The 72,089-nt window shown below is 46.3% G+C and overlaps 1 protein-coding gene across 1 annotated transcript; it reads left to right on the top strand.

Moving 5' to 3' along the window:
* Positions 1-36,555: 36,555 nt before the first annotated feature.
* Positions 36,556-71,716, top strand: LOC115480327 (prolyl endopeptidase-like). The gene is made up of 15 exons (XM_030218924.1): positions 36,556-36,704; positions 38,314-38,388; positions 40,372-40,505; positions 43,856-43,986; positions 45,878-46,087; positions 48,038-48,159; positions 52,113-52,218; positions 54,827-55,018; positions 58,109-58,306; positions 60,019-60,122; positions 60,880-61,016; positions 61,419-61,513; positions 66,168-66,299; positions 69,120-69,276; positions 70,626-71,716. Exons 1-15 carry the CDS (start codon positions 36,663-36,665, stop codon positions 70,915-70,917), a joined length of 2,127 nt encoding a protein of 708 aa, XP_030074784.1. The 5' UTR covers positions 36,556-36,662; the 3' UTR covers positions 70,918-71,716.
* Positions 71,717-72,089: the final 373 nt, after the last annotated feature.

The raw sequence follows: 72,089 nt of genomic DNA, 5'->3' as shown, positions 1-72,089 counted from the left end.
GGACTTTGGTCCTGGGGAACTGAGGAACTGAGTTCGATTCCCACTTCAGGCACAGGCAGCTCCTTGTGACTCTGGGCAAGTCACTTAACCCTCCATTGCCCCATGTAAGCCGCATTGAGCCTGCCATGAGTGGGAAAGCGCAGGGTACAAATGTAACAAAAATAAAATAGATACTATTGGAGATTCTACATGGAATGTTGCTACTATTGGAGATTCTACATGGAATGTTGCTAGTGGTTAGGGTGGTGGACTTTGGTCCTGAGGAACTGAGTTCGATTCCCACTTCAGGCACAGGCATCTCCCTGTGACTCTGCGCAAGTCACTTAACCCTCCATTACCCCATGTAAGCCGCATTGAACCTGCCATGAGTGGGAAAGCGCGGGATACAAATGTAACAACAACAACAGTTTGGAAAATGATCAGGCACAATAGTCCTGGATAAAGTTGAATACAGAGGGAGAGGCAGTAGAAGCATTGCACACCGATATCTGATTGGTTCATGGGAGGGTGCGTTACTGACTGTGGCATCACAATCAATACCAACCAATCAGATCCAATAAATAAATAGAATGCATAGTTATTCCAGGAACTGCATGGGAGCAGCTGGAAGAATTTCAAAGGAGAAAGGCTTAGCAGGTTAGTCCCATAGGTCAGACTGCAGAACAGGGGATGGAGGTTTGGATCACCATCTGTTAGAGCCAATTGAGCCCAGGTGTATTGCAGAGGTGACTGCGCTCCAGCCTGAGGAGGGAGGCAAAATGTATGCTACTAGGTTGGTCATTCCAGCCAAAGAATGGAGGGTGCATCTCCCAGCAAGCACCCCTTCCAGCCCTCAGGCCAGTAAGGGTTCCCACACCCACCTTGGCATGCACTGCTGAATGAGGTGGTGGAAAGGAAAGATTCGAAGATGGAAAAAATAAGAGAAAAGAGGCTTAATCACAAAAATGGCAGTTCAATGCATGCTCCGATTCTGAATGACTGCTGGACATGCATGCTTGCAGTGCTAAGCAGTATACAGAAGATTCAGGTCCTTCACAGATGTGAAAGCAGATGTGTGACTAAAAAAACTTCCTACCTGGGCACTGAAGATGATGAATGACAGAACTCCACGTGCTGTGACAAGGGGACTTTCAGTCAGCCAAGTGTCTGATTGCTCATATTCTGCATCACCTTTTGAAATGAGGTTGCAGACAGGAAGGATATCTTGCTAAATTAAGAGAGATGAGTCCGCCAGCCTGTGCTGTAGCAGCTCCACACCAGATATAAAGACAAGAAAAGGCTTCTGTGTGCTAATACGTTCACAGGAGCCTAGCATTTCAAAGCCCTTTCCTCTTAAGAGCAGGGCTGGGAGGGTCTCTCTTGCAAAGCCCAAAACCCGTGGATAGCAAGAAAGGGACTGTTTCTTCCTCCCATTATAGAGCTGTCACCTGTGTATAGTGCTGCTGCGCTGCCCACCCCCCACCCCCGCTTTTTCACAAGTGTGAGGCTCACCCAAAAAATGTGAAGGATCGATATTCCGTGTGGTTTAAGTGGGAAGGAGAGGCACACTAAGTAGGCCGAGAGCCCATATTCACCAGCACATCCAGGCAGAACCACTGAATATTGACACTAACCGGGTAACTCAAAAGTGGCCAGCTAGTCCAGGGGCGGTCCTGGGGCAGAGTGGGATGTATGCGGGTACCAGCGATATTCAGCGACCTGATAGGGTTGCACAAAAAGCTGACCTATCTTTAGGCTCTTAGCTGTGCAGGTGCCGGCCTCTGGTTCCTGCGCTCCCAAGCATCAGCCCATCCTATCCTTGAGCATCTGTGCCATTCTGAACCTTCTCCCAAATAGCAGCACCCTCTGTGTTAGGGGATAGAATGGGGGAGCTGCTATTTGGGGGGAGGGGTCCAGAAAGGGCCAATGTTCTGTGTATGTGGTGTGGGGGATTTGCTAAATCACCTATCTGTGGTTATTATAATCAAAGCGGTTTACATATTACATGCAAGTACTTATTTTGTACCTGGGGCAATGGAGGGTTAAGTGACTTGCCCACAGTCACAAGGAGCTGCAGTGGGAATCGAACCCAGTTCCCCAGAATCAGAGCCCGCTGCACTAACCACTAGGCTACTCCTCTACTAGCAACATTCCATGTAGAATCCTGCCCTTGCAGATCAGCAACGCGGCCGCGCAGGCTTCTGTTTCTGTGAGTCTGCATGTAGAATCTCAAATAGGGAAAGGGAAATTCGACTTGATATACTGCCTTTCTGTGGGGTTTTTTGCAACTACATTCAAAACAGTTTATATATATTCAGGTACTTATTTTGTACCTGGGGCAATGGAGGGTTAAATGACTTGCTCAGACTCACAAGGAGCTGCAGTGGGAATTGAACCCAGCTTTGATAATTCTCAGGTAATTCATTAGGTTACTCCACTGAGGAGGGGAGAGGGGCTGGCACAATGCTGATGCTCTCTGATAAATTCTGGCAGCCTTCACAGAAAGGGTGGTGAAAGTGGAATGGAGGAGTGGCCTAGTGGTTAGGGTGGGCGGACTTTGGTCCTGAGGAATTGAGGAACTGAGTTGGATTCCCTCTTCAGGCACAGGCAGCTCCTTGTGACTCTGGGCAAGTCACTTAACCCTCCATTGCCCCATGTAAGCCGCATTGAGCCTGCCATGAGTGGGAAAGCACGGGGTACAAATGTAACAAAAATAAAATAAAAAAATAAATAAAGCATGGAATAGCCTTCTGGTGGAAGTGTTATTATAGATGACAACTGTATCTGAATTCAAGAAAGCTTGGGACAAGCACAGAGGATCTCTAAGGGAGAAGAAGGGACAGTGGATGGTATGAATGGGCAGACTGTTATATTTATGTTCATTAAACTTTAATATACCACCTTTCTTCATAGGGTCTTTATCTGCTGTCAGGTAAATATTACCTTAGGGCTTGCAGTTTTCTGGTTCTCTCTCAGTCATTGGCCAAAAATGTCTAATCTTGATATAGAACCTTCATTTTTTGTTTTCACCATTTCCTGTTTCCACCACAATCTTCGACGCAAACCAGAGGATTATAAGAATGACTAGCACATTCTGCAGAAATTGCTGCACACCGAGTTAGTAAAAACTTTCCTTTTTTTGGTTTTCTGGTTGTTCTTAAGCTTCCCACATCAAAAACCCTCCAGCTAGGATGGCATCCGGGGTCTTGGCACCCTTCAAAGGACGTTGGTTGTGAAGAGTTTAGCACCTGAAAGATCTCCTAATAGGAGTTGGTCTAGCCAGCTCCTAAAATTGAAATTCTCCAAGAGGGGAGCATGGTGAAGCCTGAGATTCCATTCCATTCGAAGGAGACAGGATCTGTGAAATTGGAATTAAAGGATGCTCCATGATGAACTGAGCCTCCTTGTTTCCAGTGACCTTCTGAACCCCTCCACCATAGGAACCTCTCAAAGAGTCTTTCCAGGCAGGGCAATGCTGGACAAAAGGACCCGCCGGACAAGAGCTGCTAATGACGTCCCCCTTCCCGTTGGGGCTTGTGAATTTACAGATTCAAGAGAGCAATACACTGCCCCCTACGGCTTGGCACCCAGGTTGGCTGCCCTGCTTGTCCACCCTTTATGACAGCCCTGTTTACAGGAACAAGAAACTCTTTGATGATTTCCTGAAAGAGCTTGAAGCAACATTAGGGAGGGAGCAAGGGGCACGTCAAACCCCAATCATGTAGAAACAGATCTATTTGCCTATTGAGGAAGTATGGGGTTTCATTCTACTGCCGATATACTAATGCAAGTCACCAAAAGTGTGCTTACATTAAAGGCACAAGCATTTATGCCAGTCCTATCACTGGTGTAATATGTCTGAGCCTAGGTGTTACGCACACACAGACGTTACAGGAGGAAAGTGTTATACTCAATCCCTCATCTTCTTCCCTCCATCCTTTACCATTTCCCTCCCATTCTCCTTCCCTTTCACCCATCATATCCTTGTCTACCTTCCCTATTCTAGTTCATTACGTCCTTTGTAATGCCTTTCATAATGTAAGTAGTTATGATCATCACAATTTATAATACTGTTCCTACATTTCCTTGTTTTTACTGTATTCTTTACCAAGCAAGATGCTTTCTTTTACTATGTAAGCCGCACTGGACCTGCTGTATGTGGGAAAGAGCGGGGTACGAATGTAGTAAATAAATAAATAAATAAAAGCCTCGAGAAGCTGCTAGAATTTTTCAACAATCTTACAGGAGCGAGACTTTGTCATCATCGGCAAAACCCTCCTTAGTTGGTTAGAACAGCCTGCAAATCTTTATAACACAATCTGGCTTTGGCTGTCAGGTCTTCTACTGTTTTCAGAAATCTAACAGCACAATAATTCAATAAAGCAGAATTTAGCTTTGGCTACTTTTCTCGAGATCTCTTCAACCGACCGCAATCCCCCACTGAGGGGAAGAGAAATCTTCAGTTGCCCAGCCTGCTCTGGATTTTACCAGGACTTGAACCTTTTGAAACTTGCTCTCTACATGTACTGGTACATGCTGGAATATAAAGCATCATTGGCACAGGATACTGGGTTTGACGGCCCTTCGGTCTGTCTCATTATGGCATCGCTTATGTTCTTAGGTTCTATGTTCTTATAGGCATTGGGTCCGTGGCTGCTTTGGATTCTGGACCTTGCCAGTATCAGATCTGCCTCTCACATCACCACTTCAGTCTACCAGCTAAGAAGTAGGGTTGCCAACTGGCTCCCAATTCGCCTAACAGGGTTAATCCAGTCCAGGTTTTACCCCATTGCATGCAGGGACTTCTAGCCTTGCTTTTCTTAGAGAATCCAGTTTGGCAATCAGAACTACAATTCCCTGCATGCAATGGAGTAAAATCTGAAACCAGTTGGTGAGTCTGGTGACATAAGAGGCAGATCCAACAGTTTTGGATACTGCAGATGTTGAAGGACAGAGAAAGCACTCAAGGAGGATGCCTTGGACTATAGGGTAACATAGTAACATAGTAGATGACGGCAGAAAAAGACCTGCACGGTCCATCCAGTCTGCCCAAGAAGATAAATTCATATGTGCTACTTTTTTATTTGTACTGTCCTCTTCAGTGCACAGACCGTATAAGTCTGGCCAGCCCTATCCCCGCCTCCCAACCACCAACCCCGCCTCCCAACCACCAGCTCTGGCACAGACCCTATAAGTCTGCCCAGCACTATCCCTGCCTCCCAACCACCAACCCCGCCTCCCACCACCGGCTCTGGCACAGACCGTATAAGTCTGCCTAGCACTATCCCCGCCGCCCAACCACCAGCCCCGGCACAGACCGTATAAGTCTGCCCAGCACTATCCCTGCCTCCCACCACCGGCTCTGGCACAGACCGTATAAGTCTGCCCAGCACTATCCCTGCCTCCCACCACCGGCTCTGGCACAGACCGTATAAGTCTGCCCAGCACTATCCCTGCCTCCCACCACCGGCTCTGGCACAGACTGTATAAGTCTGCCCAGTACTATCCCTTCCATTGTCTTGGATTTCAGGAATGCCAGCAATAGATTCAGGTTTTCTTCCTAGCATAGGAATATGAAAACCAGGAAATTCCTCCCCAAAAGGAAAAGAAATTCAAATCTGAGCTGTCTTTCATTTCCCTGTCTCATGCCCCCCCCCCCCCCCCCCCCCCAGCTCTGTTTCTCCATCATTCATGGGACCTGCTCCCTCCGTCTGCTGGTAAGTATGCTTGCTGGGTTTTCACAACATTTGCTCAGATTCAATGTCCTGTCACGATTCTTATGGGAAAGTGAAGCCAGGAAGGGTTTTCCTTTACCGCCTCAGAATGACTAAGTGCAGCTTGTTCATTCACACAATGACTGGCAGGTTCTTCTTTCCAGTTTGGTGATATTGCAAAAGCCAGTTTACAACTTCTGTCTGTTGTGCTGTGTCCCATTCTCCCCTCCTTGGCTTGCTGCCCACTGCTTTCCTCGGTGGCCTTATTATACTGAAGCTAGGTGGCCAACTACAGAGAGTTCACGCACCACCATGGAAACAATCTGCTTAGTGCTCCTCACAGCTTCCTACCTATAATCTGGAACTTTTGGGGCTGACAGTCAAAGGACTGATGCTCCTTTAAAGTGCCAGCAGGGCACCTAAGTGGTATTCTACTGCTAATTCCAGACTCCGTTCCTTTTATCTCGCTGCACCTCACGCCTGGAATAGACTTCCCGAGCCTGTACGTCTAGCCCTGTCTTTGGCCGTTTTCAAATCCAGGCTACAAGCCCACCTCTTTAACGCTGCTTTTGACTCCTAACCACTACTCACTTGCCCTGTACCCTTTTATCCCCACCTCTTTAATTCCCTTACCTCTTAGTTGTTCTGTTTGCCTGTCCTATTTAGATTGTGAGCTCTTTGAGCAGGGACTGTCTTTTCATGTATGATGTACAGCGCTGCGTATGCCTTGTAGCGCTATAGAAGCAGTGGCGTAGCCACAGGTGGGCCTGGGTGGGCCAGGGCCCATCCACTTAGGGCTCAGGCCCACCCATTTAGTGCTAGCTAGTGGGGATCCCAAGCTCCGCCAGCTGAAGACCTCCCCCTGATGGTGCTGAAAACACTGCTCTCCACTTCAGCAGTCTAAGCTGCAGTCTAAGCTTCCTAAGCTGTTGATACTGGCCTCATCACATGGGGGGGAGGGAGAACACTTGGTGCCCACCCACTTCTTGACTAGGCCCACCCAAAATCTGCTGTCTGGCTACGCCCCTGTGAAGTGATAAGTTGTAGTAGTATTCTCTAAGGGCACATGTGTAAATGCAAGCGGGCATGCACGTGGGCGGGATTCCCACATACACATATACATATAACTTGTAGAATACTGTACCTTACATATTAATACAACTGCAGCTATGTCAGGTCTAAGGCTGGGTAACTGCAGGTACAAGAATGCAACACACACACAGATATTCTGTAACGGAATCTCAGTGCCCAGATGCTGTTATAGAACAGGCCGCAGGGGTGTAGCCAGACAACAGATTTTGGGTGGGCCTAGACAAGAATTGGGTGGGCACCAAGTGTTCTCCCCCCCCCCCCCCCCAAAAAAAAAATCTCAGCTGGTGGGAAAACGCTTCTTTCCTTCTTGGCAGCAGGAATGCACTGAAAACTGAGCATACACAGGTCGTGGAGAGTAGCATTTTCGTTGCCATCAGGGGGAAATCTTCAGCTGGCAGAGCTTGGGATTCCCACCAGTTACCACTAAACATGTGCTACTGTTGGGTGGGCCCTGGCCCACCCAAGCCCACCTGTGGCTACAGGGTCTCATCTCGTGGCATTCAGGACACATAATTGCCTCCTCAGATAACATAATCCAACACCTTCCCTCCTAGCCCCTACTCTTTGTACATGATTCAAAGCAAATGTCTTTCCAAAATGTCGCCCCCCCCCCCCCCCCCCTCAGCCAGGACGTTTCTTTTCACATTCTTTAGACTCTTTTGATAAGTCTTTTAATGATTTTTAATAATTACTGAGGGGACAGTTCTTCTACACAGCGGCGACTAGACGTAGGCGTGACAACGAAGTGCGCTACATGCTAATTCTATAATGGTGTTAAGGCATCTCACAATAGGAATACCAAGCCACCTTGATGCGCCAAAACTTGCTTTCAACAGCTTCCACCATGTCAATGACCTGGTGCGCTTAAGTGCACAATGCAATGCACAGATGAATAAAATGCTAAAATGGTCAGTGGTCTTCATCCTATAGGGACTGGCTTAAAGATCTCAATATGTATACTTTGGAAGAAAGGCGGGAGAGGGGAGATATTAACCTAGCCATATTGGGTCAGACCAATGGTCCATCTAGCCCAGTATCCTGTTTTCTAACAGTGGCCAATCCAGATAACAAGTACATGGCAGAAACCCAAATAGTAGCAACATTCCATGTAGAATCTCAAAGAATAGCAAGATTCTGGAATCCCAAAGAGTAGCAACATTCCAGAATGCTAAATAGTAGCAACATTCCATGCTACCAATCCCAATCTCAACAGCAAACTATGGACTTTTCCTTCAGGAACTTGTCTAAACCTTTTTTAAACCGCTAACCGCTGTTACTACATCCTTTGACAAAGAGTTCCACAGCTTAAATATTCATTGAGTGAAAAAATATTTCCTCCTATTTGTTTTAAAAGTGTTTCCATGTAACTTCATTGAGTGTCCCCTAGTCTTTGTACTTTTTGAAAGAGTAAAAAATTAATTCACTTCTACTCATTGTGCACCACTCAGGATTTTGCAGACCTCAATCGTATCTCCCCTTAGCCGTTTTTTTTTTTCCCAAGCTGAAGAACCCTAACGTCTTTAGCCTTTCCTCATACGAGAGGAGTTCCATCCTCTTTATCATTTTGGTTGCTCTTCTTTGAACCTTTTCTAATTCCACTATATCTTTTTTGAGATACGGTCACCAGAACTGAATGCAATACTCAAGGTGATGTCACACAGGAAGTGAGCCTCTTTCAATTCAAAGGAAGCTCTGTGATGAGAGAGCATAGGATGAAGGTGAAAGGGTACTCAGGAGTAATCTAAGGAAATACTTCTTTACGGAATGGGAGGTGGATATTTGAAACTGCCTCCCAGTGGAAGTGGTAGAGACGAAGACTGTATCTGAATTCAAGAAAGCGTAAGACAATCACATAAGATGTGCAAGGGAGAGGAAGGTACAGTAGAGATTAGTAGTTGATATAGATGAGCAGAGTTGACAGGCCATATGGTCATCATTTTCTGTTTCAGACTCATTGTCTCTTTTCCTCTCCCTTCTTCTATCCCATCTCTCTCCTCCATCCTTCCACCAATCTCAGGGTCTCATTCTCTCTTCTATGAGGTAGTTCACCCAGAGCTCATGCATTCTTTGCCTTCCCATAACATGTAGCAGCTTACCAGTGCTCCCGAGAAACTACAGCAATCTACCCAAAGGTACAGAATCATCCAAGTCTGTGTCAGACTCAAGACTCCTATGATATTTCTTGCTAGAACCTCTGGACAAGGAAAGCTCTTATGAGGTCAGAAGAATGCAGCAATGACATGTTGAATTCTCTGGTGATGTAACAAAAGACACACAGTCATATCCACTCCATAGAGCTGATATCTTCAAATTACCATCAAATCACCCAGTACTCGACAGCAATCTGGGAAGAGATCATGGTAGTCACTGAAAAAAAACAACGTAACCGAGGGGCCCTTTTACTAAGTTGCGCTAAGAAATGAGCTTAGTGCTTCCTTACGCAGGACTTGTCCACTAAGCCCATTTTTAGTACAGACGTCACAAAGGGCTTTTTTCTATTTGTTGAATATATGACCATGGGCTAATATTAGTATTAGCATGGCAGCGATTGATAAAACTTCCTGTGGGCAAAGGAGGAGAACCTAGTCCAATATATTAGGAAAATGAACAGGAAATTTCTTCCAGAGGCTACAGGCACATTAACATTTGTACACAGCTAGTCTTCTGTGTATAAATGTTAATGTAACTGTAGGCTCTGGAAGATATTTCCTGTTCATTTTCCTAATATATTGGACTAGGTTCTCCTCCTTTCCGTTTTCCTTTGCCCTTCTCTCTTTTGTCCTTTTATTGAGGTTTTATATGCTAAGTGGAGGAGTGGCCTAGTGGTTAGCGTGGTGGACTTTGATCCTGGGGAACTGGGTTTGATTCCCATTGCAGGCACAGGCAGCTCCTTGTGACTCTGGGCAAGTCCATTGCCTCAGGTACAAATAAGTACCTGTATATAATATGTAAGCCGCATTGAACCTGCCATGAGTGGGAAAGTGCGGGGTACAAATGTAACAAAAATAAAAATATTTGAATTTCCTTTTAGTTTTTGATTGATGTTAGTTTCTTAGAATAGATGGCAATCGTCAAATGTTGTACTTGAGATGTAATATAAACTATGGAATGGCCTCCCAAAAGCGGTGAAAACAATCCATGATCACCTGAACTTCAGGAAATCACTAAAAACCAACCTCTTCAAAAGGCCTACCCCAACGACCCTACGTAAACCTCTTCACCCAGGAACATAACATTACTAATGATCGTACTGGATGTCACGCAATCTTCATCCCTTCCGATCCTCCACATATACCTCATTCGATCACTGTACAACCTTGTATTTGTTATCAACCGACTGGGCAAACGCTTTTGATGGTACTATGTAAGCCACATTGAGCCTGCAAATAGGTGGGAAAATGTGGGGTACAAATGCAACAAATAAATAAATAATTTATCTGTTTAGATAATCTTGGTGTGGTCACTGGCCAATACAAGTATTTAGTTCCGCTACGTATGACAGTAGTGACACTGTGGCAGCATTTAACTTAATTTGGTGGCCATGCTGGCTCAGTATTGACCCCATGGCAGAGGTGTAGCGGGGGGGGGGGGGGCTCAGGGAAACAGCTGCTCCCCTGAACGGACTTCCAATGAAAATGGCGCCTATGTGGTTTTATAAACCTACTTACGCTGGCACCTCTTATTTTACACTGTCCGCTCCCCCAATGCCAAAATCTGGCTACGCTTCTGCCCCATGATTTATTAGCAAATAAATTAAATATGGGTGCGTGTGGCTGTGGGGAGTTAATGATAAGAAGCAATACGCCAATAACGCTCACATTAGCTCATTTGAGACTTCTCAGGGAAGCTTTCTTCCAATGAGTTTGGTGGCCAACAATCACGATACAGTCAGCCCAAGCCAGGGTGTCATTCACAACAGCGATCATGAACTTTCTAGATCACATTTACATATACATGACTGCCACAGAAAAGTACCTGGCAGATACCGTTGTGAATCTCCCGATGTAATCAAAATTTGGTTTGCCTAGAAGACTGAACACAAAAGTTATTAGTGAGGGACATATAGATACACAGACACACACGTATATTGACACATGGACAAACACAGACATGGCCATCTTATAAGGGCCTTCTTCCCTTTAGCAAGTAGAAAACCGGAACAATGTGAGACACAGGTTAGCCTGACATGGTTTCCCAGTTCACTAACAATCCAAAAAACAAGTCCTTTTGCTGGCCTTCAAGGACCAGCTGCCATTGACCATCATTGCCTTGGATCATATTTGCAGGGCATGTCACATCTCTTTGCTAGCTTCCAGTACGGCCTCGAGTTTGAAAAATATTTCCATTCTGGTTTCGAAATGACAAACAACCCAAGAGGACAGGGTATCATGTAGTACATTACCACATTACGATTTCTGCATCTCCTCTTTTTGTATTTCTCCAACTGCTCAAAGTTCTCATTGCAGTATCTTTCCTAGCACCTCAGCTTCTTGGAGAATAAGAGAGTAACCTAGTGGTTAGAGCAGCAGGGCTGTGAACCTGAGAGCCCAGGGTTCCAATCACACTTCAGCTCCTTGTGGCCTTGGTAAGTCACTGAACCTTCTATTACCTCAGGTAAAACTTAGACTTTGAACTCTTGGGGGACAAGAAAATGCCCACTGTACCTAAAGGTAACGTGCTTGAGCTACCACTGGAAAGGCGTGAGCTAAATAATATTCATGTTGACAGACTGGTAGTGATACAAGGGGCATGAGAACACTGGTGGGGTGGACATAACCAGACGCATCCAATCCTGATGAACTGATACTGGTACCAGTCAGAAGCCAACAATACACCAGCTGGTATCTTTTCAAGGTTTGCCCTCCAATTTCCTGACCTTTTTCCAGGACAACTTTGGTTTAGTCTGCCCGGGACATTCCTTTCCTAGATACATGACAGCACTAAGATACACAATGCTGAAGTGTGGCTGAGAATGCGAGATGTGGCAGGAAAAAAACCTTTTTCCTGAAGCCAGCAGACATGAAACAAAACAAAATAAAACAAACCCAGAAAAGTACCAGGCAGCATCCTGAGTCAGTTTCAGTTCCAGCATGTGTGAGGCGGGAAAAAGGAGGTTCTGCCTTGTCTGCTGAAATTTCCTTGGCCTCACTGCCCGGAGATGAAGCATAAGGTGACTATGAAACCACAGAAAGGAAGGAGGCGAACCAGGCTGACTCAGGGCCAGATGCACTAAACTTAACGATCCATTAACGAGCAAGTAGTAAACCCTGGCATGCACTTATGGCATTGTATACCATTGTTCAGAGCCACGGCAGTTGGGTCCCGGCCTGAGAAAGTCCTTTGTTGGCACACTGCCAAACAGAATTGGTTAAAGGGATATGGTGGTTCCTCCTGATGAAGAGAACGAAATGAGGTCCTGCATAGAGGAGCCGATGCTTGCTTAAGGACTAGAGTAACAGCAGTTATGAGATTGAAAAGTCTCATCCCGCTAATGTAGTGCCTGAAATCTATTGCAAGTGGAGTTGTTTACCCCCAGAGAAGTGTGTTGGGGTTTGTCTTGAACTTTCATGAAACTTCATGTGAAACCGGAAACCGGAAGAACAGAGTGAATGGACATATGCAAAGGTGTCTTATTTCTAATTCTGTGATGCCTCTTTGAGAGACGAGATATCATGAACTTTGACACAGTGTGTAATGATATTCAAGGAAGTCATGTATATATAAGTCCTCCTTGTTATAGATTTTCTATGCAGGTACTATAAGGTGTGAATGAGCATGAAAGATATAAGAGAATATTGTTTGTGAATAAAGGTTTTAAATACACGTGAGCAGGTTTTGAAGCACACGTGTTTAATAAAGATATTTTGTATTCAATAAGACTGGGGCTATTTAGTGATTGGATACTACTGACAATGTCAACACAATACACATTAAAAAGTCTTAATTACACAGCATAGGAGGAACAGTGGAGGTGGAACATGTAGACGGATAAGATAAGAGTAACAACAGTGAGAAATAAGGACGACTAACTTAAGGAAAAGGTGCAGGAAAATGATTTCATCTAGAGTAGGAATGGATAAGTCAGTCTTTGTGTGGGTGAGACTAGCTAGTGAGTTGCTTCTTCCATACTATTTTCCACTCTTGTATATATTCCCAGAGTTGGTACTCTCCTCTCCGGAACCTGTAAGCCACATTGAGCCTACTGCTCTGCGGGGAAAATGTGGGATACAAATGTAATAAATAAATAAATTAAAGGCTTGAGTGAAAAGCCAAGCTTTCACCTGCTTCCTAAAGTAGAGATAGTCTTGCATTAAGCGAAGCCTTTCAGGAAGTAAGCTCCAAAGAGTAGGGGCTTCGGAGATGCCTTGTTGAGAATGTGTGGTTAGGAATATTCCTTAGCAATTTTAGAGGCGTGTAGAAGGAATATCCTGTTCTTCGCATACTCTGATCTGTTTCATTTAAGAGCCTTGAAGATCAAGCAGGAAGTTGCAAATTTAGCCCTGTATTGTACTGGTAATCAGTGAAGTTTTTGCAGAAATGGAGTTATGTGATCACATCGCTTACAAGCTATCAGTCTTGCTGCAGCATTCTGAATCAATTGGAGCTGGTGCAAACCCTTTGTAGTCACACCAGTGCAGAGTGCATTACAGTAGTCTAGCCTTGACGTTATCATGGTGTGAACGACTTATCTTCTCGATGTATGAAGACAGAGTAGTTGTTGCACATGATAGAGACAGCTCCTGAAGATTCCTTGGATTTGGGGGATCAGTGTAAGTATTTGAGTCCAGCTGAGTCCTAAAATTCCTGACTTGAAATTTAAGGGGGAGCTCATAGCTCCAGGTATGCGACCACTTCTGTTAGGGACCCACAGAAGCTGAGTTTTGGGTTCAGGCACAGTTTGTAAGGATGTGTAGATCATCACATTAATGGAGCCTGACAGGAAACAGGAGTTACCCCCAGATTTTGGTCTAGTGAACAGCTAGGCTAATGTTTCTCCCCTTCCCCTTTCTATAGGGGTATTACCTTCCATTTGTTCCTGCCCCTGGATTTTGATCAACAAGGAAGCTCTGTTCTTAGAACTCTTAGACATAAGACCATTTAGGTGCCCAACCAATGTGTGTAGTGAGCTTACTCTGTAAGGACACTTATGTGTGTTCAGGGTTTTATTGAATACTACTGTAACCTGGCATCAGTGTAACTAAATGTAGGCACACACATGTGGAGTGGAGGAGTAGCCTAGTGGTTAGTGCAGCGGACTTTGATCCTGGGGAACTGAGTTTGATTCCCACTGCAGCTCCTTGTGACTCTGGGCAAGTCACTTAACCCTCCATTGCCCCAGGTACAAATAAGTACCTGTATATAATATGTAAGCCGCATTGAGCCTGCCATGAGTGGGAAAGCGCGGGGTACAAATGTAACAAAAAAATATATATATTATGTAAGCTGTATTGACGGTAACCACAGAAAGGCAGTATATCAAATCCCGGCCCCTATGTAAACCACTTTGCTTGTAACCACAGAAAGGTGATTTATCAACTCCCATACCCTGTGGATAGCAAACTCTATAAATGTAAGCACACAAAACACGCTTCCATTCTGGTGAACATGCTTCATGCTGCAAGAATTGAATCAAGGCAAACTCTTCCTCTAGAACAGGGGGTTCTCAGCCCAGTCCTGGGGACACACCTAGCCAGTCAGGTTTTGGGGACATCCACAATGAATATGCATGAGTTAAATTTGCATGCACTACCTTCACTCGTGCATATGCATTATCAATATCACTGACTAATACAATGTTTATACCAAATACAAAATAGATTATACAACCATTCAAAACCCATTCATACACTATTTAAAATTACAGTCTTTCTTACAAAATCATATTGTAACAATTATTAAATCTTTTATCTCATCCCCCCCCCCCCCCCCCAGTTTTAAAACATATACAAATAGTTCTCCAATGGTTATTACTCAGTATCAGGAAAATTGTATGCTCATTTAATAGTTCCAAATCTTCCAAAGTGACTAATTATTGAGAGTGTAACCCTGAGTTTGGAATTCTTTATGGGTATCTGGAAAACCTGACTGGCCAAGTGAGTCCTGAGGACTGGGTTGAAAACCTCCTGCTCTAGAAGAACAATGATAACCTGCAGGGCTGTGCCAAGGGTCTGTGGCGCCCCCCGCAGACAAACAGTTGGTGAGCGCGCATGCCCCCTCCCCCCCGTGAAGGTGATCGCTGCCCTCCCATCCACGCTCCTCTCTCCCCTGCCCTCCCGCTCCCATGTCCCAACTGCCCGCCCTCTTCTCCCCCCCCCCCCCAAGATCTCTTTAAATTTACCTCCGTCTGGCAGCGAAGGCGCAGCATCAGTGAAGGAGGCGGTGCTCCTGACATCTCTACTAGTCTTCCCTTCACTCAATGTCCCGCCTTCTTCTGACGTCCTTTCCTTGACGTCAGAAGAAGGCGGAACACTGAGCGAAGGGAAGACTAGTAGAGACGTAGGGAGCGCCGCCTCCTTCACTGATGCTGCGCCTTCACTGCCGGATGGAGGTAAATTTAAAAGGGATTTTGTTGGGGCGGGGAGAAGAGGGTGGGCAGTTGGGACATGGGAGAGGGCGAGGTAAGCATGGCGCGGTGGGGCACCCCCACAGAGGATGGCGCCCTCCTGCCGTGCTTACCTCGCTTACCATGTTGGCACGGCCCTGATAACCTGAATGATTTGTTTTTGGGGAAGATGGATAGTCATTGCAGAACAGCATAAGAAGAAATGAGAGCCAAGTCCCCTGTTTTTGCTCCTTCTTGATTCGTGCAGAGAGCTCAATGCTGCAGAAGTTACCATCAGGCCTAGTATGCAATAGCTGGTCTTTGATGTACAGAAAACGCCTAGCCTGTGGTTTGCACACCTTCACTGCAGATCTGTCACCTTTTCTTGTCTGATTGAGCACTAAGCAGCTGTCCAAGAGGTGTGAACAAGAAAAGGGTTTTGGCATCTCAGGACTTCAGCTAGGTATGCAGACACTTCACACCTATTTGAATCGGGTCAAGATGAGGGCGAACAAGCAGCAGTTGCAAGAAGGAGTCTACCAAAGGACTGGAAAATGACAATTCCATCTGCTAGAGAAACTTCATCAGGTCGAATAGACAAGTAGCAGCGATGCACTGGAAGAAAGATGTACAAAGCACTTGAAGATACCATGCCCTTGTCTAAATCATCAAAAACATACATTGTCCCTCCCCCCTCTCCATGCTGGTTTTCAAAAGTTACATCAATGGCCATTATAAGCAACATGCAAAAACTATGATCAGAGAATGTGCACAGCTTGTAGACAGAAATCCATATCGTGGTCTTGTTTGTGGTGGCCACAATAGTCTCCTGCTCTTTCATAGGCTACATATCATTCAGATAACATGGCCATGTAGCAATGCCAAACTAAGCAGAGGAGATATAATGACTATACTATGTTTGCTACATTACTGCCTTGGGAAGTTACTGTAAAGGCAGACTCCTAAATCCATGTAAGCAAGAGACCCCCCCTAGTCATCGGCATAGTTTGGAGTAAGCATGGGGGTCTGCCCCTGGCAATATCATTTCCTTACCTTTTACCCTCCCCCGCACCCCACCACCAAAGTAAGCAGGCAAGTGACGCCAATGCCCCTAGCGACTGTGTGGGTTTGTCAGTATATTTTGGTTTGAGTTGGTTCAGGTCCCTCCTGTTAACTGTCCCTATGTTAGTTTTACAAATAAATGTTTAGGGCAACGCGGAAGTTAGAGTTAGCAGACACAGCCATGACTAGAGAAGAGAACTTCCCTTATATAAGTTTCAGGTCTGGAAAGAAGTTATTCCACCTTTCCTGCCCAAAGAAAGAAGAGAGATTCATCAAAATGCCTCCCAATCCAAGAGGTCCAGTTACCTACAATGTTATAGAAGACAAGGGGGGTGCATTTGGTTACCTATCTGGTACCTGACCTGGGGGAAGAAAAAGAGCAGGGATTAGCATCCCGCATTTGATCAGAGGAGAAAGGTGAAGGAGACGTCAATCTGATGCAGTTAAGAAGTCGGAGTTGGCCAAAGAGAAACGATCCAACTTAAACACCTTAATCATACAACACAACGGAACCAAAACACGTACTGGACTTCAACCTAACTCTGCCCCCTCACGATTCCCAAATGTGTTTGTCACACATGATATGTACTCTACCACAAATCACTCTGTATTTGTTCACATCGTACTGGCGATCGCCTGTACGATACTATGTAAGCCACATTGAGCCTGCAAATAGGTGGGAAAATGTGGGATACAAATGTAACAAATAAATAAAAGTTCAAGGGAGCACAGACGCTGGTACTCAATGTCAGATCTTTAAAATTGGAATGAGTTGAAAAGTAAAGTTATGATGGAACAGCACCAAACAGTCAGCCTGTTATTTGTCATGTTGATGATAAAATTTAAGGCAGAAAAACACAGAACAAAGGTCTTCCACAAACAATCAAGGAACAACAAGACAGTGGAGATGACAGAAGGCAACAAAGTCTTTATTGAAAATTTTCACTTGACTTGACACAGTATGGACTGTGTTTCGGCTATGGTGCCTGCATCAGGAGTCTGATAACTATCGTGTATGCAAGCCCTGTGGGGTGGAAAATATTTCTATTTTGTTTCTATTGTAAGGTGCATTGGTGCCCTACATTTTTCACCCCACAGGACTTGTGTACTGCATGCAGGGATTCATAGCTCTGATATTATCCAGCCAGCACAATCCCACTACTTACCAAAACCTCATAACAGATCAACAATTTTACACAATCGAAAACAAATAAAACTACTAGGAATCATTCTCGACAAACACCTGACCCTTAAAGACCAAGTTGCTGAAATCACATCAAAGAGCTTCAAAACACTATGGAAACTGAGAAGAATCAGTGACTATTTCCCCAGACAGTCATTCCGTCTTATAGTACAGACACTGAAATTGTCCCAACTAGACTACTGTAATGCAGCATATGTAGGCTGCAAAGAAAACCTACTATGATCGCTGCAGACCATCCAAAACACAGCAGTGAGATTGATATTCAAAAAGTCAAAATATGATAGAGCAACCCCACTACTCATAATGCTATATTGGGTCCCGATCAAGGCTAAGACTATTTTTCAAAACCAGCAAAACCCATCTTCAAAATACTGTTTGGCATGTCACCGGACTGCATGCTAGACATGATCAAACTATCACCAAGAAATGCAAACCCAGGAACTAGAGGTTACCTACTACTTCACCTGCCCAACTGCAAAAACATACTATATAAGTCCACCTTCACGGTGGGATTTAGCTACCTGGGCTCAAAATGGTGGAACTCAATTCCCATAGTCATAAGAAGCATCACCAACTACCTCCAGTTCCGAAAAGACCTACCTCTTCAGGAAAGTCTATGAGTAAAATATACACTAATCATTCTGGAACAACAATATTTATTAATACACAACACAACCTCTAACTGTAACACATCTTTTCATTTAAGGAATGAACTAAGACATATCTTCTCAAGAAACCCAATGACTATTCCATACACACTAATAGTTATCTTGCCAACCACTGTAAAACACAGTATCATCATGCAACTTTGTAAATGTAATTGAATCAATGTAACCTCTAACAACTGTTAAATGTCAGCCCCATTGAACCAAAACTCGTTTTTGGATAATTGTGGGATACAAGTATGAATAAATAAATTTTCCAATTGCATTCCCTAAAAAATGCAAGAGGGCAAGTCCCAGCATGCAATGGGGTAAACCCAGGACTGAATCAACCTTGCTGTGTGAATCAGGATCCAGTTGGCAATCCTTCTGGAGGGTGAGAGAAGAACAATTTCAACACTCGGTGCCTTGATATAGGTACCACATTGGGGCTTGCTTAGCACCAACTATATCATGGTACTTAGCCATTATAGAAAACTAGCAAAAAGCCACCTTGGTGCCTTGAAATCTAGGCACATAACTTACAGTATTCTATAAACTGCATGTGTCGCTTGGTGACACTCCCATGACTAAAGTTAATATATGTCCTCCTTTTGGACTTCTTGAGGTATGTCCTCCAGGTTTTTAAATTTTTACGAAAATATCTTCTTTTTCTTTTATGTGCCTATGACCAACACACCTACCCACATAACAAGAGAAACCTATTAGTTAGTCTGGACACATTTGGGAGCTAAAGAGAGAGAAAGGCATTGCTAATACACTTTGTGTATTCGTTATACATTGTATTTGTTCAGACCGGAACTGGCTAACGCCGTAAACGGAACTATGTAAGCCACACTGAGCCTGCAAAAAAGTGGGAAAATGTGGGATACAAATGCAACAAATAAATAAATCTCTGTGCTAGTTGAATCTGTCAAAGGAATTTTGCTTGCACAGCACAACTTGAAGCTTACATATGTCATACAAAGACTTCACAGAAAAAAGAATGGGAAATGGACCAATGACTCCAGGGAAGCGGGAAATGAAATGCCAAGGAACCACTTTATTAAATGACTCGACATTTCATTTCCCGTTTCCCTGGAGTCATTGGTCCATTTCCCACTCTTTTTTCTATACAAAGACTTCCGCATGTATCTCAGAAGCCAGCCAAAGCTGTTGAGGGATATTCATTCTTCTGATAAGTACGCTTGGGCTCAGACTCTGACACAGTCAAATCCGGAAGTTTTTGAGAAGTAGATTATCGTCTACTGCTGTACTATCAGTCAGTCACATTAACTAAAAGCCATTTACATATTTGCGACAATTAAATATTTCTTTAACAAAGGTAGCAACTATTTTTATTTTTTGTCTCTGCAAATATGGTAACCTTACCCATGGCCTGCTCGTAGTCTGCCCATGTGTTCTGTGAGTGTAGCCTCTTAACAGGAGGGACGGGTCCAGGTCATAGCGTGCATCAGTTAACGTGCAAAGTTACCTTTTTTGAATACAGGCATACATTTATGGAATTACAGTGCTTATGATGAATTTCTGTAGCATCACTGATTTTGAACTAGGGTGCTGCATTTTCCACGTCCCTGGTTTCCTGTGAAGGAATCCATGTTAGTCTCCCACTTTTAGCAGTTGCTGGGGAATGGGCGAAAATCGGACCCAACCCAAGTCAATCAGTTTAGTCACCTCTTGGTGTCCATCTCCTCTACTATAACTCAGTCGGAGACCGGTGAAAAGATGGTTCTACACTCGAAGAATTACATAAGGGCATTTCCTAGATCTCATAACATAATGAGGACTCTGTCCTCTTTGGGAGGGTAGCTGTTATGGATGTGTGAAGAACCTGTCAAACCACTGTAGTCGGAGACACCACACTAACCCTTCTAACCTTTTTACAGTGAATCTCTGCTTTTTCGCACCTGAGTGGATGCTGAGCTGTGAATAGCTTGCTTTCAGCTTCTAGGAGCTTCTTTATGGTGAGAACACTAAAAGAAAATTTCAAAACCATCCAGGATTGTAAAACCTTTGAAGTTAAAATGATGAAATATTTTGGCACCCACCAGACAGGACTTCACAAAGATCTGGTTTCCTATCACATTATAAACCATAAAATTATACTATTGTCACCATCTTTCCCTGTTTCTCACCCCTCCCCCCTTCCCCATGAGACTGTCATTGGAATGCTTTTACGTTTAAACATAGTAAACATAGTAGATGACAGCAGAAAAAGACCTGCACGGTTCATCCAGTCTGCCCAAGAAGATAAATTCATATGTGCTACTTTTTTATTTGTACTGTCCTCATCAGTGCACAGACCGTATAAGTCTGCCCAGCACTATCCCCGCCTCCCAACCACCAGCCCCGCCTCCCACCACCAGCTCTGGCACAGACTGTATAAGTCTGCCCAGCACTAGTCCCGCCTCCCAACCACCAGCCCCGGCACAGACCGTATATGTCTGCCCAGCACTAGTCCCGCCTCCCAACCACCAGCCCCGGCACAGACCGTATAAGTCTGCCCAGCACTAGTCCCGCCTCCCACCACCAGCCCCGGCACAGACCGTATAAGTCTGCCCAGCACTAGCCCCGCCTCCCACCACCAGCCCCGGCACAGACTGTATAAGTCTGCCCAGCACTAGTCCCGCCTCCCAACCACCAGCCCCGGCACAGACCGTATATGTCTGCCCAGCACTAGTCCCGCCTCCCAACCACCAGCCCCGGCACAGACCGTATAAGTCTGCCCAGCACTAGTCCCGCCTCCCACCACCAGCCCTGGCACAGACCGTATAAGTCTGCCCAGCACTAGCCCCGCCTCCCAACCACCAGCTCTGCCACCCTATATGTCATCATTTGCTCATTTCTGAATTTCTGATCCAAAGAAGAAGGGTTACCTTTGAAAACTCATCAAAAAATGTATTGTTAAATCAATTTTTAAAAAAGTATCATCTTATTTTCTTTTCTTTATCTTGTTTTATATCTATTTATTAGCCCTTCTACAAGAAAGCTCTCATAGAGTAAAACATCTGCTACTGTTTTGAAGGGAGCCAAAACCAGTGTGAACTAGGCAATATTCCAAGAGGAGGCGCAGCCACCACATCTCACAACATTTACTGCTACTTCATTCTTTCTGTGGCTCTTTCAGCTGACCTGCCCCCCCCCCCCCCCTGCTATTTCCCAATGCTCCTGGGAGCAGCTATGTTCAGAAGAGGCTCCCCAGAAACGGGATCAGGTTAGTTGACACAACTTGTGAGTGTTATTTCTTTTTTAAAATGACATTTTTCACACCAACATGAACTAGATAGATAAAGACAAATAAATCAACACCCCCCCCCCCCCCCCACTTCCACTATTCCCTCTAAGCTGAGCAGGAGTTCTCCAGTGAGTGCTGCTTTCACTACCACGTTTTCAATAGCGAGGGACAGGGAAGCTCTGAAGGACTCCACCTGTCCCTAGTATTGAATATTGAAACACTCCCCCGCCCCCCGACTGACAGCAGTGCAGTTGAAAACTCCCCCTCAGCTTAGAGGGAACAGTACCCCCCCTTCAAACAAAATGGCCCTCCATTGCATATGAGAGGTTATTGTGTTGTCAGAGCTGCTACCGCCCAGTAGGGCCAAGGGAGCATGAGGTGACATGGCCCCCAGAAGCTCAAGGAAACAGCTTCAAGAACCTTCCAGAAATAGTGGCTTAAGGTTAAGATGTTAGATTTTGTGGGGTGTACTATAGAAGTTAAGTCACTCTGTTCCAAGAGGGAGATTTTAGACCAGTCCTGGCTTTCTGACAAACCTCAGGGCCTTCAGGATTGAGAAAAATGTAATCCTTTAATATCACAAATACCCGACACGGGCCGTGTTTCGGCGTACAACCGCCTGCATCAGGGGTCAATAAGGTTGTTGTAGACTTGCTGGCCTCTCCAGTGTGCCTAGGGAGGTGGGAGGTCATGCAGGTTGTCAGGATCACTCACTGTATCCTCACCACTCCTTCACAGTCTCTTCCTTCTCAGCATTGCACACCATCCACTCCCAGGGTTAAAGGTCTGCAATCTCCCTCGTTTGTCAACCTGCATGACCTCCCACCTCCCTAGGCACACTGGAGAGGTCAGCAAGTCTACAACAACCTTAGCCAGGCACATTTTTAATACAAAAGGAGTTTTACCCCGATTGTTTCACCTACCTCTTGCGCCACAGTTTGCAAGTTGACCGATAGGAGTTTATTGACCCCTGATGCAGGCGGTTGTACGCCGAAACACGGCCCGTGTCGGGTATTTGTGATATTAAAGGATTACATTTTTCTCAATCCTGAAGGCCCAGTGTTTGCTTTTTTTGTTTGCCTTGTTGTATTTGTATGCTGTTTTCCCTCTCTTTTGTGACTGTTTCTGACAAACCTAACACGAGGCATTATTTTATTTATTTATTATTTATTTGTAGCATTTGTATCCCACATTTTCCCACCAATTTGCAGGCTCGATATGGCTTACATTTGCCGTAATGGCGGTTGCCTTCCGGGTAACAGAATTACAAATGGTATTGCATTAAGGTGCATACATACATGGTAACATGCATGGAACATAACATACATGGAACAGATCTTGGTATAGATATACATCGTGTGCATTTATACATGGTAGGGAAGAATATATTATGGTAACGCACGAAGGTTCCTGAGTAATAGATTGGATCGTAACATACATTAGGTCATCGACTATGGAGAGATCCTATTCGACATTAAAATACTATTCTACCTAGAAACCTGAAAACAATCAACGAAACAACTACCTTTCGCAAATCCCTCATCTCTTCAACAAAGCATACAACGAAAACCCAGAACCTTACTAATCCACTGCTGAAAACCTACCGTTCACTGTTCCTAATAAATGCCTCCCTTCTACTCTCTACTTCTTCCCTTAACTAATCTCTGTACAACAATAATTCTACCTGACATCCAAGAACAATTGTGTTAACAAAACTATGTAAGCCACTTTGAGCCTGCAAATAGGTGGGAAAAAGGTGGGATACAAATGCAATAAGTAATAAAAATAATACCTAAAGATTAAAGTGGTAATGCTTGTTCATTAATGGCAAACAGGTTAATCAGTCAAATGATAAGATTTTGGTTGTGTATAGTCTTATTATTTAGCATTAAAAATGGATGTTGATGGTACGCCTTCTTGAACAGATCTGTTTGCAGTAGCCTTCGGAAGTTAGTTAGGTCTTGCGTTGTTTTTATGGCCTTCGGTAATGCGTTCCATAGCTGCGTGCAAATGAAGGAGAAACTGGTCGCATATGTGGATTTATATTTTATCCCTTTGCAATTAGGGTAGTGGAGATTGAGGAATGTGCGTGCTGATCTCATTGCGCTCCTGGTAGGCAAGTCTATATGGTGACATATATATGGGACCTGCAGCATGGATTTCAGTGGTTAGAATCAGGGACTACAAAATCCCACACTGCTTTGAAGTGAATGTTCAAAATCAGGACTTGCCTAGATATAATGCAGTGAGGAAATCAGAACAAGTCCCTGCATACAATGGGGTAAACCCAGGATCAACCCTGTCAGGCAAATCTGGATCCAGTTGGCACGCCTACTTTTTTCAGGTAAAGTTGTTCTTGTCCTGGTCTTCTTACCTGCAATTCTGCACCTCTCTATTCATTTTCTAAGGAAAACAGGACTAGAAGTCCATACAGACAGTGTGGTGAAACCAAGCCTGGATCAACCTGTCATGAAAATCAGGAGCCAACTGGCAACCCCGGAGCTTATGCTTTAGAAAGCCTGTGGGAGTTGCCAGGTGGGCTGGTTTCCCACCCAATTGGGCTGGTTTTTAAGCCAGGATGTGGGAAATTATCGAAGGTTGCGGGCTGCGGGAAATTGGGCTTCTTTTTCACTGTAGCTGTGCAGGGTGTGGGGCAGGGTTGCCAGGTGGAAAAATTTTTTCCCACCCAATCGAGCCCAAATCCAGCCCAAAACCCGCCCAAAGTCAAACCCCGCCCCTGACACCCCCACCCCCGCCGTCATCAACCCCGCCCCCACCGTCACCGGCCCCACCTCCCCCGTCACCGGCCCCGCCTCCCCCGTCACCGGCCCCGCCCAAAACGTCATGAACCCCGCCCAAAATGTCACTAACCCCGCCCCCCGCGGCCGAAAAAAAACGCTTTTAAAACCGCCCAAACGACCTAAAAGGAGCCCAAAAAACCGCAACCCGCCGCGGGCAAAATTTCCCGCGGCGGGTCGCGGAAAACCGCCCAATTGGGCGGTAAAACTGCCCACCTGGCAACACTGGGTGTGGGCTCTTTTTTCAGGGCTTCTATTGGTCTAATTAGGTCCAATAGAAGCTTTTCTGGGGCTTCTATTGGTCCAATTTGGTCCAATAGAAGCTTTTCCGGGGCGGGGTTGACATCGGGGGCGGAGTTTATGACGCCAGAGGTGTCGTTGGGGGCGGAGAAATGACATCAGAGGTGACGTCAGGGGGCGGGGTCGGTGATGTCGGAGGCGGGGTTTGAGATTGGGCGGGTTTTGGGCTGGTTTAAGGCTGATTTTGGGTGGGGAAAATTTTTCCCATCTGGCAACCTCTTGACCAACTCCAGATGTGAGTCAGGATGAAGCTTTCCCGTATGCTACTGAACTAAGGGGCCCTTGTGCACCAATTCAGATCTACCTCCCGGCTAACGCGTTGCCCAGGCGGTAATTTCATTTTTTACGCACATCCAATACGCGCACTGGAAAATATATTTCATTTTCCAGCGCAAGGCACTAACCGGGCGCTAATTGGCATTGTACACGCACTGACAATTACTACCCGGTTAATGCGTGGGACCGCTAAGTGAATGGGTGGCGGTAAGGTCTCAGGCCCAAAATGGACGCGCACCAATTTTCATTTTGCCTCACATCCATTTTCAGTCCAAAAAAAAAAAGCCTTTTTTTGCAAAAATGGACCTGCTCACATCCAATACATACAGCACAGGCCATTTTTCAGCGCATCTCAGTAGAAAGACCACTAAGGCAGGATTAACCCTTTGATTGCCACTAGGTACATAAACCCATTGGGGCACCCACCATCATAATATAAATACATTTTGAAGCGCCCCACATGGTTCTGACCAGGGACAGAGCCAGGGTTTCTGGCACTCCAGCCCCTGGCATCTCATCTCCTGTGATCTTGCATGAACGCAAGCCACTGATGAGACCAGTGGCGTAGCCAAGGGTGGGCCCAGGTGGGCCCAGGCCCACCCACTCTGAGCTCAGGCCCACTCAGTAGCAGCACACCTATGATGTGGGTGACAGGGATCCCAAGCCCCACCAGCCGAAAACACTCAACAACTGCATACCTTGTAAATAGCAGATCTTCACCTGCAGCGATGAGCAACTGATATATGCTGTGGGGCCAACATGAGCAGTGTATATTAGTTGCTGCTCACTGCCAATGAAAATCTACTATTTAAAAGGTATGCGGGGGTGGGGGGATGTTTGAGAGACCATATGGCATGCAGGCGAGAGAGGACGAGACCATATCACTTGTGGGACAAGGCTGAGTTCAGCCCACCCATCTTTGACCCAGGCCCACCCAAAATTGGGTGTCTGGCTACGCCCCTGGATCAGTGGCATTCCTAGGGGGGCTGACACTCGGGGCGGATCGCCGATGCGCCCCGCCGCCCGGGTGCAGCACGACCCTCCCCCCGGCGAAAGGACACCCCACCACACCGCCGAAAGAACCCCCCCCCCGGGTGCACGCCGCTGGGGGGCTGCCGCACGCCGGTCAGCTTCCTTCGTTTCCAGGCTCCCTCTGCCCCGGAACAGGTCTTATAATCTGATTTTGTACCTTGTGCAGGGTGGGGTTAAGTGATTTGCTCCAGATCACAAGAAGCAGCAGTGGGATTTGAACCTGCGAATTGCCTTACCCCAGCCCTGTCTGCAACATTAAAATCCAGCACGATCACTATGGCCCTTCAAGATGGGAGCAGAGAAGTTTGAATTAAAATGTTATTTCCTCTTCAATATCCTAACCCTGGCCCCCTCCCAGCCGAGCTGATGAGGAAGGCTTCACATCTACTCTTTTCTGTTTCTGAGGGCGTGGGGCACGCTGCTGTCCGGTAAGTGAAGTTCTGTGGTTTCACACTATGCTGGTCTTACTCTGCCTGGTGCAGAGAGAAGATTGTCATTGATACTGAAAACAGACTCTGCTCCTTCCCCCCCCCCCCCCCCCCCCCCCCCCCCACCATGGGTTTCTACCTTTCTCTTCTTCTCTGTTCTTTAGGTTTCCAGAAAGAGGCGTTTTTTTATATCTGAGGTTTGGGGTCTTATTCAGTGAAGGAGATAGAAAAACAACAACAACAACAAAATCATAGTCAATCAAGTACCTTTTGGACTCAGCCTTTGATTCTGTACCACCTTCCCAAAATCTCCCATTAAGAGGCCTGAAATTTAAAGGGGGGGGGGGGACGTAACATAGTAAATGATGGCACATAAAGACCTGAACGGTCCATCCAGTCTGTCCAACAAGATAAACTAATTTTACATAGTATGTGATACTTTATATGTATACCTGAGTTTGATTTGTCCTTGCCATTCTCAGGGCACAGACCGTATTAGTCTGCCCAGCACTGTTCTTGTACTAAAAGTTCTGAAGGTTCTGGAATCCTAAAGAGTTACAACATTCTGGAATCCCAATTAGTAGCAACATTCCATGTAGAACTCCAGAGATAACATAGTAAATGACGGCAGATAAAGACCTGAACGGTCCATCCAGTCTGCCCAACAAGATAAACTCATTTTACGTGGTATGTGATACTTTATATGTATACCTGAGTTTGATTTGTCCTTGCCATTCTCAGGGCACAGACGTAGAAGTCTGCCCAGTACTGTTCTTGTACTAAGTTCTGAAGCTAACGTCGAAGCCCCTTAAAATTTACACTCAAGTCCATCCATATCTATTCAGTCACGATCAGGGCATAGACCGTAGAAGTCTGCCCAGCTCTGTTCTTGTACTAAAAGTTCTGAAGATTCTGGAATCCCAGTTAGTAGCAACATTCCTTGTAGAATCCCAAAGAGTAGCATAGTAAATGACGGCAGATAAAGACCTGTACGGTCCATCCAGTCTGCCCAACAAGATAAACTCATTTTACATGGTATGCGATACTTTATATGTATACCTGAGTTTGCTTTGTCCTTGCCATTCTCAGGGCACAGACCGTAAAAGTCTGCCCAGCACTCTTCTTGTACTAAATGTTCTGAAGCTAACGTCGAAGCCCCTTACAATTTACACTCCAGCCCATCCCTATCCAGTGGCGTAGGAAGGGGGGGGGGCGGGAGGGGCGGTCCGCCCTGGGTGCACGCGCTCGGGGGGTGCCGGCCCCGCTGGTTCCCTGCTCTCTCTGCCCCGGAACAGGTTACTTCCTGTTCCGGGGCAGAGAGAGCAGGGAACCAGCGGGGCCGACGCAGCTCCGAGTGACGTGCACTCGGGGCAGATCAGCCCTCCCGCAGGTAAGAATGCAGTCCGGGGGGGGGTTGCGCTCCGGGGGGGGGGAGTGCGCCGCAGAGGGGGGGTCACACCGTGCTGCACCCGGGGGGGGTGCGCAGCGGCGACCCACCCCGGGTGCCATTAGCCCTCGCTACGGCACTGTCCCTATCTATTCAGTCACGATCAGAGAGTGGCACGAGTTTTGCTTCCCAATCACCGGGGTCGCCACCCAATCTCCGCTAAGATTATGTGGATCCGCGTAATGCTCAAGGTTCACCTAAGGTGCCCAGTATCCTAGTACCAGCCCTGCAGACAGCACTCAAGACCAGTGGCGTAGCCACGGGTGGGTCTGGGTGGCCCAGGGCCCACCCACTTCAGCCTCAGGCCCACCCAAAATGTCTGCTCCCTTAATATGACTGGCAGGGATCCCCAAGCCACACCAGCCGAAGACCTCCTTTCTGCTGAACAAACATATTTTAGGTTTCCGCCAGCACTGTCCCTGAGCAATACTACCAGTTGCAGCCCCCCCCCCCCCCCCCACCCATGCTCAGCTTTCACACATGTGTGAAACTGAGCATACGTGGAGGCCGGCATCCGCCAGCAGCCGCACGAGATAAGTTTACTCAGCAGGAAGGCGGTCTTCAGCTGACGGGGCTCCTCACCAGCATAGGTAGTTCATTTACTTAGGGAGCGGGGTGGAAATTAAATTAGGGTTTTGTTTTAGTTGAGGTGGTCCACGGGATCCAAGATGTACCCGAACCTGTGTGGAAATTAAATTAGGGTTTTGTTTTAATTGGGGGAGGGGTGGTGATGACATTTTTGGCCCACCCACTTTGATCTCAGGCCCGTCCTAAATTGGCCGTTTGGCGACGCCCCTGCTCAGGACTGCCTTTAAGCTACCTGGTGCCATGAAACTACTACTACTACTATTTAACATTTCTAAAGCGCTACTGGGGTTACGCAGCGCTGTACAATTTAACATAGAAGTACAGTCCCTGCTCAAAGAGCTTACAATCTAAAGGACAAATGTACAGTCAGTCAAGTGGGGGCAGTCAAATTGGGGCAGTCTAGATTTCCTGAAAGGTATAAAGGTTAGGTGCCGAAAGCAACATTCAGGAGGTGGGCTTTAAGCAAGGATTTGAAGATGGGTAGGGAGGGGGCTTGGCGTAAGGGCTCAGGGAGTTTATTAAACCGCTTAGGTCTAAGCGTTATATATATATTCTTAACAGAACGAATTGCTCCTTCAGTGGTGGCAGCAACCTCTCTCCCCAATCCGCCTTCAGTATTAGTCCAAAAGGAAAGAGAATTGCCAACTGGCTCCACGATAAATCCAGTCCTGCTTTTAGGCCACTGTAGGTATAGACTCATAATCCTGATTGTCTCAGAGCAGAGGTTCTCAACCCAGTCCCTTGGAACACATCCAGCCAGTCAGGTTTTCAGGATATCCACACTGAATACGCATGAGATAAATTTGAATACACTACCTGCACTGGATGCAAATCTGTCTCATGCATATTCATTGTGGATATCCTGAAAACCTGACTGGCCGAGTGTGTCCCAAGTAGAGACCTGCACGGGAACGGGGTTCGTGGGAATCCCGCGAGGATGGAAGCAGTTAGTAATCAAGAAGAAGAAATATAATTCCATTTGGATAGGAAAGGAGAGAGAACACCCCACCTCACTCACAATCCAGGTCACAAGTACCTGGCAGAAATCCCCAAAAGTAGCAACATTCCATGCGACCAATCCTAGGACAAGCAGTGGCTTCCCCATGTTTGTCTCGATAACAGACTATGGACTTTTCCTCCAGGAACTTGTCCAAACCTTTTTTTTAAACCCGGATATGCTAACCGCTGTTATCACATCCTCTGGCAACGAGTTCCAGAGCTTAACTATTCGTTGAGTGAAAAAATATTTCCTCCTATTTTGTTTTAAACGTATTCCCATGTAACTTTATTGAGTGTCCCATAGTCTTTGCACTTTTTGAAAGAGTACAAAATCGAGTCACTTTTACCTGTTCTACACCGCTAAGGATTTTGTAGACCTCAATCATATCTCCCCTCAGCTGTCTCTTTTCCAAACTGAAGAGCCCTAACCTCTTTAGCCTTTCCTCATACGAGAGGAGTTCCATCCCCTTTATCATTTTGGTTGCTTTTCTTTGAACCTTTTCTAATTCTGCTATATATATTTTTTTAGATATGGCAACCAGAATTAAATGCAATTATAGGTTGGCAATCCTACTCTTCCCTAGAATCTCTACCAGGAATGTACCATTCTAATGTATAAAGTCCCCTCTTGACCCAGATGATCTCATTTTTGTATGTATGTGTGTATATATGTGTAGACAGGGGCGGCCGCACAGGGTCTCGCGCTCCCAGGGGCCCGGATCTCTGGCATGTCTGTCCTCCCATCTCGGAACACCTCACTGCTCCGTACCTTAATTTGCATTCCACATTTCAGTAGAGAGCATCAGGCAGCGATCGAGAGCCCAAAGCCTACTCGCTGCTGCATGCCACCCTCTTTTGATGTTACTTCCTACTTCCGCAAGGGCGGGATGCAGCAGTGAGGAAGCTCTGGGCTCAGCAGCTGACGGGATTTGAAAATTGCTTCCACTGTCTGCCGCTCTGTACTGAAACGTAGTGGATGCATATTAAGGTATGGGGGTGAGGTGGGGTTCCGAGAACTCTAAACCTCCTTTTAAACTGATAAATTATGGCTTATGGTGGTGGGCAGGGGCGGGCATGGGTACGGGTAGGGGAGGCCCACTGAACTGGTCTGCACAGGGCCCCGCAATTTCTAAGACCAGCCCTGCATGCTCCTCCCAGATTTTTACCCCCTTACATTTCACAAAATAGATCGTACACACACACAATTTACAGAATACTAACAGCAGTTGCACGTCTAACTGCTAATTAGTGCCAATTAGCCCTAATTAAATCCAATTAGAGCCAATAATTGGTTAACCCTGACTAGCAGCTAATAATTATATCAAGTTATGCACGCATCTGACCATATTCTATAACTGGCGTACACAACTTTACACGTTATCTCCCGGATTCTATATAAGTCATGGCAAATTGCGCATGTTCAGTTGGGTATGCGCCCAAGTTACGCGTACACCTTGAATAATGAACCAATGATGATAATTCACCGATAACAACCCAATTATCAGCACTAATTGGCAATAATTGGAATTTACGCATGCATCTTTTTAAGCGTATTCAAATAAGAGGAGTGTGTAAATTTTAGCATACGTAGCTGAAAAGGGGGCGTGACCACGGGAGGAGTGTGGGGGGTGTCAGGGGTGTTCCTCAAATTTACATGTGTGCTTATAGAATTCGGAGGTAACGTGTCTACATTTATGGTATTTACACCAGGTGTTCCCTGGTCCTATGCGCTATTCTTTAAGTCAGGCCTAACTTTAGGCACGACTTATAGACTAGTGCTAAGCGCTGCTTTTGGATGGGCCTGTTTTTAGACACCACTTACAGAATAACCATAAGTACATAAGCACCGCCACGCCGGGAAAAGACCAAAGGTCCATCAAGCCCAGCACTCCATCTCCGACAGCGGCCAATCCAGGCCCCAAGAACCTGGCAAAAACCCAAAATTTAATAACGATCAATGGACTTTTCCTTCAGGAATCTGTCCAGACCCCCTTTGAACTCAGCAAGGCCAGCTGCCGTCACTACCTTCTCCGGCAATGAGTTCCAGAGTCTAACTACATGCTGAGTAAAGAAAAACCTTCTCCGATTTGTTCGAAACCTACCACATTCTAATTTCATCTTGTGTCCCCTGGTTCTATTATTGTTAGAAAGCGTAAACAAACGCTTCACCTCTGTCCGCTCTACCCCACTCATTATTTTGTAGACCTCTATCATATCACCCCTCAGCCGCCTTTTCTCCAGGCTAAAGAGTCCTAGCCGTCTTAACCTCTCCTCATAGGGTAGTCGTCCCATCCCTTTTATCATTTTTGTCGCCCTTCTCTGCACCTTCTCCAATTCCTTTATATCTTTTTTGAGATGAAGCGACCAGAACTGAACACAATACTCCAGGTGCGGTTGCACCAAGGAGCGATATAACGGCATTATAACATCCTCATGCTTGTTTTCCATCCCTTTTCTATTAATACTCAACATTCTGTTCGTCTTCTTAGCCGCCGCAGCACATTGAGCTGAAGATTTCAACGTCCTATCCACGATGACTCCCAGATCCCTTTCTCAGTCCGTAACTCCTAAAGCGGAACCTTGCACGACATAGCTGTAATTCGGGTTCCTCCTTCCCACATGTATCACTTTGCACTTGTCAACGTCGAACTTCATCTGCCATATGGACGCCCAATCCCCCAGTCTCATGAGGTCTTCTTGTAATCTTTCACACTCCTCCTGCGACGAGATGACCCTGGATAACTTTGTGTCATCTGTGAATTTAATTACTGTACACACAAGATTCTAGAATGAGGGGAGAGTGACTTGCCCGAGATCACATGGGGTGCGAGTGGAAGAGGTAGGATTTGATCTCCGCTTTCCCTGGCTCTCAGCCCAATTTTCTACCCATTAGACACTCCTTCTGCTACTGCATGATATTCTTCTGGCACACAGGGCTGACGTAAACATTAGGCAAGACTAGGCGGTTGCCTAGGGCAGTAGCTTTAGAAGAGAGGCAGGAAGTCGAAGCAAAACAATAGGTCCTATTAGCCACACACACTCAAGAACCAAACATATACACAGAGGGCAAAGTTGAATACTTTAAAGGATGCTGTCCAATTACGCATTTTTGCGGGATTGTTCTGCTGGGATGATTATGATTATTGAGTTCAATTATCAAAGTCTTGGTTGGAGGAGAGTGGTTATTTGAAGGTTAGTCAAGGGCACCCAATACTCTTGCGCCTGTCCTACACAACCAGTAGCACTGAACATACATGACTGCACGAGCCAAAAGCAACACAGCAAAAAACGGTGAAGCAAGAGGTTGTGGTATTGGACAGTGGGTTCATGGTGAAAATGCTGCTGAATTCTGCCACCTCGTGGTGGAGTTTTGCCATATACCTCAGAATTAAAGATCAAGAAAAAAATGTAAAGTGACCCCTTATCAAGGTGGGGAAAATCCACTGCTTATTCCAGGCATAAGCAGTATAAAATCTATTTACTCTTTTGGGATCTTGCCAGGTACCTGTAACTTGGATTGGTTGCTGGTGGAAAAAGATCATGAGCCTTGATGGACCTTTGGTCTGTACTCATATCATCTTATATATTTTTGAGTAGAGGAGTGTGGTAGCCGTGTTAGTCCACTCTTAAGGTTATCAATAGAAATCAAACAAAATAAAACATGGAAAAGAAAATAAGATGATACCTTTTTTATTGGACATAACTTAATACATTTCTTGATTAGCTTTCGAAGGTTGCCCTTCTTCGTCAGATCGGAAATAAGCAAATGTGCTAGCTGACAGTGTATATAAGTGAAAACATTCAAGCATTACTATGACAGTCTGACAGGGTGGGAGGATGGGGGTGGGTCGGAGGTATGCATGGGGACATCAAAGCATATCATTGATATTCTAACAGGATGGGTGTGGATAGGTGAGGGGAGGGTGATCAACAGAGACATACAGCTTTATGGTTTATAATGGGCTAGGAACCCCAGATCCTTGTTAAGTCCTTTCTGTTGGGTGTTAAAATATCCAATCATTCTGACTTCAAAGGTCTTATGTTCTTGAATGGTTTTAAAGTTACCTTTCAGGATTCTCACTGTGAAGTCACTGGTACAGTGTCCTGGTCCTGTAAAATGTTGACCAACAGGCGTGGGAGCCCTACTGGCACCAGTATTGTTCATGTGATGTCTATGTAAATTGAATCTTGTCTTAAGCATCTGGCCTGTTTCTCCAATATAGCATCCTTCGTTACATTTTTTACACTGAATGATATCTACCACGTTGGAAGATGAGCAAGTGAAAGATCCCTTTATGTTGAATATCTTTCCTTTGTGGATGACTGTGGGGTCCTGTGAAATATTTTGGCATAGTTTGCAACTGGATAAATTACAGAGAAGTGTGCCCTTCTGTTCCTTTTCAGTCTGTGATGGAGGTTTACTTCTGATTAGCTTGTGTTTGAAGTTTGGTGGCTGTCGGAAGGCCAGTACTGGTGGGGATGGGAATATCTCTTTCAGTAATTCATCCTCCTGGAGTATAGGTTGTAGATCTCTTATGATTTTCCTCAGTTTTTCCAGCTCTGGATTGTATGTCACTACAAGGGGGATTCTGTCTGTGGATTTTTTCTCCCTGGGTGTTTTGAGGGAGGAGGCAATATTCTTGGAGATTATTTTGGGGTTGTAGCCCTTCTGTTTGAAGGATTCAGTCAGGCTTTTAAGGTGTCTGTCTCTGTCCCCTGGGTCAGAGCAGATACGGTGGTATCTTGTGGCTTGGCTGTAAATGATGGATCTTTTTGTATGTGAAGGATGGAAGCTGGAGTTGTGGAGGTAGCTGCATCTGTCTGTGGGTTTCTTGTATATAGATGTTTGTATACAGCCATCACTGATTGAGACCGTGGTGTCCAAAAAATTGACTTTTTCTGGGGAGTAGTCAATTTTGAATATATTTTTGATAAACTTTATTTCTGTGCACTCCAGTGGGCTAACATGGCAGGCCACATGATTTCACCTGGGTGCCTACAAAATACAAAAATAATCTGGTGCAAATAATGAAAATGGAAAAAAAAAAGAGAGAAGTATATACTTATGTAGCAGAATGGAAGCCTTTGTAATTCACCTGGGGCAAAAAGATTAAAAGTATACAAAAAAACCCCCAGAGTTTTTACACATGAGATATTGAAAATATTCCCTATCCAGGGGTGCACAGACGGCCAGTGTTAAGCACACCGGGACCCAGGGTAGAAATTGAAAACGGGACTCCAAAGTCCACCAGCAGACTGTACCTCCTGGAGCAAAGGGACTCAGGGCATCTGCCTTATTTGCACAACCCTAACACCAGCCCTGTGAGTGCAAAAAGTGAGACACAGCTAAGTTAACCCTGCTATCTCAGGGTTAACATACTCCCATTATGAGCAGAGGGGTTTACATAGCAGAACAGGGGTAGGGTTTGAACTTATGTGCACACTTGGATTTTCAAAAGTATGTGCCTACATTTTCTCAAAAATTATGTGCTTACTATATAGCAAGCCCAAATGCATGCAGGTATTTTTAGACAGGTAATTTTCAAAGGGAAAGCATGTATGCACTTTCCCTTTGAAAATTGGTGTACCTCATGCACTTATTGGTACAATATACTACTTAAATTGTGAGCTCATCAGGAATAGTGCAAGTATCTGTACGATTGTATGCAGACTGCCGCAACTCATGCGTCTGTTCACGCTTTCCAAAAATACTAGGACTAGGGGGCATGCGATGAAACTACAGTGTAGTAAATTTAAAACAAACCGGAGAAAACCTTTCTTCAGCCAACGCGTAATTAAACTCTGGGATTCGTTGCCGGAGAACATGGAGAAGGCGGTTAGCTTGGCAGAGTTTAAAAAGGGGTTAGACGGTTTCCTAAAGGACAAGTCCATAAACCGCTACTAAATGGACTTGGGAAAAATCCACAATTCCAGGAATAACACGTATAGAATGTTTGTACGTATGGGAAGCTCGCCAGGTGCCCTTGGCCTGGATTGGCCGCTGTCGTGGACAGGATGCTGGGCTCGATGGACCCTTGGTCTTTTTCCGGTGTGGCATTACTTATGTACTTATGTCCTCTACTTGGCTCACTTTTATTACATAGAGCAGTGATTTAACCTATTGTGATGTCATAGTGGCTCATTCCACCAATAAGAGCCAACCTCATTAGTGATGTCACAATGGCTTGATTGTATAGAATGTTTGTACGTTTGGGAAGCTTGCCAGGTGCCCTTGGCCTGGATTGGCCGCTGTCGTGGACAGGATGCTGGGCTCGATGGACCCTTGGTCTTTTCCCAGTGTGGCAGTACTTATGTACTTATGCTCGAAAGAGGCGGTATACAAAATTAATGAACAATAAACAATACTGGATGCACAAGTTAGGCGTCAAGTTATAAAATTACCCTCATGTGGGAAAGGGCCAAATGATGCAAGAAATGCAACAAACAGTAAAGATATGCAGTACTGGGCTCCATAGAGGAGTTACCTTTCTGCAAATGGAGGTACTGTGGACAAGAATCTGACCATCCTCAACCCAATCAGCAGCGGCATCTTTAAAAAGCAAATAGAATATTAGAGGAGCAAATCTGAAAATACTGATTATTAGTGAAAGAAAAGTGCAGCTCTGAATTTCGTCAGCTGACAGGGCTTGGGGATCTCCACCAGCAAGACTATTTTTAATTTAATTTCGGGTGGGGGGTGAGGTTGAGGGGGGACAGGAGGAAAGAGGAGAGGGGAGGCAGAGGATATGGGTTTGCCTACTACCCAATCATTTATTTATTTATTAGGATTTATTTAGGGTTCAGGGTGGGAAACAGGTTTGGCCCTTCAAACAAACACACTGTTCTGTTCCCCCCTAGAATAATTTTAACAAAGGAGGTGCGCGTCTAAAGTTTTGCTGAGTAAATGCAAAGGACGTGCGCGTCTAAAGTTTTGCTGAGTAAATGCTTAAAATAGCACAACGTGAAAGGAAGCACATTACAGAGTAGGCGTCCCGGGCCGGGTCGAGGGGGGTGGTACAGATTAATCCCTAGAGGAAAACCGCTACTGGGGGTGGGGGTGGGGGCAGTTTACTAGTAACAGTGAGAAAATGCTCTTCATATGCTGCAAATGTGCGGACAGAGCCGAGGAGGCAGATCGTAAACAGGAGGCTCCGAATGAGTCACAAGTTGGCCTCAGCCCCTTGGTGGGTGGAGAATGAGATCCCGACTCTGCTTTCACTTTCACCTTCCAGGACAGACGTGTTGGAGGACTCCCCCGTGCACAGCCAACTGTGCCCCAGTTTAGGAACCCCCCATCCCAAAAGATGACCTATCACTATCCGACAGCCTACCGGGACGAGAGTAAAGTGAGTAACCAGCTGAAAGGACTGAGACCCCCGAAGACCCCTCCAGATCTTATTTTAAAAGGCTCCCACCCCCGAGGGTGGTTCCCCAAAATTCTGCTGGCAGCGGGGAAAAGGGGGGGGGGCGCTTTTGCACAGGACACTGAAGAAGAGAGAGGGGATGAGGCTCTGGGGCTGGAGCTAGAGGGACCTAATGACAGGGATCCCTGGAGGGAGGGAGAGCTCAGCCTTCCCTTTCGTTTGACGTCACGTGACTTCATCTCGGCAAATACGAAAGCGAACCTTAACTAAATCTCTGCCACCAATGACAGAAAGAGAAACCGGTGGCTGCAGAGAGAATAGCAAACTCACTCGAGACCCACGCGCAGGTTAGAGAATAATGCCAGTTAGACGCTAAACTTAATTGCAGACGTGCTTGGAGCGTTACGGTGCTTATTTTGGAAGCACTGTTGGCGTTTTAAGAGCCCCTTTTGCCAAGCTGCAGCAAAAGGGGGCCTGTGCTGGCATTGGGATCATCACGCTCCGAGGCCCCCTTTTTACCGCAGCGGGTAAAAGGTTGGTCTTTCTTTTCTTCAGGAAATGGCCATGCGGCAAGTGAAACAGTTGCCACATAGTCATTTCAGGGGGAAGGTAACCGGGCAGCGCCGATTACTGCCGGATACAACGGCATATTGGGGTGGTGGGAACTACCACTGTGCTGCTCCGGCAGGACGCAATGACAAAGGGAGCGTGCACATGGGCGGGTCTTGCAGGTGTGTGCAAGTTATAGAATACTATCACGCATGCAACCAGTGGCGTTCCTAGGGGGGCGGACACCCGGGGCAGCGCCCCCCCCGATGCAACGCGGAACCCCCCCCCCGGGTGCAGCACCCCCCCCCCCCCCGATGCAGCACGGAACCCCCCCCTGAGTGCACACCGCTGGGGGGTATGCCGCAGCGCGCGCCTGCTCAGAGTTCCCTGACTTTGCGCGTTCACTGCAGCTCCCTCTGACCCGGAACAGGAAGTAACCTGTTCCAGGGCAGAGGGAGCTGCAGCGAACGCGCAAAGTCAGCGAACTCAGAGCAGGCGCGCGCCGCGGCACCCCCCAGCGGCATGCACCCAGGGCGGACCGCCCCCACCGCCCCCTCTTGGTACTACTACTACTACTTAACATTTCTAGAGTGCTACCAGGGTTACGCAGCGCTGTACAATTTAACAAAGAGAGACAGTCCCTGCTCAAAGAGCTTACAATCTAATAGACAAGTGAACGGTCGGTCCGATAGGGGCAGTCAAATTGGGGCAGTCTGGATTCACTGCGTGCAACTGTTAACAAACACGAGCATCCGATACACGCTTCTGAAAATAATTTTGGACGCGCGTATCGGACACATGACAAAAATGAAATTACCACAAGAGCCATGCGGTAACTCCATTTTGGCATGCGTTGGACATGCATAGAGCCTTACGCAGCTTAGTAAAAGGGCCCCAGAGATAGACAAGAGAGTAAGAGGAGTGTTAGAAGATAAGGTGACTAATTTAAAGAAAGTTGCACATGAGGTCAGAGGAGATGGTTAAATATTATGGTCTGCCACACTTCCGGAAAGCCTCTGAAACATTGCTTCTTTTTCTCTAGATAGATGAATACCATGGTGTCAAAATCCCGGACCCCTACGCCTGGTTGGAGGATCCTGAAAGCGAAGAAACAAAAGTGAGAGTATAGTGTGTGGCATATCGCAGCCTGTCTCAGACCGAATCTTTACCAAATCACTAAGGGGAAAGGGAAATGGGACTTGATATACCGCCTTTCTGAGGTTTTTGCAACTACATTCAAAGCGGTTTACATATATTCAGGTACTTATTTTGTACCAGGGGCAATGGAGGGTTAAGTGACTTGCCCAGAGTCACAAGAAGCTGCAGTGGGAATCAGGATCAAAGTCCACTGCACTAAGCACTAGGTTACTCCTCCACTGGAGGTGATACTGTGATGTGATGTCATAATGCCTCATTCCACCAGTGCCTGAGCCAACCTCATCAGTGATGTCACAATGGATGGCTTGATTGTCCTGTACTTGGCTCACTTCTGATATTGTGATGTCATAAGGGAAAGGGTGAAAGGGAAATGGGACTTGATATACCGCCTTTCTGAGGTTTTTGCAACTACATTCAAAGCGGTTTACATATATTCAGGTACTTATTTTGTACCAGGGGCCGATGCAGAAAGCTAACATAGGCTAAAGTGCACAGTTAGCGAGATGTCTGCTCTGAACTTAATTTTATGGCCACACGATGTAGACAAGTGTTTCACGCAGAAGATAACACTATGCGAATCCGCATACAAGACTCTACTGCGCAGCTTATTAAAATGAATGGTAATGTGGCTATTAGCTACAGCAGTGGTGTTCCTTGGTCAGCTGCTTCCCGGGATGGATCGCCGCTGGCACCCCTCCCCCCCAGGTTCAGCGTTGAGCCCCCCCCCCCCCCAGCGCATCACCTCCAAAACCTCCCCCCCCCCCCGAGTGCATTGTTGTTACCTCCTGGGGTGCAGGGAGCAGCTGCACGGCTGTCGGCTCCACCAGTTCTTTGCTCCCTCTGCCCCGGAACAGGAAGTAACATCAGAGGGAGCAGGGAACCGGTGGAGCCGACAGCTGCACGGCTGCTCCCTGCACCCCTCCTGCAACGTAGACCGCCCCGCCCTCGGTACGCCGCTGAGCTAGAGAGAAGTACGCAAAAGACTTTAAGGCGAGCACAATGCTAGAACTTGAACACCACATCTGAGGATGCGTAGACGGATTAGTTGAGAGGATTAAATGCCAGATTTTTTTAAATTTTTGCTGTGAGCTTAAGGGTACCTGTAATTTTTTTAGATAGAACAGGAGGTGACGGTTCCATGCACAGGTCTGCGCAGAAAAAAAAATGTTGTTCTGTGCAGAAATGTCAGCGTCGCAAAAATTTTGAGGGCAAGGAATTTTTGAGAGGTTGATATTTATCCACAGAATAACATTCCAGCACACCAGTGGCCCACCCATTTATGGCTCAGGCCCACCCAACGGTAGCACGTGTTTAGTGGTAACTGGTGGGAATCCCAAGCTCTGCCAGCTGAAGATTTTCCCCTGATGGTAACGAAAACGCTACCACGACACCGGCACCTGCGCATGCTCAGTTTTCAGTGCATGCCTGCTGCCAAGGTGGAAAAAAGCTTTTTCCCACCAGCTGCGATAATTGTTTTTTTGGGGGTGGGGGGAGAACACTTGGTGGCCACCCAATTCTTGCCTAGGCCCACCCAAAATCTGTTGTCTGGCTACGCCCCTGCAGCACACGCACAGATGTGGGCTGACACTTTCGTTTTACTAGGTCACATGCATAGTACCAGCTGCCTCGGCACAGAACCTTGCGCTCATCCACCCTTATTCCCGTACAAGTTCTGTGCACGTCAGATTTGCAGATCTGCACCAGCAGGCAAACTTTTCATGCTGTGTTTGCATCAGAAGCCGTGTGTTCGGCCATCAGCACACAGTTCTAACATGCGGCTTTCTGAAGCCAGACAATATTTTTCACTGTAGTGAGTGTGGAAAGATGAAATTTGCTTCATGGTGATCTCCTTCCCTCTTCCCCTCCCCCCCACACCGTTCTTGCCACCACATTCTCATCTGATCTGTGCCCCTTTTCACTCTGCACTGCCCTCCTTCTCCAGGCCTATGTCAAAGCTCAGAATGACATAACCATGCCGTTCCTGGAACGTTCTGATGTCCGAGCAAAATTCAAGACGAAGATGACCGAGCTGTACGACTACCCTAAATACAGCTGTCCCTACAAGAGAGGCAACAGGTGGGTGAGACGCAGTGTGTAACAATTGCAGGGCGTCTATTAGAAATGCTCTTCACATTTTACGTGTGCATAATCCGGCATTTAGACGCTTAAATCGCATAAGTGACTAAACTCAATTTTACAGGCTGGGATATACTACTACTACTACTACTACTATTTAGCATTTCTATAGCGCTACAAGGCATACGCAGCGCTGCACAAACATAGAAGAAAGACAGTCCCTGCTCAAAGAGCTTACAATCTAATAGACAAAAAATAAAGTAAGCAAATCAAATCAATTAATGTGTACAGGAAGGAGGAGAGGAGGGTAGGTGGAGGCTCAGTCCACCAATAAGAGCCAACCTCATCAGTGATGTCACAATGGCTTGATTGCCTGATACTTGGCTCACTTCTGATATTGTGATGTCATAAGGGAAAGGGGGAAGGGGAAATGGGACTTGATATACCGCCTTTCTGAGGTTTTTGCAACTACATTCAAAGCGGTTTACATATATTCAGGTACTTATTTTGTACCAGGGGCAAAGGAGGATTAAGTGACTTGCCCAGAGTCACAAGGAGCTGCACTGCACTAACCAATAGGCTACTCCTCTACTACTACTACTACTATTATTTAGCATTTCTATAGCGCTACAAGGCATACGCAGCGCTGCACAAACATAGAAGAAAGACCGTCCCTGCTTAAAGAGCTTACAATCTAATAGACAAAAAATAAATAAAGTAAGCAAATCAAATCAATTAATGTGAACGGGAAGGAAGAGAGGAGGGTAGGTGGAGGCGAGTGGTTACAAGTGGTTACGAGTCAAAAGCAATGTTAAAGAGGTGGGCTTTCAGTCTAGATTTAAAGGTGGCCAAGGATGGGGCAAGACGTAGGGGCTCAGGAAGTTTATTCCAGGCGTAGGGTGCAGCGAGACAGAAGGCGCGAAGTCTGGAGTTGGCAGTAGTGGAGAAGGGAACAGATAAGAAGGATTTATCCATGGAGCGGAGTGCACGGGAAGGGGTGTAGGGAAGAACGAGTGTGGAGAGATACTGGGGAGCAGCAGAGTGAATACATTTATAGGTTAGAAGAAGAAGTTTGAACAGGATGCGAAAACGGATAGGGAGCCAGTGAAGGGTCTTGAGGAGAGGGGTAGTATGAGTAAAGTGACCCTGGCGGAAGATGAGACGGGCAGCAGAGTTTTGAACCGACTGGAGAGGGGAGAGGTGACTAAGTGGGAGGCCAGCAAGAAGCAGATTGCAGTAGTCTAAACGAGAGGTGACAAGGGTGTGGATGAGGGTTTTGGTAGAGTGCTCGGAAAGAAAGGGGCGGATTTTACGGATGTTGTAAAGAAAGAAACGACAGGTCTTGGCGGTCTGCTGGATATGAGCAGAGAAGGAGAGAGAAGAGTCAAAGATGACCCCAAGGTTTCAAGCCTGAAAAATGTACATCTGGCAAGGGGGCGTGGTCTGAGTGTGTTTTGGACGGGAGTAGGGCAGGCCAAAAAAACATTTCAGAGGGGAATGAACATTTAGGTTCAAAAAAAGATTGATAGCAGGATTTGTAGCTGTTACAGCTAAAGTGTTTGTATCAGAAGCGTAGCTAGGTTGAGGGAGCAGAGAGCGGACTGCCAATGGTGCTGACGCGTATTTTAAACATGACGGATCGCGTCAAAAATAGGCGCCGGCGGCATCGGAAGTCTGTATGGGGGAGCAGCCACTCCCCTGGCGACCCACCTGTCTACGCCTCTGGCTCATATTGAGCAACACTCCACTAGAAGGATTAAGGAAGATTCCCCTTAATCCCCAGTAGTTGATGTGTTTCTCCACCCCCCCCCCCCCCCCCCCCCCCCATACACACACACATCTCCACGAAAGCCAAACTGGCAAGAGATACTGGGCTCTGAAACAGCTTCAGGGGAAAAAAAAATAACATATATCCGCCCGATAGTTAAAACCGTTTAACCAGCCAGGAACGGCACCCGGCTGGCTAAATGGTAGTTAGCCGGATATCTGGTGCTATTCAGCGGGAAACAGCCGGCTATCTCCCGCTGAATATTGCCGATTACTGCCTAGCAGGTAACCGGTTATATCCGCCAATATTCAATGCTTCGCCGGCCAAATTTGGCCACCAAAATGGCAGGTATATCTTTGGCCTGTTTAAACGTAACCAGCAAGTAAGTGCTGAATATTGGCTTGGTCAGTTAAACGTAAATCGGCCAAAAAACAACTAGATATTCAACGCCGGTCAACGAAAATGGCCCAGCATTAAATATCCGGACGCAATGCCGACCGTGGTTTAAATATCGGGAACATACGTTTCTAAAATAGCAAACAAACATTTATGTGCTTTTTTAGTCCTGTAGACTTTTAATATTTCTAAAATGGATGCCTCTGCATTGCGTAATCAGCGCATGAATGTCCATGTGTTTTAGAACAGGCTCAACGTTGGCAGATTCTGTTCTAAAATACTGGAGGAACTTGACATGTCCTGACCTGGACGACTCAATTGCCATTTGTACGTCTTTTCTGAAATGTGTTCATAATGCAATGCAGCCAACGTAAAATAGAGCACCTAGGAATTCTTGAAAAACTGTCCAAAATTGTAAGGAACGGGCCTGCTCTTTTTGGTGCGGGATGGAGACTGCAGTTCATGGTTGTGAAGCACAGGCCGCTTCTCTTCCACATGTCCTGCACTGCCAGGATTACTAGAGGTTATCCTGAGGAGCGAGGGAAAGTCTTATACATACCTACTGTACCCGGAGGTGACTCACCTTCAGCTGCATCCAAATAATTATACATCTGCAGCGAACTTTAAAACCTGTGCCCAAATACGTTCTTCCATAAGAACATAAGAATAGCCATACTGGGTCAGACCAATGGTCCATCTAGCCCAGTGTCCTGCTTCCAGCGGTGGCCAATGCAGGTCACAAATATCTTGCAGAAAACCAATTAGTAGCACCGTTCCATGCTACCAATCCCAGGGCAAGCAGTGGCTTCCCCCATGTCCATCTCAATAACAGACTGTGGACTTTTCCTCCAGGAACTTGTCCAAACCTTTTTTTTAAACCCTGTTATGCTAACTGCTGTTATCACATCCTCCAACAATGAGTTCCAAACAAAAGCTGGTGGTATTTGAGAGATGGAGTTTGCACTGAAAGTGAATGAAGTTCCACTAATATCAGCACTCACCAACATGGTAAACCCAGCTGTTTGAAACTTCATTTTAGCAAGCTTCCTCCACACTGCTTTACACCGTGAGTTGGGATTCCGGAGAGAGAGACTATCTTTTTTGCAGTGTTGAACCATTCATGTTGACTGTCTTACACTCTCTTACTGTGTTTCTGGATTACTTTGACCTCTCTTTCCTGCCTTAGATATTTCTTCTTCTACAACACTGGCCTCCAGAATCAGAGTGTGCTGTATATGCAGGAGAGTCTCACCAGCGCAGCCCAGGTGTTCTTCGATCCCAACACGCTATCCGAAGACGGCACAATCTCTCTACAGAGTAAGATTGAAGGGATTCTAGTAATCCTCTATTTCCTTTTGTCAGAATAACCTTTTGCCAAATCTTCCACCACCGACTTCCTTCCCTTCACTGTATGTCCTTTATTCACAGTCACGTAAGTACATAAATGTTGACATACTGGGACAGACCGAAGGTCCATCAAGCCCAGTATCCTGTTTCCAACTTGGCCAATCCAGGTCACAATTATCTGGCAAGATCCCAAAACAGTACAATACATTTTATGCTGCTTATCCCAGAAATAAGCAGTGGATTTTCCCAAGTACATTTTAATAATGGCTTATGGACTTTTCTTTGAGGAAGCTAGCCAAACCTTTTTTAAACCCTGCTAAGCTAACTGCTTTTACCACATTCTCTGGCAACGAATTCCAGAGTTAAATTACACGTTGAGTAATTTTTTACTCAGCTAAGAAATTTTTTTCTCCGATTCATTTTAAATTTACTACTTTTTAGCTTCATTGCGTGTCCCCTAGTCCTAGTATTTTTGGAAAAAGTAAACAAGTGATTCACATCTACCCATTTCCACACCGCTCAGTATTTTATATACCTCTATCATATCTCCCCTCAGCCGTCTTTTCTCCACGCTGAAGAGCCCAAGCCATTTCAGCCTTTCTTCATAGGGCTTAATTTGTAGGTAAAAAGTGGAACTGTGGTTCCAGGGAGGGGCAGAAGCAACAGGAGAGGAAGGGCATGATTAGAGAGCATTGTGGCTGTTCTGTGCTCTGCCCCAGTCTCACCTCATCCCTTCCTCTTCCCTGCAGGCTGCCTGGAACACAACATCCCAATTTCTCTGGCTCTGGAATCTGAAAAGAGGTGGTGGAACTGTGTTCCAGGGCACAACCTCCCTCCCCCCACCCCAAGGAATTAAGTCCTGGAAATAATAACAGAGTAACAGAGTAGATGATGACAGATAACGACCTGCACGATCCATCCAGTCTGCCCAACATAGTATAAAGTATGATGTGATACTACATATGTACACTTGATCTTGATCTGTCCTTGCCATTTTCAGGGCAGTGGCCTTGTTTCCCAATTACTGGAATTGCTAGATTGATTAATGATATGATATATAATCCAAATGTTTAAATACTTGAAACGAAAGCTATAATTCCATATAAAAAGCAAACATTTTTCAATGGAAACAACGGAAAGGAAAATGTAGAAAGAATCCTGATACGGAGCTACAAGAATGTAAATCAGGAACAACATCTGCAAAGATTTTAGGATATTGGATGCCTGGGGGAGACAAAAAACTGTAATGGAGTGGGATAAACACAGAAAATCCCTTCATGGCAAGGGGATGGAACCTGCGCCCTGGGGTAACTCACACAGAGTGGTGGGTCAACCCAAAACAACAGTGGGATGATTGCATTACATGTCCGAAAGGACATTGGGTGGAGGGGGGGGGGGTTAGTTAACCCTAAATGATAATATGCACAGACCTCTGAAAACCTAAACAGGCAGACTTCATGGGCAGTTTTCTTCTTTCTGTGTTCTATAAGGTTACTGTGTAATACGTAAGACCATTAACGAAAAGTTGCTTGAAACAGCCTATTTGCAAATGAGTTTTCTATTTTAATAAAGGTGTATCATTCATTTGATATAGTAGAATAGAAGATACATTCATTGGTATCGGTAATGAGTACACAGAGAAGCACTGTTAGAAGGCATTTGTAGATGTCACTGTCTTAGGAAGAAGGAGGCTTTACATCAAGATCAGAAAATATTTACAACGTTTTCCTAGCCTTTTTTGGTCACAGATGGCTCAGAAGGCAGAGCACATGCACCTAGAATTAAATTGGGGTGATTAGTAATGGAGGTGATGCGGATGACCAGGATGATATATTAATGCCCTTTTTAACTGCCCTCGCAGTGTGCCGTCTGTCAGAGAACTGTGAGTATTTCGCCTATGGTCTTAGCCAAAGTGGATCTGACTGGGTGACCATCCGATTCCTGCGGGTAGATGATCACCAGGAGCTGCCAGACACACTGGAAAGGGTGAAGTTCAGCAGCCTTGCCTGGACCCATGATGGGAAAGGCATTTTCTACAACCGGTACCCCCAGCAAGAGGGCAGAGCTGACGGTAAGTGAAAGTAATGTCTGTCTCCTTCCCTCTCTGTGAGCAGGTAAAGCGAATCCAGGCATCGTGCTGTCCAAAGTGAAGTAAGATTAGCCAGGAGTGGCGTTGGTCTTGTGTCCCTCCAGAATCCAACTATCTGAGGAACAGTGGAGTCCAGCAACAGACCAGCTAAAAAAACCTGTTGAAGTGGAGTTCTGTCATAACATAACTTAAGAACATAAGAGTAGCCATACTGGGTCAGACCAATGGTCCATCTAGCCCAGTATCCTGTTTTCCAAACAGTGGCCAAGCCAGGTCACAAGTACCTGGCAGAAACCCAAATCGTGGCAACATTCCATGTAGAACCCCAACGAATAGCAAGATTCTGGAATCCTAAAGAGTGACAAGATTCCATGTAGAGCCCCAAATAATAGCAAGATTCTGGAATCCTAAAGAGTGACAAGATTCCATGTAGAGCTCCAAATAATAGCAAGATTCTGGAATCCTAAAGAGTGACAAGATTCCATGTAGAGCTCCAAATAATAGCAAGATTCTGGAATCCTAAAGAGTGACAAGATTCCATGTAGAACCCCAAAGAATAGCAAGATTCCGGAATCCCAAAGAGTGACAAGATTATATGCAGAATCTCAAAGAGTAGCGACATTCCATGTAGAACCCCAAAGAATAGCAAGATTCCGGAATCCTAAAGAGTGACAAGATTCCATGCAGAACCCCAAAGAGTAGCAACACTCCATACTACAAATCCCAGGACAAGCAGTTGCTTCCCATGTCTGCCTCAATAGCAGACTATGGACTTTTCCTCCAGAAATTTGTCCAAACCTTTTTTAAACTCAGATACGCTAAACTCTGTTACCACATCCTCTGGCAAAGAGTTTCGTGAGTGAAAAAATATTTCCTCCTATTTGTTTTAAAAGTATTTCCATGTAACTTCCTTGAGTGTCCCTTAGTCTTTGACTTTTGGAATGAGTGAAAAATCGATTTACTTCTACTCGGTCTACACCGCTCAGGATTTTGTAGATCTCAATCATATCTCCCCTCATCCGTCTCTTTTCCAAGCTGAAGAGCCCTAACCTCTTTAGCCTTTCCTCATACAAGAGGCGTTCCATCCCCTTTATCATTTTGGTTGCTCTTCTTTGAACCTTTTCTAATTCCGCTATATCTTTTTTGAGATATGGCGACCAGAACAGAACGCAATACTCGTGTAGTTTGTGGTAAGCAGCAGGTCTCTGAATACACGAGAGCTTGGTTAGAAACACTGCTGTGATCTAAGACAGATGATGCAGCCTCTAGGAGTGGCAAAGAGCAGCGGATGTCAAATATTCTTGCCTAATGTTTCGGCACCCCCTAGTGCCCCTGAATTGACCACGTATTTTGTGAATTGAATAATCCTGACATTTCCAGAAACTATAAGGACCATCAACATGTACTTTTTAACCACTGGAATGGTGGGCAATTTTCAATTTTTCAAGTACATATCTGTAGGAAATTTCACTAATTATATGTAGATTAATTATATGCTGCTACACAATACAAATGAATGATTGAACTAAGCAGTTTACCTAAAAACACTCATAAAATCATCAATAAACAAATCATAGCCAATCACAAAAAACAAAACAAAAAAAAAGACAATATGAAATATTTGAAAGTATGATGTTCAATTATACATTTTTACAGGATTGTTCTAGGACTGGCGATCTAGACTGTTGCGTTTAACTTGTAGATCTGCGGGAGGGGGGGCCTTGGTGCCTGAAAGATAATTGAGGAGCACAAGGGTAAATATTCACCCGGGACATCTAATCCCTTCACCGTTTGTGTGCAGTTCCTTATACTGAAAGGATTATGTAGGATTGTAAACAGATTGCACAACAGAGGAGGGAACTTATCCCTTGGGTGTAGAGGCAGACAGCCCTTGTCTACTGATTAACTACCTGCAGTGATTTTTCCTTCCAGGTACAGAGACCACAACCAACCTAAACCAGAAACTGTACTACCACACCCTGGGGAGGGACCAGTCCCAGGATATCCTTGTGGCGGAGTTTCCAGAGAACCCAAAGTGGATGAGTGGTGCAACGGTGAGTGTATGGTGGCCACAGGTAGCCCTGCGCTCTGCAGATACATTTTTGCTTGATGTACCTTCTTTCTATCACATAAGACTAAATGAAGACTGTATTATATGTTGTAGATGCACAAAATTGTCGCCAAACAACTGAAAGTGCACCTATTCATGTAGGCTTTTATTTATTGATTGATTTGATTGGGATTTATTAACCGCCTTTATGAAGAGATTCACCCAAGGCAGTGTACAAAAGGTACAGCTTAACATAAAACTTACAATTTTGTTAACTGCATAACAATAGTAAAATAACCAAGAATAAACATAAATACAATAAATGAGGTAAACTTGAAAACAGTAAATTGAAACCTAATAATAGAACTACCGTGAAACAGTATCAAAAAAATACACATTTAACAGCAGTGGAATTCAAACACCAGAGATATAATACAATGTTAGCATAATACTAATGATACACCGAATAAGCATTAGAACATTCAACTAACATCGATACGATGCTAAAGGTTTTCTACAAGACAGCTTCCCATAGAGCTGAGGGACCAAGAGCAGATATATGATGAGAACAAGATATGTGGTACATCATAAATTGGGATATTTTGATGGTTAGCTAAACTCAAGGCAAGTCCTTTGTACAGTTAATCAATGTTTAAGGAACTGGTGTGAGTTACAGTGGGTATAGCGAGCTAGTCCAGGTGCAGAATGAGTGTATACTCAGTCACTCTATATATGAAAGGCTTAGGAGAAGATCCAGACCTTCACCTGCTTCCTGAAGTGGAGGTGGTCTTGAGTTAGAGGTAGCCCCTCTAGAAATACATTCCAGAGTGTGGGGGGCTACTCCTGAGAATGCTCGCTGGCGGGTATCACATCATACAATTTCTTTGACAAGGGTACAGATAGTGATGATCCTTGAGAGAACGTTAGAGGTCTTAAAGGTGTGTAAAGAACTTACTTAGAGTTTTTTTTTTTTTTTACTAAGGTGCGCTGAAAAATGGCTTGCGGTAGTGTAGGCGCGTGTTATGGGCACACGCCGATCCATTTTTCAGCTCGCCTGTAAAAAAAAGGTCTTTTCAAAATTTTTGCTGAAAAGGGACGTGCAGCAAAATCAAAATGGCCATGCGTCCATTTTGGATCATAGTAACATAGTAGATGACGTCAGAAAAAGACCTGCACGGTCCATCCAGTCTGCCCAAGAAGATAAATTCATATGTGCTACTTTTTTATTTGTACTGTCCTCTTCAGTGCACAGACTGTATAAGTCTGGCCAGCCCTATCCCTGCCTCCCAACCACCAACCCCGCCTCCCAACCACCAGCTCTGGCACAGACCGTATAAGTCTGCCCAGCACTATCCCCACCACCCAACCACCAGCCCCGGCACAGACCGTATAAGTCTGCCCAGCACTAGTCCCGCCTCCCAACCACCAGTCCCAGCACAGACCGTATATGTCTGCCCAGCACTAGCCCCGCCTCCCAACCACCAGCTCTGCCACCCATTCTAGGCTAAGCTCCTGAGGATCCCTTCCTTCTGCACAGGATTCATTTATGTTTATCCCATGCATGTTTGAATTCCGTTACCGTTTTCATCTCCACCACCTCCCGCGGGAGGGCATTCCAAGCATCCACCACCCTCTCCGTGAAAAAATACTCACTGACATTCTTCTTGAGTCTGCCCCCCTTATCGCCAGCCATTGACCTAGCGGTAAAGACTCATGCGGTAACCGGGCGGTAATGACCTAAGCACACCAAATGCCACTTGGCACGCGTCCAATAAGCGCATCTGAAAAAAAATTTCGGACACACGCCAAAAATGAAATTACCGCAAGAACCACATGGTAGCCGGGCAGTAACTCCATTTTGGCGCTTGTTGGGTGTGCGTAGATGTTTACGTGACTTAGTAAAAGGGCCCCTTATTCTTTACATAATCTGGCTTTTGCCTCTGCTTAACTTGTTATTGAGGTTTTACTGCAGCGCTGTGATATATATACACTGCAGTCAAACTGATTTATATATACGGTACTGATTTTGTTTTAATTTTTTCTTTTATGTTGAGTGTGTATTGTGTATGTTTTTATTGTTAACCCCTAGAATTATAACATAGTGTGAGTTACAAATTTTTTAAATAAATAAATGTCGGCCATTTTGCAAGCCTACATGTGTGAATGATGCTCATGAAACACAGGGGCCATAATAATTTTTTTTTTTTTTTTTGTAAGTTGGAGAGGGAAATTAACAAAGAGGAATTAAGGAAGATACTTCCCTTAATCCCTCCTGGAAACAGCTGGCCAAATTGAGCACTTCTGAAAAACCTCCACGTGCAAAGGGGCAGGTGTATATCCTGATATGCAAATTTTCCCACATCTATGTGTGGTCAGATCTCAGTCCCATCCAAACCCTACCCACATCCTGCCCAAACCACGCCCCCTTGAGGTTTCTACATACTGTGGATTTGCACATGTAGATATTGGTGTTCTAAACTCAGGTTGTACACATGTATGTGAAATATGCATGTAAATGCCAGTATTTTCACATGCAAATCACAAATGAGCCTTCATACTGTATAATTATGAGAAAATACCATAACAAAAAATCCACTGGCAAATGTAATACACATATAAATCTGTTCCTTAAAAAACAAACAAAAAATAACAATAACAGCAACAAATTAAAAGGGGAGGGGGGAAATGAGACTTGATATACCGCCTTTCTGAGGTTTTTGCAACTACATTCAAAGCGGTTTACATATATTCAGGTACTTATTTTGTACCAGGGGCAATTGAGGGTTAAGTGACTTGCCCAGAGTCATAAGGAGCTGCACTGGGAATTGAACCCAGTTCCCCAGAATCAGAGCCTGCTGCACTAACCTCTAGGCTACTCCTCCACTAGCAACATTCCATGTAGAAGCCTGCCCTTGCAGATCACCAATGCGGCTGCGCAGGCTTCTGTTTCTGTGAGTCTGACGTCCTGCACGTGGATATCCTGAAAACCTGGCCTGTTTGCAACACTCGAGCCTGAACTCCTGCATCCCTGTTTTAAAGACTAGAAGTGGGGCTACTGATAGCAGGAAAGAAGGGATGTTTGAAAAGAGCCAGTTTGCAGAAATTCAGGTTTTCTGGCATTTCATTTTATTCGGCTGCTCATAAACCACTTTAGCTATAAGGCAGCCCAGTGCAGAGATAACTAGGTCTCCAGTAGGACATGCTGACCATTTGCTGCCATGGTACAAAATGTAGTTTTTAGTAGAACCTTCCCCACCCCCAGACAAACGTGGTTTCATTGGTACTAGCAGTGTCATAGCTATGTGGGGCCGCGGGGGCCTGGTGCCTCATAGATTTGGCCCTGGACCCCCCCCTGCCGACAACCCTCTCGACCCCCCCTCCCGCCGACAACCCTCTCCCGCCGCCGCTGTTGCCGTGGGCTACCTTTGCTGGCGAGGGACCCCACCATTGTCCCAGGTACAAATAAGTACCTGTATACAATATGTAAGCCGCATTGAGCCTGCCATGAGTGGGAAAGCGCGGGGTACAAATGTAACAAAAACAAAACAAACCCTGCCAGCTGAGGTCCTCTTCTTCCCGCGAAGGCTTCGATCTGTTTCTGTGAGTCTGACGTCCTGCACGAAGCCTTCGCGGGAAGAAGAGGACCTCGGCTGGTGAAGATTGGGGTCCCCCGCTAGCAAAGGTAGCCGACGGTGGCGGCAGGAGAGGGTTGGCGGCGGGAGGGGGGTCGAGAGGGTCGTTGGCAGGTGCCTCAAAGTTGGTGGTGACAGTGCCGGCAGGTAGGGGAGGGGGGTCGGCGGCGCCGGGGGGGGCTAAAATGTGCCCCCTCACCTCGGGCTCTGGACCCCCCTTCCGCCGAAGTCTTGCTACGCCCCTGGGTACTAGGTGCACTATGTAAGAGGGGTACCACTGTTGGGCTTCCCTCCCTAACACTCTTTACCTTTACTGTCTGCACAGGTGACGGATGACGGCAGATATGTTCTCCTGTCCATCAGAGAGGGCTGCAAACCAGCCAACCAGCTGTGGTACTGTGACCTCCAGCAACTTCCTAATGGCATCAGTGGTGAGGGAGGGGGAAGGATGGGGAAAGAGGGAAGGCACCTCCCATCAGAGCAGTCATCAGTCTCATCCACTGGTCTGGTGGTTAGAGCAGGGGGCTGAGCATGAGTGGTTCAAATCCTGCCTCTCCCACTGATAACTCTCATGACTGTGGCCTAGTGACTTAGCTCACCATTACTTCAAGTACAAACAGAGGCCTCTAGTTCTGAATTCGTATGTAGTGAGTGTTATGTGCCACGATCCGCAGTAAATAATAATGAACTGCTAAGCAAGGGTATACATGTAAAACAGGCAATTAATATGCACAATTAATAACTTGTGGGAAACGTTGTGATACTTCCAGGGATCAACTTAAAGGGGCTGATGCTTAGGGGGGAAAAAAAACAGCCTTCCTAATCTCTTCTTAAAGTAAAGATCTCCTCAGATCTCGCCATCCCCAATCCCTTTATTACAAATCATGTAATGCTTTCTGCCCCCACCCAGATTCCTGTTTTATAAATAGTGAGATGGCCCCTAGACCCTTTCCCCTGTTTCCTTTATGAAAATGGTGTGAAAGCAGTGGCGTTCCTAGGAGGCGGACATCCGGGGTGGCGCCCCACCCCCCGGGTGCAGCAGACCCCCCCCCCCCCCCCCCGGTGAAAGAGCCCCCCCCCCCGGGTGCATGCCGCTGGGGGGGGTGCTGCAGGGCGCGCCTCCTGCGAGTTTACTAACTTTGCTCGTTCGCTGCAGCTCCCTCTGCCCCAGAACAGGAAGTAACCAGAGGGAGCTGCAGCGAACGAGAGAAGTTAGCGAATTCTCGCAGCAGGCGTGCTCCGCGGCACCCCCCAGTGGCGTGCACCCGGAGCGGACCGCCCCCCCACCCCTTGGTACGCCACTGTGTGAAAGCTCCCTTATTGAGCAGTAACATTAGGGGCTACAGCTACATATTGCAAGAGAGAACTACCAGGCGGGACCCCCCACCCCCACTGCACCCCAAGGATGCTGGGGGCGAGGATGGAAGTAGGTTTGTCCATTTTAAAAAGGGAGCAAGGGTGGATCCAGGGGAGAATCGTAATTGGACAATGGGATTGGGTGGTGGGGGTCTAGTTGACCCCAAGCACTGGTCTCTTTAATAGACTACAAACCAGAATTTTGGTCAGTCTTTGCTTAGCGAGAAAGAAACATGTGCGAGGACCAGCAAAACCGAAAGTGAAAGCATACATCAGTGCCTGTTTTTCTGTGCTTAAACATGAGCCTTTTAAAAATTGTAATGCAAATAGCTCATATTTAGAGGCGCAGAAGAACAGTGCCAGTGTGTGATTTCACTTCTGATTTTGTCTGGACGTGGGCTCAAGAGCTGTGTTTACTGCAAAATGTTTGTGTTCCAGAGGCGTAGCCAGACTGGGTATTTTGAATGGGCCCAGAGGTAAATTGGATGGGCCCTTCCACACGCAAGGCCACTGAGAGACTGGGTCGGGCCTGGGGCAAGGCCGCCCCCCCCCCCCAAGGTCGTCGTTATCGCCGCTGCCCCCACTCCGTCCACCACCGGACCGGGCCCCCTGAATTCAAATCACAATGCCTCACCTCGCTCTGTGTGAAAACACAGCAGCGGCAGTCTGCAGATCGCCTCCGTTCGGGCCTTCCCTCCCTGTGTCCCGCCCTCGCGGAAGTTACTTCAGACAAGGACGGGACACAGGGAGGGAAGGCCCGAAGGGAGGCGTTCAGCAGACTGCCGCTGCTGCGCTTTCACACGGAGCGAGGTGGTGAGGCGCTTTGATTTGAATGGAAGGGGCCCAGCCCGGTGGCAGATGGTCGACGGAGCCGAGGGCGGGTGGGTGGGACTGTGGCACCGGGCGCCCCTTGGAGGCCCGGGGAATTTTGTCTCCCCTGCCCCCCCCCTCTCAGCAGCCCTGTCCACACATACATGTCCCCTACCCCCCCCCAACCACACACCACAAATATCTTCCCAGAGATATATTTTAAGAACATAAGAGGGGGGTTTTTCACCTACCCCACGTCTTCTCCCTCTTCTCTGCGGCGTCCCAGCATCTGCATTCCTGTCTCTGAACTCCGTCCCTCCCTGATGTCGGTACAGGCGTCCTCGGCGCCTGCAGCAATTCATTCTCGCTACTTGTGCTGGCCTTTCAGGCTTCCATTTGCCATGTCTCGCCCTCACTGACGTCATTGCCTGTTTCCTGTCTGGTGGAACGCGGCAGATGGAAGCATGCGAGGCCGATGGAAGCAGCAAGAATGAATCGCTGCAGGACACCTACACCAACACCGGGGAGGGAAGGGGTTCAGAGACCGGAGTGCAGATGCCAGGACGCCGTGGAGGAGAGGAGGGGAAGTGAGCAGTGTGGCGCTGCAGCTGTGTGGGCCTGAGTCAAGATTGGGTGGGCCTGTGCCCACCTAGGCCCACCCGTATACACCACTGTTGTGTACATGTGCCATGTACGTTCTTCTCTTGCTTTCAGTTTAATAGTTCAAATTATCCATGCATAAAATTTGAATGTCATTTACTTTGAGTCTTGGTTAGCTATTTTTCTGAGCTGTTGTGCTATGGGGTTTTCATTGGGGGCTTTAGCACCCGGGCTTTGAACATTAGCCTTTTTTCCTGTGTGCCTTTTCTGTAGGTTACCTGCCCTGGATTAAGCTGGTGGATAATTTTGAAGCCCAGTACACTTACATAACAAATGAAGACTCCGTCCTAACGCTGAAGACCAATCTTGAGGCGCCTCGTTACCGACTCATTAACATTGATCTGCAGAGCCCAGATGCTTCACAATGGACCACGCTCATTCCTGAGCACCCTAAAGACGTTCTAGGTAAGGAGAGAATTTTATGCAGTGGCTTAGGTGTGACACCATTATGTGACTCCAGGGAGGCAGCCACTGCTGACACCATCACAATCTTTCATGGGGAGGTTGGGCTTTGGTATCACGGTGTGCTTCAATAGAAGGGACCAGTCATTTCTTCAAGGTATCACTGTGCTGCATCTGAATGTGCAAGATGAACGGTATTAGTCAGTGATGGAGTAAAGAGGGGGTGAGGGGCGGACCGTCCCGGGCGCTGTCTTGGCAGGGGCGCAGCACCCCTCCCCAAATTAAGGCACTTGACTGGCAAGGATCCCCAAGCCCTGCCAGCAGAAGCCCTCCTGTCTGCGCACTGCACCATCCGCTTCCCCTCCCCCCCCCCCCCCCCCCCCACGCAATGCTGGGTTTTTGTACAACCAAGCATGTGTGAGAGAGACCACCCCCTCACTCATGCCCGGTTGTACGAAAACCCAGCATTGCGCAGGGGGGAGTGTGTAGGCAAGAGGGTTTGGGGTCCCCATCAATTCAGGTATGTAGTGTGTGCTTGGGGGGGGGGGGAGTGGAGGTGTAGAGTGGCATAGGAGGGGGGCAGGGGTGCCATCCTCACCCTCTGCCCCAGGCGCCATCCTTCCTTACCACCTCACTGGTGTTAGTGCATGCATCAATGTTCTGTTATGGATTAGGAATTGGTTATTGGACAGAAAGCAGAAGGTAGGGTTAAATGGCCATTTCTCTCAATGGAGGAGGGTGAATAGTGGAGTGCCACAGGGATCTGAACTGGGACCGTTGTTATTTAACATATTTATAAAGTGATCAGAATGCCAAGTGAGGTAATTACATTTGCAGATGACACAAAACTATTCAAGGTTGTTAAAACACATGCGGACTGTGAAAAATTGCAGGAAGACCTTAGGAAATTGGAAGACTGGGCATCCAAATGGCAGATGAAATTTAATGTGGACAAATGCAAAGTGATGCACTTTGGGAAGAATAATCCGAATCATAGTTACGTAATGCTAGGGTCCACCTTGAGGGTCAGCACCCAAGAAAAAGATCTAGGTGTTATTGTAGGCAATAGGCTGAAATCTTCTGCCCAGTGTGTGGCAGCAGCCAAAAAAAGAAAACAGGATCCTGGGAATTATTAGGAAAGAGACGGCAAATAAGACCGAGAATACTGTAATGCCTCTATCACTCCATGGTGCGACCTCACCTTTAGTATTGCATTCCGTTCTGATCGCCAAAAAGATATAGCGGAATTAGAAAAGGTTCAAAGAAGAACGACCAAAATGATAAAGTGGATGAAACTCTTCTTGTATGAGGAAAGGCTAAAGAGGTTAGGGCTCTTCAGCTTGGAAAAGAGATTTTTTTTCATTCAACGAATAGTTAAGCGCTGGAACTCTTTGCCGGAGGTTAGCGTGGCTGGGTTTAAAAAAGGTTTGGACAAGTTCCTGGAGGAAAAGTCCATAGTCTGCTACTTAGATAGACATGGGGAAGCTACTGCTTGCCCTGGGATTGGTAGCTTGGAATGTTGTTACCCTATAACATTCCAGAATCTTGCTATTCTTTGAGATTCTACTTGGAATCTTGCTACTATTTGCGATTCCAGAATCTTGCTATTCTCTGGGATTCTATATGGAATGTTGCTACTAATTGGGTTTCTGTCGGGTACTTGGGACCTGGATTGGCCACTGCTGGAAACCGGATACTGGGCCGGATGGACCATTGGTCTGACCCAGTATGGCTATTCTTATGTTCTTAAAGTGAAGGACAGATTGTGACACCCCTGTGTGTCAGTCACATAAAGGGCTATAAAGTACAGCGGGTGAATGTGGAGGTGCTTTAGAGGCAGCATTCACAGCCCCCAGGGGAAGGCATCTGTCAGTGCTCAACAGTGACACCTAGTGCCTAGACATAGGCTCAACATAGGCCAGGTTCTAGGGCAAACCACAGGTTATGACCCCTGGCGAAAGACTGTTGCTGCGGTGTCTAGACGGAGTTGGGAAGAGGTTATAAAGATAAGAGAAAATTCCTGATAGTTGGAAATGAAGCTTCGGAATGCCACAACTATTTCCAGTTGAACTGGAAGCCCAAAGAAGCAGGAGGAAATTGCTAGGAAGAAGGAGGAACGTGTTTGTGTACGGTATATGATGTTGGAGCAACAATATGTGTACGTAAAGCTTAAAAAATGGACTTATATCAAAGGGGCTTGTGCTGGGAAACTGCCATGACCTAACCAGGGCAAGTCAAAAGGCAGAGCTCTACTTTTCCAGTTGTGTTACCCTGTGTTATGTTATCCTATATAATAATTTTCACCTCCAACGTTCTGAAGCTGCCTGGGACCGTGGCTTCCGCCGGAGGTGGTCTGCTTCGTGCAGTAGATAACACTGACGTCACTGGCCTGGAAGCATTGAAGAGCGAGCAGGCTCAGCGAGTCTGCTGCCTTCCCTTCTGTTCGCTCTGAGCTGTGACTCTGGTCCCGCCCTTGCCGAAACAGGAAATGAGGGCGGGACCAGAGTCACAGCTCAGAGCGAACAGAAGGGAAGGCAGCAGACTCGCTGAGCCTGCTCGCTCTTCAATGCTGCCGCCGGGACCCTGCTAAACGAGGGGGAGAGAGGGGTTGGTGGTTTTGGAGGGGGGCGACGTGCACGTTGGGGGATGGGGGAGGGGGGACTGGAACTTGGAGGGAGGACTAGAACTCGGAGGGAGGACAGAGTGAAGGACAGTGACAGAGGGAGGGAGGAAGCCATGGAAATCGGAGGGGAGGAAAGGGGGCCGTGGGACTTGGAGGGGACACAGGGACAGAGCGAGGGAGAGAGCAAGGGGGGGAGGAAAACCTTGCTAGCGCCCGTTTCCTTTCATACAGAAACGGGCCTTCTTTACTAGTGTTATATAGTTGAACAGCAGCAAACAATAATGACTGTAACTGAAATATGATTCTCATATGCTTTACATTTGTTGCATGTGGGAAGGGGGGGGGGTGTTTCTGACCTTCCATTACTGAAAGAGAGTTCTCCCAGGACCTCTTCATGGGCACCCGGAGAGGAATTTAGCTCTCTCATTCATTTAATCTTTCCTCCACTTCTCTCCTACTTTTGTCACTAGACTTTGCGACCTGTGTGAACCAAAAGTTTCTGGTTCTGGATTTTTTGCGAGATGTGAAAGATGTTCTCCAGCTCTACAGCCTTGGCACCGGTCAGTTCCTTAAGGACCTCCCGCTGGATGTTGGCACCATAAGTGGTGTTAGTGGCAGGAAGAAGGACACAGAGCTTTTTTATAAGTTTGTATCGTTCCTGACACCAGGTGAGATTCCTTCATTCTCTCCTTTATCCTCTTCTGTTGGTGAATTTTCTCAGTTTCCCCTCCTCCTTCCTATTCTTTTTCTGTTTTCTTGTCTCCCTTTCTCACTTGTTCTCCATTTCTCTCTTGTTCTCCATTTCTCTCTTCTTCCTTTCATTTCCATATCTGATCTCCATTTTATCAAAGGAGCGGATTCTGGTTTTTACCATTTTGTGTGCATGGAAATGTACGTCGTGTATTTCTTATGAAAATTGGAACTACATCTCCCTGTATGCAGTGGGGCAAAGCTGGAACAGATTCAGCCTGTCCCTTTGAACAAGAATTACATGATCGCATTGTCTAACTGCTCACTTAATTGCTTTCAGTAACAGGGCACTGAGAGACCAACACTTCCATATTTGCTGTCCAGATGGTACCAATAAGGTGTTGAGTGAGGAAATGTTATGTGACTCTCAGCTAGCATTGAATTGGCACTCTCTGAGACTTACCTGCTTATTTTCGAAGGAGAAGGCCGGCTATCTTCCGACACAAATTAGGAGATGGCCGGCCTTCTCCTGAAGCCGGCCAAATTGGTATAATCGAAAGCCGATTTTGGCCGGCTTCAACTGCTTTCCGTCGCAGGGCTGGCCAAAGTTCAAAGGGGCGTGTCGGCAGTGTACCGAAGGCGGGACTGGGGCATGGTTAAGAGATGGAAAAAAGAAAGCCGGCCCTGACGAGCATTTGGCCGACTTTACTTGGTCTCTTTTTGTTCACGACCAAACCTCAAAAAGGTGTCCCAACTGACCAGATGACCACCGGAGGGAATCGGGGATCACCTCCCCTTACTCCCCCAGTGGTCACCAACCCCCTCCCACCCAAAAAAAAATAAAAAAAACAAACATTCTTTTGCCAGCCCCTATGCCAGCCTCAAATGTCATACCCAGCTCCATGACAGCACTATGCAGGTCCCTGGAGCAGTTTTTAGTGGGTGCAGTGCACTTCAGACAGGCGGACCCAGGCCATCCCCCCCCCCCCCCACCTGTTACACTTGTGGTGGTAAATGGGAGCCCTCCAAACCCTCCCCCAAACCCCACTGTACCCACATGTAGGTGCCCCCCTTCATCCATAAGGGCTATGGTAGTGGTGTACAGTTGTGGGGAGTGGGTTTTGGGGGAGGGGATTGGGGACCTCAGCACCTAAGGTAAGGGAGGTATGCACCTGGGAGCAATTTTTGAAGTCAACTGCAGTGCTCCCTAGGGTGCCCAGTTGGTGTCCTGGCATGTGAGGGGGACCAGTGCACTACAAATGCTGGCTCCTCCCACGCCCAAATGGCTTGCATTTGGCAGGGTTTGAGATGGCCGCCATTAGTTTCCATTATCGCTGAAAACCCATGGCGGCCATCTCTAAGGCTGGCCCAGATGTTGAGATTTGGCCGGCCCCGACCGTATTATCGAAATGAAAGATGGCCAGCTATCTTGTTTCGATAATACGGTCGGGGAGCCGCTTTACGGGGCCGGCCTTAAAGATGGCCGGCCCCTTTTGATTATGCCCCTCTTAGTGATCCAAGGGGTGCTGTCCTCCTGCCTCTTTTTGGTGTGAGGGGTTTTCAGTATGCACTCAATAAGTGTTGGCTCAGGCCTGTTAGGCGTGCAGATGTGCTTTGGCATATAGCTTTGGGCTGATACTGAGTTCTGTTGGAAGTGCTGCCACTTTCTCAGTGCTGAACTTCTTGGCAGGTATCATATATCGCTGTGACCTGGTGGAGGATAATCTTAAACCTGAGGTCTTTCGGCAAGTGGAAATCAAAGGAATTAACACTTCAGAGTACCAGACCCAGCAGGTAGGAAACCACAAGATAGCTGATTCCAGGTTCACTTGTAAGTACATTTTGGCACCCGGGGGGGGGGTGGGGGGAGGGGGTGTGCAGCGGCGATCCGCCCCAGGTGGCAGCCGACCTAGGAGCGCCACTGGTTCTAGGCGTTATTCTATAACGTGCGCCAAACTCACTTAGGGGGGAAATTGGGCACTGGAAAAATCAGCGCTAAACGGTATTTTATAAAGAGTCCCCGCCCTCTATAGAATGCCGCGTAGTTCCGATTCCTGCGCCTAATGGCTGCTGAGACCTGGTGTAAATGCTAGCGCCCAAGGCCATAGTCTGTAAAATCTTGATGCCCAGATGCTGTTCTAGAATTGGTGCTAATTTCATAGCATTGGGGTGGGTAAATCTTGGCACCAATTCATATAATTAACACTTCAGTCATTAGAAATATTCTTAACAATGTGAACAGAACTAACTGGATGGATCAGTTGGTCTTTTTGTGCCATCCCCTACTTTGTTACTGTGAGCCACAAATGAGGGACTCATCCCACAATAGCCAGGCCCCCCTGCAACCAGTCGCAGAACCTATGACAAGGCAGAATTGGTGTGTAGAGCCTGAGCTCTTTCATTAAAACTTGGGGACCATGGGTAATTTGTAGCAGGCAATGGAAAAGGTGCTGGTACCCCCAAGTACCCCCTCAAAAAAGCCCTGGTTTTTATACTGTTGACTTGGTAGTTGTTGAAATTCTCCTGTATTAAAGGATTCTGTTTCATCCAGGTCTTTTATCCAAGTAAGGATGGCACGATGATCCCAATGTTCGTGGTCCATAAGAAGGGGATCCGTCTGGATGGATCCAACCCAGCCTTCCTGTATGGCTACGGAGGTTTCAAGCACGCCATTCAACCATATTACAGGTCAGCTCAGAAACACGTCCTCCAAATGGCATTGGTCAGTCATTCAGTCTCTGTCTACAACTTCTTATGTGGCTGCTGAAAGAGCAGAAGGGGGTGGATGAGGACATGGTAAAGACTAAAGAGGCGATATGGTCATTTCAGGAACCTTTCTGCAATAATAGACATGATATTAGGGAGTCCTGTATCTACCTTATGTTTATGATTTTTATATTATGGTTTTAATTTTTATGTAAGTGACTTGCTGTTTCATTAATTTGTGTTGACTATAAGCCAGCTGGAGCATTTTGTATGGGCAGGTGTAGCGTAAATTTAATAAAGAAACCTCCCAGAAGACCAGCGATAATAAACGACTCTTTTCTATCCCTTCTGACCCTTTTCTGACTCTTGATGCTTTGTTTTCAGTGTTCCTCGCCTGATTTTTATGAGGCATTTAGGAGGAATCCTGGCTGTGGCCAACATTCGAGGCGGTGGGGAATATGGCGAGACCTGGCACAAAGGTAAGCCGAGGGGAAGAACTGGTTCTTACAGACTCCCCTGTGACTCTGCTCGTAGTGAATATTTTTATTTATTTATTTTTTTTTTTTGTTACATTTGTACCCCGCACTTTCCCACTCATGGCAGGCTCAATGCGGCTTACATGGAGCAATGGAAGGTTAAGTGACTTGCCCAGAGTCACAAGGAGCTGCCTGTGCCGGGAATTGAACTCACTTCCTTAGTTCCCCAGGACCAAAGTCCACCACCCTAACCACTAGGCCACTCCTCCTGTTCACAGCATCAAGTATCTGTGTTCTAAGAAATGTATTCGTGAGCAGAAGTTCATTTATGAGGACCATGGGCAAATATTCAATCAGCAGCCGTCAGTGATTTCAAAAACTGGTTGTCGCTGGCTGAATTAGACCCTATCTCGGTACCAGCAGTGAATATCTGGGTCTTTTGTGGCTGCTGCAAGTTACTCAAATTAGAGGCCAACCAAATTTCTTTTTCAGCTTCAATGCTGAAAGCGGCCCGAAATTTGTGTTTGTTCTTGTTTTGGTTTAGGCTGAAATGCCGGTGCATTTGTGGCTGGAACCAAAAATCTATGCTGGGTCATCCCCCCGACAGATAGTAGAAGCCCTCCTCCTTGCCCCCACCCTGCACACAGAACAAGCCCCCCTCCAAAACTCACCTGTAGTCTTCTCCCTGGGCCTATCATCCATCCCCCGGTGGTCTCGTGAGTGGTCGGAACAGGAGCAATGCCCATGTCCTCTCGACTGCCAAATGGCAGCCATGATCTCTAGCAGCATTCTTGCGAGGCTGCCACTTGGAGGTTGTGGCAGCCATTTTGAGATTGGAAATAGCACAGACAGGAGTGACGGGATCATTCCTGTCCCTCCCGAGTACCCACCAGACCACCAAGGGATGTTTGGTAGGCCCGGGGGGGGGGGGAGTACAGGTATGTCAAGGAGGGGGGCTTGTTCTGTGCATGGTGAGGGGCAGGAAGGACTGAGGGGGGGGGGGCTCATTCCATGTGTGTGTGAGGGGTGGAGGAATGGGGTCTTGTTCTGTGCAGGAGCTGGGCTGGGCCAGGCCCTATCAGCCAGTTCCGGTACATTTCGGCCGCAGATTCAGTTTTGGACAAAACTGAAGAAAATGGTTTTGATTGCTCTCTTACTCAGGTGCTTTAGCTATTCAGCAGTCGGATTAATGTGGGCCAGCATTTTTGGTGTTCTGAGTTAAGCGAGCAGCTATCCGGGTACCCACACTGAACATTAGTGGTACCCAGATAATTTCGAGCTCCGGCCTGCCTCCATCCCCAGACAACCTGGCACTAACTGGAGCAGATACTCTGTGATACACTGCAGTTCAGTGCCGCTGAATATCTTGGAAAAGAGATGGCTGAGGGGAGATATGATTGAGGTCTACAAAATCCTGAGTGGTGTAGAACGAGTAGAAGTAAATCCATTTTTTTACTCGTTCCAAAAGTACAAAGACTAGGGGACACTCGAGGAAGTTACATGGAAATACTTTTAAAACAAATAGGAGGAAATATGTTTTCACTCAATGAATAGTTAAACTTTGGAACTCTTTGCCGGAGGAGGTGGTAACAGCGGTTAGCGTATCTGGGTTTAAAAAAGGTTTGGACAAATTCCTGGAGGAAAAGTCCATAGTCTGCTATTGGAATGTTGCTACTCTTTGAGATTCTACATGGAATCTTGTCGCTCTTTAGGATTCCAGAATCTTGCTATTCTTTGGGTTCTATATGGAATGTTGCCATGATTTGGGTTTCTGCCAGGTACTTGTGACCTGGCTTTGGCCACTGTTTGGAAAACAAGATACTGGGCTAGATGGACCATTGGTCTGGCCCAGTATGGCTACTCTGATGTTTTTATGTTCTTAGGCATGTTCACACAGATCCTGTTCTAGAATAAAAGCTCCAGTTCTTACAATGAAGCTTTGGAGTGGTCAATATACAGTGGTTTAACTGAGCAGGAGAGGTTTCTGCCTGCTTAAATCATGTTGACTGGCTGATAGCATTCTTCGTAAAGTAGTCATTAAACCCTGCAAGCTTTCAAGCCTAAGGGAAAGTCCCCTTTCTGGTCAGTATCTGGGGTCACGTGAATTATTAAAACAGGGTCATACTAGGTTTGGAAGTGCTTTCATGAGCATTCGGAATTTGTTCTGAGACCTGGGATTATTTTACTTGAATTATTGGAGTTTCTTTTTACATAGGTTTTATCCTTTGAGTGGAGGAGTAGCCTAGTGGTTAGTGCAATGGACTTTAAGCCATTGTGACATCACTGATGAGGTTGGCTCTTATTGGTGGAGTGAGTGTAGGAGTAGCCTAGTGGTTAGTGCAGCGGACTTTGATCCTGGGGAACTGAGTTCGATTCCCACTGCAGCTCCTTGTGACCCTGGGCAAGTCACTTAACCCTCCATTTCCCCAGGTACAAAATAAGTACCTGTATATACTATGTAAACCGCTTTGAATGTAGTTGCAAAATACCACAGAAAGGCAGTAGATCAAGTCCCATTTCCCTTTCCCACGATGTGGGCTATAGAGTGCTTGGAATCCATGTTTTAATGCTGCTTAATTATTAATAATTATTAATATTGCTTGAATATAATGTTAATTCTAGTTTATTTTTCTCGCCCTTCTCTGTACCTTTTCTAATTCCGCTATATCTTTTGTGAGATGCAGTGACCAGAAAATGACAAAGGGGATGGGACAACTGCCCTATGAGGAAAGGCCAAAGAGTCTAGGGCTCTTCAGCTTGGATAAAAGCAGCTGAGAGGAGATATGATGGAGGTCTATAAAATACTGAGTGGAGTGGAACCATAGGAGCCAACTTTTCAAAATTATTGGGGGTGCTAAGCCCAGTGGAAATAACCCCTCCCTGGACACATACAAGGAATTTTGTCAATTATTGTGGGTGCTCAAGCACCCACAGCACCCAGAAAAAGTCGGCTCCTATGAGTGGAACGAGTAGACATGAATTGCTTGTTTAGTCTTTCCAAAAATACTAGGCGTGAAAAGAGATAGAGGGAGGATGGGAAAAAAGAGGGATGAAAGGTGTGACTGACCAGATAAAATGTAGGATGTTCAGCTGAGTGGAATAGCCAGATTAGAGAGCTGCACGGCTTCCGTCCCCGCGGGAATCCCGCGGAACCCGCGGGATTCCCGCAGGGACGGAGGCAGTTCCTGCGGGGTTCCCGCGGGGATGGAACCAGTTCTGTGGGCTTCCCGTTGAATTGTAAGCTCCACCTGCACCAGCCTCTCATCTACCAAATACCAATTTCTTTGAGTGCTGTCTCCTCCTCCTCCTCCTCTTTGCTTTAACAGCATAAATGTGGAAAGTCTTCCATTAAGGAGGTGGTAGAGTCACAAATGATGACGGAATTCAAAAAGGCATGGGATGAACACAGAGGATCTCTAATTAGAAAATGGAAGTTATATAAAAGCTAACCTTAAATGGCTGCATGTGTGTGGATGTGTCAAGTGACGCTTAGATGGCGACTCTGGCTGTGATGAACTAGAGCTGATACCTGGCAGACTTGTATGGGCTGTGTCTCATACATGGCAATCTGGTGTAGGATGGGCTGGAAAGGGCTTAGACAGCAACTTCAGTGGCTGGAACATGAGGACAGTGCTGGACAGACTTTTATGGTCTGTGTCCCACAAATGAGAACATGAATAGGCTGGAGTGGGCTTCGATGGCAACTCCAGCAGTTGGAACATAAGGATGGGGCCAGATAGACTTCTGTGGTCTTTGTTTCAGAAACATGAAAGAAAGACCATAATCAAGTATATAATATCACACTTGTTGATTTAATGATGAATTGATCATGAGTGTGACTATTGGGCAGAGTGGATGGACCGTTCAGGTCTATTTGCTGTCACTTACTATGTTACTATTAATCCTCTTTGCTCCCAGGCTGGTGCACAGACCTCAGCTCTGACACAGGCACGAGAATCAGATGTCACCTGACCTACTGGCGCGTGCATGTGGCGACCTCTCAGCACACACTGCCAGTGAATCAGAGACAAATCTTACATGTGCGCACCAGAGTGTTCCAAGTTCCAACTTCCGTTCCTTCCTTGCCTACAGTGCTGTGGCTCAAATCCAGAGAGAGACTGAGGGAGCTGACTGGAACTTTCTTTTATGTACTATTAAATTCTTACGGGGATGGGTGGGTTAAATTCTTGCGGGGACAGGTGGGGACGGGTTGGGATGGTTTACATTTTTGCGGGGATGGGTGGGGATGGGTAAGATTCCAGTGGGGATGGGTGGGGACGGGTAAGATTCCAGCGGGGATGGGTGGGGATGGGTAAGATTTCTGTCCCCATGCAACTCTCTAAGCCAGATCCTAAGGAGACTCTTCTATTTTGTATGCCAATTCTGTATGGATGTCAGGAGGAAGGGAATTCCATACACAGGGTCTCCTCAGTACCAGAATGCAGTGTCACAGGTAATATTGAGTTACGTCATTTGCAGCTGTAGATATCTAGAAAGTAATTTACCAAAACTTAAATGTTAGTCCAGTAAAAAAAAAAAAATTACATAAAAACTGCATTTTATACAAAATGGAATAACTGACTGCTCCCCATTGCCTATTTTGAAAGGAAATCGCGATTTCTTTTAGCAGTGTATAACATTGAACTTTTTCTCACAGCCGGAATTCTTGGCAAAAAGCAGAGTGGTTTTGATGATTTCCAGTGTGCAGCCGAATATCTGATTGAGAAAAGATATACCGTTGCCAGGAAACTGATCATCAACGGGGGCTCCAACGGTGGTCTGTTGGTCGGTATGTTAAAATCCTTCCCTATTATAACTGCTAATGTTCCTCCAGGCACCCTTGAGGTCCCACCCTGTGCCTCACCCTAAGGTTCAACAAAACATTGTATTAACTACACATGGAAACACACAAAGGTGGCCATAAATCCTGTCTCCTTGCATACCGTGCAGTATAGTAACATAGTAACATAGTAGATGACGGCAGAAAAAGACCTGCACGGTCCATCCAGTCTGCCCAAGAAGATAAATTCATATGTGCTACTTTTTTATTTGTACTGTCCTCTTCAGGGCACAGACCGTATAAGTCTGGCCAGCCCTATCCCCGCCTCCCAACCACCAACCCCGCCTCCCTCCACCAGCTCTGGCACAGACTGTATAAGTCTGCCCAGCACGATCCTCGCCTCCCAACTACCAGTCCCGCCTCCCACCACCAGCTCTGGCACAGACCGTATAAGTCTGCCCAGCACTATCCCTGCCACCCACCACCGGCTCTGGCACAGACCGTATAAGTCTGCACAGCACTATCCACGCCTCCCAACCACCAACCCCACCTCCCAACCACCAGCTCTGGCACAGACCGTATAAGTCTGCCCAGCACTATCCCCGCCTCCCACCACCAGTTCTGGCACAGACCGTATAAGTCTGCCCAGCACTATCCTCGCCTCCCAACCACCAACCCTGCCTCCCAACCACCAGCTCTGGCACAGACCCTATAAGTCTGCCCAGCACTATCCCTGCCTCCCACCACCGGCTCTGGCACAGACCGTATAAGTCTGCCTAGCACTATCCCCGCTGCCCAACCACCAGCCCCGGCACAGACCATATAAGTCTGCCCAGCACTATCCCCGCCGCCCATTGCATATTTATCTATGCAATTCACCTGCAGTGCTTCCAAATCACAAGAGGGCGTGTCATGGGCGTGTCAGGGAGGGCTTAGGGCATTCCTAACACTTGGACGTTTTACAGCCATAATGGAAAAAAATGAAAACGTTTAGGACTGAAACTTCAACACTTTGATTTAGACCTATTTTTAGGACAAATAAGGCACAAAAAGGTGCCCTAAATGACCAGATGACCACTGTAGGGAATCAGGGATGACCCACCCTTACTCCCCCAGTAGTCACTGACCCCCTTCTACTGCCCCCCCCCCCCAAAGATGTGATTAAAAATATTACTTACCGGCCTCTTGATAGCGTCAGATGTTATAGACCGATCTATTAGACCAGCAAACAGGTCCCTGGAATAGAGGAGTGATCAGTGGAGTGCACTATAGAGAGAAGGACCCAGGCCCATATCCCACGCTACCTGTTACACTTGTGTTGGAAAGTGTGAGTCTCCCCACACTCAACCAAAACCTACTGTACCCGCATATAGGTGACCCCTTCACCCATAAGGGCTATTGTAGTGGTGTACAGTAGGATTTTGGTAGGTTTTCGAGGGCTCAGCATACAGGGAGTTTTTATATGACATCCACTGCAGTGCCCCCTAGGGTGCCCCATTGCTCTCCTATGATGTCTGTGTGGCCAGCCTACTAAGAATGCTGGCTTCTTCTACATCCCAATAGCTTGATTTTGTATGTTTTTCACTTGGATGTTGGTTTTTTTATTTTTGAAAATGACCCAAAAAGATAAAAATGCACAGAGCACAAAAACATCTTGCACGTGGCCATTTTTGAAAAAAAAAAGATAAGACGTTTTGCTGTTTCAGAAATGACCATATTTCCTATTCGGACTTGGGACGTATAGCGCAAAACATCCAAAGTCCGACTTTGACGTCACATTGAAAATGCCCCTCTATATATAACACTCTCCTACCCAATGTGATAGAAGACCAGAGAACATCAACTGAGCAGACTGATTGGGCCAGCTGGTCTTATTTTGTCATCATTTACTGTGTTACTATTAGAGCTGTACCAAATAACATATTTTACTATTTGGCCGCATACGAATAATTAAAAAATATTATTCGGCCGAATACGAATAATGGGCATTGAGCTTTAACAAAAAAAAACAAAAAAAAGTGGGAGGGCGACCAAGGATGCCAAAGACTGGAAGATGTATGTTGGTAAAGAAGTTTATTCAAGTATGAAGACTCGACACAACGTTGAGTTTCGGCCGTTAGGCCTGCATCAGGAGTCTTATTCGCTGAGTATTGCTGAAAGGTGATGAAGATGGATCTTTGGTGTAGCTACGCTGGAATTAGCAAAAGAGTGGGTCGTGGATGATGAGTCAATGTAAATAAAAAAAGGCACCTTTTTTATTTATACTGACTCATCGTCCACGACCCACTCTTTTGCTAATTCCAGCACTCCGTAGCAAGTGTATGAGTTTACTTCAGATGGATAAGCACGCTCAAGTCAACAACGGTCTTTTTAAAGACTATTTTGCTACACCGAAGATCCATCTTCATCACCTTTCAGCTATACTCAGCGAATAAGACTCCTGATGCAGGCCTAATGGCCGAAACACAACGTTGTGTCGAGTCTTCATACTTGAATAAACTTTCTTTACCAACATACATCTTCCAGTCTTTGGCATTCTTGGTCGCCCTCCCACTTTTTTTTGTTGTACTGTTGTTTACCGTGGGGCGTTGTGAGTTCTCTGTCTTTCGGCGGATTTTTCCTCATTGAGCTTTAACAACAAATAATAAAAGAAGCAACGTGAAATCAGAGATCAAGTGTTTATTTCAGTAGGATTTATTACTGTTGAGCCCCCGGATTATTCGTATTCAAATTTAAATCACTACTCGGCCAAATACGAATAATGTATTTGGGGCACTGTTCGGGGCCGAATCAAATCGAATACAAATATTACTATGGATTGCTTTGCAGCTGCCTGTGTGAACCAGAGACCAGATTTGTTTGGCTGTGCGGTGGCTGAAGTGGGAGTCATGGATATGCTGAAGTTTCACAAATTCACCATTGGCCACGCCTGGACAACTGACTATGGCTGCTCAGACAAGGAGGAGGAGTTCAACTGGTTAATCAAGTGAGGAGAAGCTTGACATGATGTGTTTCAATATTGTTTGACTGAGTTTCATTGTTGACTTATTTGATTTATTGATTAATTGCTTCGCCAAGCCTTAATCGCGAGGGAAAGGAAGAATAAAAGCAACAGATTTCAATGCCTAGAATATTATTGTAAGAAGACTGATCTGATTGTCCAGATAGATTGGTGATGTAGGATGTAGGATCACATCCCAAAACCTATTTCAAAGCACATGGAAAATAGGCCATCTCAGTAGGCCAATGGCAAAGTCCCATTGAGTAAAGACAATGTTGGACCAGGGAAGGTCAGAGAGCTTGAGGAGAAGGATGTCAGTCCTTCTGAAGTGCTATGGAAATGTCTGTCCTGCAGAACAAAATTACTATTACAGTTCTATCCCAGAGAACAAAATTACTATTACAGTTCTGATGTTCCGCCTTTTTCCTGGATCTTGCAAGGAAAACCCAACTGTCTTGACGTTAGATCATCAACTGATGCTGAGTTGGCGTGGCCAATCATCAAACTGGTCTTTGCATATTTCTTTCATGTGACAGAACAATCTTGTGATGTCACTCTTCCAGCAGACACAATGCCTTCTGTCCCCATCTAGGTTGGACTATAAATTATAAATTATAAATTAAAGCAAATTGTTAAAAAAAATTTCTGAGGCAGTACTGAAGAACATTATGATGTTGTATCATGTGACATAACCAGACAGCAGTATGGAAATATAGAAGTTTGAGGCAAAGAGACAGAAAAGCCACCCAGAGGTAGAACTGAGATATGAGGGAAGCCAAAGACAGGAGAGGTGCCTCCCAAAGGTAGGGTGGAGGTGTAAGGCAGGCTGCAGACAGGAAAGGAGACTCCAAGGGAGAGGATGGAGGTGTTAGGGAGGTCACAGACAGGAGACGAGCCTCTGAATGGGGAGGGGGAGATGGAGGTGTGAGGGAGGCCAAAGACGGGAGAGGAACCTCCCAGATGTAGGGTGCAGGGGTGAGACAGGCTGCATATAGGAAAAGAGCCTCAAAGTGGGAGGATGGAGGTAGGAGACGGGCCACAAACAGGAGAGGAGTCACCCAGAGGTAGGATGGAGGTGTGAGGGAGGTCACAGACAGGAGAGGAGCCTCCAAGGTGGGGGATGGAGGTGTGAGAAAGGCCGCAAACAGAAGGAAGGATGGAAGTCTTGGGGCAAGAAAGTTGATAGTGACTGGAGGACAATTAGTAGGCTAAGAACTTCTTATAATAACTTTACATCTATGTTGCTAATGAAGATTAAAATCCTCATCATGAGTGTATTTGTCTCGGTCAAAGTCCCCATTTTCCTAACTAACTGGACCTTTGTTCTTTTGAAGGTATTCCCCTTTGCACAATATCCACCTTCCTCCAGGAGGAGAGCAGTACCCAGCTGTGCTTTTGCTGACAGGGGACCATGATGACCGAGTGGTCCCTTTGCACTCTTTAAAGTACATCGCTACTTTGCAGCACATTGTTGGGACCAGCCACAGGCAAAAAAACCCGCTGCTGATTCGCATTGACGTCAAGAGCGGCCATGGAGCAGGCAAGCCCACGGCCAAAATCATCCAGGAGGAGTCCGACATCTTCACCTTCGTGGCTGAGACTCTGGGACTGAGCTGGCAGGAGTGACCCACACAGCTGAAAGTTAGACACTGAGAGAGGAGCCATCGAGAACTTCCTGACCTGTTTGAAATGGTTTCTTATTTCTTAATTAATCCCTTTCACAGCGATAAAACAACTAGCCAGGAATACCAGGTATCACCATGTTGTCTCCTTCCTATACCTTCTACCCAGAGCTGGAAAGGTTGAAGCATCTTCTCTGACCCGAGTCAGCTAAAGCAGTTCTGGATGGTGCTGTGCAATTTCAGGGCATGCTCAGTCCCTTTGGACTTCTTGCTTCCCAGCAGCAAATATATCCTGTTTATGTGCTACTGCCCAGGTTGAGATTTGATAAATAATACAATTTTGTCTTTCTTGACTGCCTATCCAATGTTAACTCAAGGTGGTTCAATTTAGTTTAATTTAATTAATCAGGTTAAGAAGATAGGATTTACAGGTACTGTAATGGAGTGGTTTTCTTTGTTTTTGGATTCTCATATGTTTCAGGGAAGAGGAAGTACTGATTTCTTTACTTGCGTCATTATCTTTCTTGGGGAGTTCCTCAAAGTTTGATAGTGGCTCCTTTACTTTTTTAGTTCATTTAGTCACATTATTGCAAGACCACAGATAATGTTATTGGGTTTGTTTACCATGTGGATCTAGTGGGTCTTGATCTTGCTTCACTGAATTGTTGTCTTGATGCTATAGTTGACTGGTTTACTACTCATGGACTGAAATTGGTTCACCCATCAGATTCCCATCATGATACGGGAGGCTGTTCTTACCCTTGGTGCTCTTTTAGATAATAAACTTACGTTTGATCACCAGATTTCTCATATGATATGTTCCTGTTTTATCTCTCTTCGCCATGTCTGTGTGCTTTTTCCATGCATGTACTAGTCCATGCTCTAGTACTCTCTAAAGCAGTTTTTTATTGGGAAACATACTCCACAATGTACTACTACTACTATTTAGCATTTCTATAGCCTACAAGGCGTACGCAGTGCTGCACAAACATAGAAGAAAGACAGTCCCTGCTCAAAGAGCTTGCAATCTAATAGACAAAAAATAAAGTAATCAAATCAATTAATGTGTACAGGAAGGAGGAGAGGAGGGTAGGTGGAGGCGAGTGGTTACAAGTGGTTACGAGTCAAAAGCAATGTTAAAGAGGTGGGCTTTCAGTCTAGATTTAAAGGTAGCCA

Source organism: Microcaecilia unicolor, chromosome 11 (genome assembly GCF_901765095.1).
Source record: "Microcaecilia unicolor chromosome 11, aMicUni1.1, whole genome shotgun sequence".
Lineage (NCBI taxonomy): Eukaryota > Metazoa > Chordata > Amphibia > Gymnophiona > Siphonopidae > Microcaecilia > Microcaecilia unicolor.
Note: the sequence above shows the minus strand (reverse complement) of the source record. Positions and strands in the feature narration are given on the sequence as shown.

Excerpts from the sequence above, each read along its gene's own strand:
- LOC115480327 (XM_030218924.1), top strand. The coding sequence starts at position 36,663 with ATGACCTATCACTATCCGACAGCCTACCGGGACGAGAGTAAA. Across the intron at positions 48,160-52,112 it reads AGTGGATGAGTGGTGCAACG|GTGACGGATGACGGCAGATA; the intron begins GTGAGTGTATGG and ends CTGTCTGCACAG. Across the intron at positions 61,514-66,167 it reads TGGCGAGACCTGGCACAAAG|CCGGAATTCTTGGCAAAAAG; the intron begins GTAAGCCGAGGG and ends TTTTTCTCACAG.